This window comes from Mus caroli, unplaced genomic scaffold, assembly GCF_978045245.1.
Source record: "Mus caroli unplaced genomic scaffold, Mus_caroli_1 scaffold_25, whole genome shotgun sequence".
NCBI lineage: Eukaryota > Metazoa > Chordata > Mammalia > Rodentia > Muridae > Mus > Mus caroli.
The window spans coordinates 4959646-5031734 of NW_028227280.1; positions in this window are offsets into that span (position 1 = coordinate 4959646).

Genomic DNA, 72089 nt, shown 5'->3' on the forward strand with positions numbered 1-72089 from the left:
GTGCGTTTCTTAAATTCTAAGTTTTTCAGTGCAACTCACTCATATACTATGTACTACACTGTGCGTTTCTTATATTCTAAGTTTTTGAGTGCAACTCACTCATATACTATGTACTACACTGTGCGTTTCTTATATTCTAAGTTTTTCAGTGCAACTCACTCATATACTATGTACTACACTGTGCGTTTCTTATATTCTAAGTTTTTCAGTGTAACTCACTCATATACTATGTACTACACTGTGCGTTTCTTAAATTCTAAGTTTTTCATGCAACTCACTCATATACTATGTACTACACTGTGCATTTCGTCTAATGCGGGTTTTTCAGTAAATTCTAAGTTTTTCAGTGCAACTCACTCATATACAATGTACTACACTGTGCATTTCGTCTAATGCGGGTTTTTCAGTAAATTCTAAGTTTTTCAGTGCAACTCACTCATATACTATGTACTACACTGTGCGTTTCTTATATTCTAAGTTTTTCAGTGCAACTCACTCATATACTATGTACTACACTGTGCGTTTCTTATATTCTAAGTTTTTCAGTGCAACTCACTCATATACTATGTACTACACTGTGCGTTTCTTATATTCTAAGTTTTTCAGTGCAACTCACTCATATACTATGTACTACACTGTGCGTTTTTTATATTCTAAGTTATTCAGTGCAACTCACTCATATACTATGTACTACACTGTGCATTTCGTGTATTGCGGGTTTTTCAGTAAATTCTAAGTTTTTCAGTGCAACTCATTCATATACTATGTACTATATGTGCGTTTCTTATATTCTAAGTTTTTCAGTGCAACTCACTCATATACTATGTACTACACTGTGCGTTTCTTATATTCTAAGTTTTTCATTGCAACTCACTCATATACTATGTACTACACTGTGCGTTTCTTAAATTCTAAGTTTTTCAGTGCAACTCACTCATATACTATGTACTACACTGTGCGTTTCTTATATTCTAAGTTATTCAGTGCAACTCACTCATATACTATGTACTACACTGTGCATTTCATGTATTGCGGGTTTTTCAGTAAATTCTAAGTTTTTCAGTGCAACTCATTCATATACTATGTACTATATGTGCGTTTCTTATATTCTAAGTTTTTCAGTGCAACTCACTCATATACTATGTACTACACTGTGCGTTTCTTATATTCTAAGTTTTTCATTGCAACTCACTCATATACTATGTACTACACTGTTTTTTTCTTATATTCTAAGTTTTTCAGTGCAACTCGCTCATATACTATGTACTACACTGTGCGTTTCTTATATTCTAAGTTTTTCAGTGCAACTCACTCATATACTATGTACTACACTGTGCGTTTCTTAAATTCTAAGTTTTTCAGTGCAACTCACTCATATACTATGTACTACACTGTGCGTTTCTTATATTCTAAGTTTTTCAGTGCAACTCACACATATACTATGTACTACACTGTGCGTTTCTTATATTCTAAGTTTTTCAGTGCAACTCACTCATATACTATGTACTACACTGTGCGTTTCTTAAATTCTAAGTTTTTCAGTGCAACTCACTCATATACTATGTACTACACTGTGCGTTTCTTATATTCTAAGTTTTTCAGTGCAACTCACTCATATACTATGTACTACACTGTGCGTTTCTTATATTCTAAGTTTTTCAGTGCAACTCACTCATATACTATGTACTACACTGTGCGTTTCTTAAATTCTAAGTTTTTCATGCAACTCACTCATATACTATGTACTACACTGTGCATTTCATCTAATGCCGGTTTTTCAGTAAATTCTAAGTTTTTCAGTGCAACTCACTCATATACAATGTACTACACTGTGCATTTCGTCTAATGCGGGTTTTTCAGTAAATTCTAAGTTTTTCAGTGCAACTCACTCATATACAATGTACTACACTGTGCATTTCGTCTAATGCGGGTTTTTCAGTAAATTCTAAGTTTTTCAGTGCAACTCACTCATATACAATGTACTACACTGTGCATTTCGTCTAATGCGGGTTTTTCAGTAAATTCTAAGTTTTTCAGTGCAACTCACTCATATACTATGTACTACACTGTGCGTTTCTTATATTCTAAGTTTTTCAGTGCAACTCACTCATATACTATGTACTACACTGTGCGTTTCTTATATTCTAAGTTTTTCAGTGCAACTCACTCATATACTATGTACTACACTGTGCGTTTCTTATATTCTAAGTTTTTCAGTGCAACTAACTCATATACTATGTACTACACTGTGCGTTTCTTATATTCTAAGTTTTTCAGTGCAACTCACTCATATACTATGTACTACACTGTGCGTTTCTTATATTCTAAGTTTTTCAGTGCAACTCACTCATATACTATGTACTACACTGTGCGTTTCTTAAATTCTAAGTTTTTCAGTGCAACTCACTCATATACTATGTACTACACTGTGCGTTTCTTATATTCTAAGTTTTTCAGTGCAACTCACTCATATACTATGTACTACACTGTGCGTTTCTTATATTCTAAGTTTTTCAGTGCAACTCACTCATATACTATGTACTACACTGTGCGTTTCTTAAATTCTAAGTTTTTTATGCAACTCACTCATATACTATGTATTACACTGTGCATTTCGTCTAATGCGGGTTTTTCAGTAAATTCTAAGTTTTTCAGTGCAACTCACTCATATACAATGTACTACACTGTGCATTTCGTCTAATGCGGGTTTTTCAGTAAATTCTAAGTTTTTCAGTGCAACTCACTCATATACAATGTACTACACTGTGCATTTCGTCTAATGTGGGTTTTTCAGTAAATTCTAAGTTTTTCAGTGCAACTCACTCATATACAATGTACTACACTGTGCATTTCGTCTAATGCGGGTTTTTCAGTAAATTCTAAGTTTTTCAGTGCAACTCACTCATATACTATGTACTACACTGTGCGTTTCTTAAATTCTAAGTTTTTCAGTGCAACTCACTCATATACTATGTACTACAGTGTGCGTTTCTTATATTCTAAGTTTTTCAGTGCAACTCACTCATATACTATGTACTACACTGTGCGTTTCTTATATTCTAAGTTTTTCAGTGCAACTCACTCATATACTATGTACTACACTGTGCGTTTCTTATATTCTAAGTTTTTCAGTGCAACTCACTCATATACTATGTACTACACTGTGCGTTTCTTATATTCTAAGTTTTTCAGTGCAACTCACTCATATACTATGTAGTACACTGTGCATTTCGTGTAATGTGGGATTTTCAGTAAATTCTAAGTTTTTCAGTGCAACTCACTCATTTACTATGTACTACACTGTGCGTTTCTCATATTCTAAGTTTTTGAGTGCAACTCACTCATATACTATGTACTACACTGTGCGTTTCTTATATTCTAAGTTTTTCAGTGCAACTCACTCATATACTATGTACTACACTGTGCGTTTCTTATATTCTAAGTTTTTCAGTGCAACTCACTCATATACTATGTACTACACTGTGCGTTTCTTATATTCTAAGTTTTTCAGTGCAACTCACTCATATACTATGTACTACACTGTGCGTTTCTTATATTCTAAGTTTTTCAGGGCAACTCACTCATATACTATGTACTACACTGTGCGTTTCTTATATTCTAAGTTTTTCAGTGCAACTCACTCATATACTATGTACTACACTGTGCGTTTCGTATATTCTAAGTTTTTCAGTGCAACTCACTCATATACAATGTACTAAACTGTGCGTTTCTTATATTCTAAGTTTTTCAGTGCAACTCACTCATATACTATGTACTACACTGTGCGTTTCTTAAATTTTAAGTTTTTCAGTGCAACTCACTCATATACTATGTACTACACTGTGCATTTCTTATATTCTAAGTTTTTCAGTGCAACTCACTCATATACTATGTACTACACTGTGCGTTTCTTATATTCTAAGTTTTTCAGTGCAACTCACTCATATACTATGTACTACACTGTGCGTTTCTTATATTCTAAGTTTTTCAGTGCAACTCACTCATATACTATGTACTACACTGTGCGTTTCTTATATTCTAAGTTTTTCAGTGCAACTCACTCATATACTATGTACTACACTGTGCGTTTCTTATATTCTATGGTTTTCAGTGCAACTCACTCATATACTATGTACTACACTGTGCGTTTCTTATATTCTAAGTTATTCAGTGCAACTCACTCATATACTATGTACTACACTGTGCATTTCGTGTATTGCGGGTTTTTCAGTAAATTCTAAGTTTTTCAGTGCAACTCATTCATATACTATGTACTATATGTGCGTTTCTTATATTCTAAGTTTTTCAGTGCAACTCACTCATATACTATGTACTACACTGTGCGTTTCTTATATTCTAAGTTTTTCATTGCAACTCACTCATATACTATGTACTACACTGTGCGTTTCTTAAATTCTAAGTTTTTCAGTGCAACTCACTCATATACTATGTACTACACTGTGCGTTTCTTATATTCTAAGTTATTCAGTGCAACTCACTCATATACTATGTACTACACTGTGCATTTCGTGTATTGCGGGTTTTTCAGTAAATTCTAAGTTTTTCAGTGCAACTCATTCATATACTATGTACTATATGTGCGTTTCTTATATTCTAAGTTTTTCAGTGCAACTCACTCATATACTATGTACTACACTGTGCGTTTCTTATATTCTAAGTTTTTCATTGCAACTCACTCATATACTATGTACTACACTGTGCGTTTCTTATATTCTAAGTTTTTCAGTGCAACTCGCTCATATACTATGTACTACACTGTGCGTTTCTTATATTCTAAGTTTTTCAGTGCAACTCACTCATATACTATGTACTACACTGTGCGTTTCTTAAATTCTAAGTTTTTCAGTGCAACTCACTCATATACTATGTACTACACTGTGCGTTTCTTATATTCTAAGTTTTTCAGGGCAACTCACTCATATACTATGTACTACACTGTGCGTTTCTTATATTCTAAGTTTTTCAGGGCAACTCACTCATATACTATGTACTACACTGTGCGTTTCTTATATTCTAAGTTTTTCAGTGCAACTCACTCATATACTATGTACTACACTGTGCGTTTCGTATATTCTAAGTTTTTCAGTGCAACTCACTCATATACAATGTACTAAACTGTGCGTTTCTTATATTCTAAGTTTTTCAGTGCAACTCACTCATATACTATGTACTACACTGTGCGTTTCTTAAATTTTAAGTTTTTCAGTGCAACTCACTCATATACTATGTACTACACTGTGCATTTCTTATATTCTAAGTTTTTCAGTGCAACTCACTCATATACTATGTACTACACTGTGCGTTTCTTATATTCTAAGTTTTTCAGTGCAACTCACTCATATACTATGTACTACACTGTGCGTTTCTTATATTCTAAGTTTTTCAGTGCAACTCACTCATATACTATGTACTACACTGTGCGTTTCTTATATTCTAAGTTTTTCAGTGCAACTCACTCATATACTATGTACTACACTGTGCGTTTCTTATATTCTAAGTTTTTCAGTGCAACTCACTCATATACTATGTACTACACTGTGCGTTTCTTATATTCTAAGTTTTTCAGTGCAACTCACTCATATACTATGTACTACACTGTGCGTTTCTTAAATTCTAAGTTTTTCATTGCAACTCACTCATATACTATGTACTACACTGTGCGTTTCTTATATTCTAAGTTTTTCAGTGCAACTCACTCATATACTATGTACTACACTGTGCGTTTCTTATATTCTAAGTTTTTCAGTGCAACTCACTCATATACTATGTACTACACTGTGCGTTTCTTAAATTCTAACTTTTTCATGCAACTCACTCATATACTATGTACTACACTGTGCATTTCGTCTAATGCGGGTTTTTCAGTAAATTCTAAGTTTTTCAGTGCAACTCACTCATATACAATGTACTACACTGTGCATTTCGTCTAATGCGGGTTTTTCAGTAAATTCTAAGTTTTTCAGTGCAACTCACTCATATACAATGTACTACACTGTGCATTTCGTCTAATGCGGGTTTTTCAGTAAATTCTAAGTTTTTCAGTGCAACTCACTCATATACAATGTACTACACTGTGCATTTCGTCTAATGCGGGTTTTTCAGTAAATTCTAAGTTTTTCAGTGCAACTCACTCATATACTATGTACTACACTGTGCGTTTCTTAAATTCTAAGTTTTTCAGTGCAACTCACTCATATACTATGTACTACAGTGTGCGTTTCTTATATTCTAAGTTTTTCAGTGCAACTCACTCATATACTATGTACTACACTGTGCGTTTCTTATATTCTAAGTTTTTCAGTGCAACTCACTCATATACTATGTACTACACTGTGCGTTTCTTATATTCTAAGTTTTTCAGTGCAACTCACTCATATACTATGTACTACACTGTGCGTTTCTTATATTCTAAGTTTTTCAGTGCAACTCACTCATATACTATGTAGTACACTGTGCATTTCGTGTAATGTGGGATTTTCAGTAAATTCTAAGTTTTTCAGTGCAACTCACTCATTTACTATGTACTACACTGTGCGTTTCTCATATTCTAAGTTTTTGAGTGCAACTCACTCATATACTATGTACTACACTGTGCGTTTCTTATATTCTAAGTTTTTCAGTGCAACTCACTCATATACTATGTACTACACTGTGCGTTTCTTAAATTTTAAGTTTTTCAGTGCAACTCACTCATATACTATGTACTACACTGTGCATTTCTTATATTCTAAGTTTTTCAGTGCAACTCACTCATATACTATGTACTACACTGTGCGTTTCTTATATTCTAAGTTTTTCAGTGCAACTCACTCATATACTATGTACTACACTGTGCGTTTCTTATATTCTAAGTTTTTCAGTGCAACTCACTCATATACTATGTACTACACTGTGCGTTTCTTATATTCTAAGTTTTTCAGTGCAACTCACTCATATACTATGTACTACACTGTGCGTTTCTTATATTCTAAGTTTTTCAGTGCAACTCACTCATATACTATGTACTACACTGTGCGTTTCTTATATTCTAAGTTATTCAATGCAACTCACTCATATACTATGTACTACACTGTGCATTTCGTGTATTGCGGGTTTTTCAGTAAATTCTAAGTTTTTCAGTGCAACTCATTCATATACTATGTACTATATGTGCGTTTCTTATATTCTAAGTTTTTCAGTGCAACTCACTCATATACTATGTACTACACTGTGCGTTTCTTATATTCTAAGTTTTTCATTGCAACTCACTCATATACTATGTACTACACTGTGCGTTTCTTAAATTCTAAGTTTTTCAGTGCAACTCACTCATATACTATGTACTACACTGTGCGTTTCTTATATTCTAAGTTATTCAGTGCAACTCACTCATATACTATGTACTACACTGTGCATTTCGTGTATTGCGGGTTTTTCAGTAAATTCTAAGTTTTTCAGTGCAACTCATTCATATACTATGTACAATATGTGCGTTTCTTATATTCTAAGTTTTTCAGTGCAACTCACTCATATACTATGTACTACACTGTGCGTTTCTTATATTCTAAGTTTTTCATTGCAACTCACTCATATACTATGTACTACACTGTGCGTTTCTTATATTCTAAGTTTTTCAGTGCAACTCGCTCATATACTATGTACTACACTGTGCGTTTCTTATATTCTAAGTTTTTCAGTGCAACTCACTCATATACTATGTACTACACTGTGCGTTTCTTAAATTCTAAGTTTTTCAGTGCAACTCACTCATATACTATGTACTACACTGTGCGTTTCTTATATTCTAAGTTTTTCAGTGCAACTCATTCATATACTATGTACTATATGTGCGTTTCTTATATTCTAAGTTTTTCAGTGCAACTCACTCATATACTATGTACTACACTGTGCGTTTCTTATATTCTAAGTTTTTCAGTGCAACTCACTCATATACTATGTACTACACTGTGCGTTTCTTAAATTCTAAGTTTTTCATGCAACTCACTCATATACTATGTACTACACTGTGCATTTCATCTAATGCCGGTTTTTCAGTAAATTCTAAGTTTTTCAGTGCAACTCACTCATATACAATGTACTACACTGTGCATTTCGTCTAATGCGGGTTTTTCAGTAAATTCTAAGTTTTTCAGTGCAACTCACTCATATACAATGTACTACACTGTGCATTTCGTCTAATGCGGGTTTTTCAGTAAATTCTAAGTTTTTCAGTGCAACTCACTCATATACAATGTACTACACTGTGCATTTCGTCTAATGCGGGTTTTTCAGTAAATTCTAAGTTTTTCAGTGCAACTCACTCATATACTATGTACTACACTGTGCGTTTCTTATATTCTAAGTTTTTCAGTGCAACTCACTCATATACTATGTACTACACTGTGCGTTTCTTATATTCTAAGTTTTTCAGTGCAACTCACTCATATACTATGTACTACACTGTGCGTTTCTTATATTCTAAGTTTTTCAGTGCAACTCACTCATATACTATGTACTACACTGTGCGTTTCTTATATTCTAAGTTTTTCAGTGCAACTCACTCATATACTATGTACTACACTGTGCGTTTCTTATATTCTAAGTTTTTCAGTGCAACTCACTCATATACTATGTACTACACTGTGCGTTTCTTAAATTCTAAGTTTTTCAGTGCAACTCACTCATATACTATGTACTACACTGTGCGTTTCTTATATTCTAAGTTTTTCAGTGCAACTCACTCATATACTATGTACTACACTGTGCGTTTCTTATATTCTAAGTTTTTCAGTGCAACTCACTCATATACTATGTACTACACTGTGCGTTTCTTAAATTCTAAGTTTTTTATGCAACTCACTCATATACTATGTATTACACTGTGCATTTCGTCTAATGCGGGTTTTTCAGTAAATTCTAAGTTTTTCAGTGCAACTCACTCATATACAATGTACTACACTGTGCATTTCGTCTAATGCGGGTTTTTCAGTAAATTCTAAGTTTTTCAGTGCAACTCACTCATATACAATGTACTACACTGTGCATTTCGTCTAATGTGGGTTTTTCAGTAAATTCTAAGTTTTTCAGTGCAACTCACTCATATACAATGTACTACACTGTGCATTTCGTCTAATGCGGGTTTTTCAGTAAATTCTAAGTTTTTCAGTGCAACTCACTCATATACTATGTACTACACTGTGCGTTTCTTAAATTCTAAGTTTTTCAGTGCAACTCACTCATATACTATGTACTACAGTGTGCGTTTCTTATATTCTAAGTTTTTCAGTGCAACTCACTCATATACTATGTACTACACTGTGCGTTTCTTATATTCTAAGTTTTTCAGTGCAACTCACTCATATACTATGTACTACACTGTGCGTTTCTTATATTCTAAGTTTTTCAGTGCAACTCACTCATATACTATGTACTACACTGTGCGTTTCTTATATTCTAAGTTTTTCAGTGCAACTCACTCATATACTATGTAGTACACTGTGCATTTCGTGTAATGTGGGATTTTCAGTAAATTCTAAGTTTTTCAGTGCAACTCACTCATTTACTATGTACTACACTGTGCGTTTCTCATATTCTAAGTTTTTGAGTGCAACTCACTCATATACTATGTACTACACTGTGCGTTTCTTATATTCTAAGTTTTTCAGTGCAACTCACTCATATACTATGTACTACACTGTGCGTTTCTTATATTCTAAGTTTTTCAGTGCAACTCACTCATATACTATGTACTACACTGTGCGTTTCTTATATTCTAAGTTTTTCAGTGCAACTCACTCATATACTATGTACTACACTGTGCGTTTCTTATATTCTAAGTTTTTCAGGGCAACTCACTCATATACTATGTACTACACTGTGCGTTTCTTATATTCTAAGTTTTTCAGTGCAACTCACTCATATACTATGTACTACACTGTGCGTTTCGTATATTCTAAGTTTTTCAGTGCAACTCACTCATATACAATGTACTAAACTGTGCGTTTCTTATATTCTAAGTTTTTCAGTGCAACTCACTCATATACTATGTACTACACTGTGCGTTTCTTAAATTTTAAGTTTTTCAGTGCAACTCACTCATATACTATGTACTACACTGTGCATTTCTTATATTCTAAGTTTTTCAGTGCAACTCACTCATATACTATGTACTACACTGTGCGTTTCTTATATTCTAAGTTTTTCAGTGCAACTCACTCATATACTATGTACTACACTGTGCGTTTCTTATATTCTAAGTTTTTCAGTGCAACTCACTCATATACTATGTACTACACTGTGCGTTTCTTATATTCTAAGTTTTTCAGTGCAACTCACTCATATACTATGTACTACACTGTGCGTTTCTTATATTCTATGGTTTTCAGTGCAACTCACTCATATACTATGTACTACACTGTGCGTTTCTTATATTCTAAGTTATTCAGTGCAACTCACTCATATACTATGTACTACACTGTGCATTTCGTGTATTGCGGGTTTTTCAGTAAATTCTAAGTTTTTCAGTGCAACTCATTCATATACTATGTACTATATGTGCGTTTCTTATATTCTAAGTTTTTCAGTGCAACTCACTCATATACTATGTACTACACTGTGCGTTTCTTATATTCTAAGTTTTTCATTGCAACTCACTCATATACTATGTACTACACTGTGCGTTTCTTAAATTCTAAGTTTTTCAGTGCAACTCACTCATATACTATGTACTACACTGTGCGTTTCTTATATTCTAAGTTATTCAGTGCAACTCACTCATATACTATGTACTACACTGTGCATTTCGTGTATTGCGGGTTTTTCAGTAAATTCTAAGTTTTTCAGTGCAACTCATTCATATACTATGTACTATATGTGCGTTTCTTATATTCTAAGTTTTTCAGTGCAACTCACTCATATACTATGTACTACACTGTGCGTTTCTTATATTCTAAGTTTTTCATTGCAACTCACTCATATACTATGTACTACACTGTGCGTTTCTTATATTCTAAGTTTTTCAGTGCAACTCGCTCATATACTATGTACTACACTGTGCGTTTCTTATATTCTAAGTTTTTCAGTGCAACTCACTCATATACTATGTACTACACTGTGCGTTTCTTAAATTCTAAGTTTTTCAGTGCAACTCACTCATATACTATGTACTACACTGTGCGTTTCTTATATTCTAAGTTTTTCAGGGCAACTCACTCATATACTATGTACTACACTGTGCGTTTCTTATATTCTAAGTTTTTCAGGGCAACTCACTCATATACTATGTACTACACTGTGCGTTTCTTATATTCTAAGTTTTTCAGTGCAACTCACTCATATACTATGTACTACACTGTGCGTTTCGTATATTCTAAGTTTTTCAGTGCAACTCACTCATATACAATGTACTAAACTGTGCGTTTCTTATATTCTAAGTTTTTCAGTGCAACTCACTCATATACTATGTACTACACTGTGCGTTTCTTAAATTTTAAGTTTTTCAGTGCAACTCACTCATATACTATGTACTACACTGTGCATTTCTTATATTCTAAGTTTTTCAGTGCAACTCACTCATATACTATGTACTACACTGTGCGTTTCTTATATTCTAAGTTTTTCAGTGCAACTCACTCATATACTATGTACTACACTGTGCGTTTCTTATATTCTAAGTTTTTCAGTGCAACTCACTCATATACTATGTACTACACTGTGCGTTTCTTATATTCTAAGTTTTTCAGTGCAACTCACTCATATACTATGTACTACACTGTGCGTTTCTTATATTCTAAGTTTTTCAGTGCAACTCACTCATATACTATGTACTACACTGTGCGTTTCTTATATTCTAAGTTTTTCAGTGCAACTCACTCATATACTATGTACTACACTGTGCGTTTCTTAAATTCTAAGTTTTTCATTGCAACTCACTCATATACTATGTACTACACTGTGCGTTTCTTATATTCTAAGTTTTTCAGTGCAACTCACTCATATACTATGTACTACACTGTGCGTTTCTTATATTCTAAGTTTTTCAGTGCAACTCACTCATATACTATGTACTACACTGTGCGTTTCTTAAATTCTAAGTTTTTCATGCAACTCACTCATATACTATGTACTACACTGTGCATTTCGTCTAATGCGGGTTTTTCAGTAAATTCTAAGTTTTTCAGTGCAACTCACTCATATACAATGTACTACACTGTGCATTTCGTCTAATGCGGGTTTTTCAGTAAATTCTAAGTTTTTCAGTGCAACTCACTCATATACAATGTACTACACTGTGCATTTCGTCTAATGCGGGTTTTTCAGTAAATTCTAAGTTTTTCAGTGCAACTCACTCATATACAATGTACTACACTGTGCATTTCGTCTAATGCGGGTTTTTCAGTAAATTCTAAGTTTTTCAGTGCAACTCACTCATATACTATGTACTACACTGTGCGTTTCTTAAATTCTAAGTTTTTCAGTGCAACTCACTCATATACTATGTACTACAGTGTGCGTTTCTTATATTCTAAGTTTTTCAGTGCAACTCACTCATATACTATGTACTACACTGTGCGTTTCTTATATTCTAAGTTTTTCAGTGCAACTCACTCATATACTATGTACTACACTGTGCGTTTCTTATATTCTAAGTTTTTCAGTGCAACTCACTCATATACTATGTACTACACTGTGCGTTTCTTATATTCTAAGTTTTTCAGTGCAACTCACTCATATACTATGTAGTACACTGTGCATTTCGTGTAATGTGGGATTTTCAGTAAATTCTAAGTTTTTCAGTGCAACTCACTCATTTACTATGTACTACACTGTGCGTTTCTCATATTCTAAGTTTTTGAGTGCAACTCACTCATATACTATGTACTACACTGTGCGTTTCTTATATTCTAAGTTTTTCAGTGCAACTCACTCATATACTATGTACTACACAGTGCGTTTCTTATATTCTAAGTTTTTCAGTGCAACTCACTCATATACTATGTACTACACTGTGCATTTCTTATATTCTAAGTTTTTCAGTGCAACTCACTCATATACTATGTACTACACTGTGCGTTTCTTATATTCTAAGTTTTTCAGGGCAACTCACTCATATACTATGTACTACACTGTGCGTTTCTTATATTCTAAGTTTTTCAGTGCAACTCACTCATATACTATGTACTACACTGTGCGTTTCGTATATTCTAAGTTTTTCAGTGCAACTCACTCATATACAATGTACTAAACTGTGCGTTTCTTATATTCTAAGTTTTTCAGTGCAACTCACTCATATACTATGTACTACACTGTGCGTTTCTTAAATTTTAAGTTTTTCAGTGCAACTCACTCATATACTATGTACTACACTGTGCATTTCTTATATTCTAAGTTTTTCAGTGCAACTCACTCATATACTATGTACTACACTGTGCGTTTCTTATATTCTAAGTTTTTCAGTGCAACTCACTCATATACTATGTACTACACTGTGCGTTTCTTATATTCTAAGTTTTTCAGTGCAACTCACTCATATACTATGTACTACACTGTGCGTTTCTTATATTCTAAGTTTTTCAGTGCAACTCACTCATATACTATGTACTACACTGTGCGTTTCTTATATTCTAAGGTTTTCAGTGCAACTCACTCATATACTATGTACTACACTGTGCGTTTCTTATATTCTAAGTTATTCAATGCAACTCACTCATATACTATGTACTACACTGTGCATTTCGTGTATTGCGGGTTTTTCAGTAAATTCTAAGTTTTTCAGTGCAACTCATTCATATACTATGTACTATATGTGCGTTTCTTATATTCTAAGTTTTTCAGTGCAACTCACTCATATACTATGTACTACACTGTGCGTTTCTTATATTCTAAGTTTTTCATTGCAACTCACTCATATACTATGTACTACACTGTGCGTTTCTTAAATTCTAAGTTTTTCAGTGCAACTCACTCATATACTATGTACTACACTGTGCGTTTCTTATATTCTAAGTTATTCAGTGCAACTCACTCATATACTATGTACTACACTGTGCATTTCGTGTATTGCGGGTTTTTCAGTAAATTCTAAGTTTTTCAGTGCAACTCATTCATATACTATGTACAATATGTGCGTTTCTTATATTCTAAGTTTTTCAGTGCAACTCACTCATATACTATGTACTACACTGTGCGTTTCTTATATTCTAAGTTTTTCATTGCAACTCACTCATATACTATGTACTACACTGTGCGTTTCTTATATTCTAAGTTTTTCAGTGCAACTCGCTCATATACTATGTACTACACTGTGCGTTTCTTATATTCTAAGTTTTTCAGTGCAACTCACTCATATACTATGTACTACACTGTGCGTTTCTTAAATTCTAAGTTTTTCAGTGCAACTCACTCATATACTATGTACTACACTGTGCGTTTCTTATATTCTAAGTTTTTCAGTGCAACTCATTCATATACTATGTACTATATGTGCGTTTCTTATATTCTAAGTTTTTCAGTGCAACTCACTCATATACTATGTACTACACTGTGCGTTTCTTATATTCTAAGTTTTTCAGTGCAACTCACTCATATAATATGTACTACACTGTGCGATTCTTATGTTCTAAGTTTTTCAGTGCAACTCACTCATATACTATGTACTACACTGTGCGTTTCTTAAATTCTAAGTTTTTCAGTGCAACTCACTCATATACTATGTACTACACTGTGCGTTTCTTATATTCTAAGTTTTTCAGTGCAACTCATTCATATACTATGTACTATATGTGCGTTTCTTATATTCTAAGTTTTTCAGTGCAACTCACTCATATACTATGTACTACACTGTGCGTTTCTTATATTCTAAGTTTTTCAGTGCAACTCACTCATATACTATGTACTACACTGTGCGTTTCTTATGTTCTAAGTTTTTCAGTGCAACTCACTCATATACTATGTACTACACTGTGCGTTTCTTAAATTCTAAGTTTTTCAGTGCAACTCACTCATATACTATGTACTACACTGTGCGTTTCTTATATTCTAAGTTTTTGAGTGCAACTCACTCATATACTATGTACTACACTGTGCGTTTCTTATATTCTAAGTTTTTCAGTGCAACTCACTCATATACTATGTACTACACTGTGCGTTTTTTATATTCTAAGTTTTTCAGTGCAACTCACTCATATACTATGTACTACACTGTGCGTTTCTTAAATTCTAAGTTTTTCATGCAACTCACTCATATACTATGTACTACACTATGCATTTCGTCTAATGCGGGTTTTTCAGTAAATTCTAAGTTTTTCAGTGCAACTCACTCATATACAATGTACTATACTGTGCATTTCGTCTAATGCGGGTTTTTCAGTAAATTCTAGGTTTTTCAGTACAACTCACTCATATACAATGTACTACACTGTGCATTTCGTCTAATGCGGGTTTTTCAGTAAATTCTAAGTTTTTCAGTGCAACTCACTCATATACAATGTACTACACTGTGCATTTCGTCTAATGCGGGTTTTTCAGTAAATTCTAAGTTTTTCAGTGCAACTCACTCATATACTATGTACTACAATGTGCGTTTCTTATATTCTAAGTTTTTGAGTGCAACTCACTCATATACTATGTACTACACTGTGCGTTTCTTATATTCTAAGTTTTTCAGTGCAACTCACTCATATACTATGTAATACACTGTGCGTTTCTTATATTCTAAGTTTTTCAGTGCAACTCACTCATATACTATGTACTACACTGTGCTTTTCTTATATTCAAAGTTTTTCAGTGCAACTCACTCATATACTATGTACTACACTGTGCGTTTCTTATATTCTAAGTTTTTCAGTGCAACTCACTCATATACTATGTACTACACTGTGCGTTTCTTATATTCTAAGTTTTTCAGTGCAACTCACTCATATACTATGTACTACACTGTGCGTTTCTTATATTCTAAGTTTTTCAGTGCAACTCACTCATATACTATGTACTACACTGTGCGTTTCTTATATTCTAAGTTTTTCAGTGCAACTCACTCATATACTATGTACTACACTGTGCGTTTCTTATATTCTAAGTTTTTCAGTGCAACTCACTCATATACTATGTACTACACTGTGCGTTTCTTATATTCTAAGTTTTTCAGTGCAACTCACTCATATACTATGTACTACACTGTGCGTTTCTTATATTCTAAGTTTTTCAGTGCAACTCACTCATATACTATGTACTACACTGTGCGTTTCTTATATTCTAAGTTTTTCAGTGCAACTCACTCATATACTATGTACTACACTGTGCATTTCGTGTATTGCGGGTTTTTCAGTAAATTCTAAGTTTTTCAGTGCAACTCATTCATATACTTAGTACTATATGTGCGTTTCTTATATTCTAAGTTTTTCAGTGCAACTCACTCATATACTATGTACTACACTGTGCGTTTCTTATATTCTAAGTTTTTCATTGCAACTCACTCATATACTATGTACTACACTGTGTGTTTCTTATATTCTAAGTTTTTCAGTGCAACTCGCTCATATACTATGTACTACACTGTGCGTTTCTTATATTCTAAGTTTTTCAGTGCAACTCACTCATATACTATGTACTACACTGTGCGTTTCTTTAATTCTAAGTTTTTCAGTGCAACTCACTCATATACTATGTACTACACTGTGCGTTTCTTATATTCTAAGTTTTTCAGTGCAACTCACTCATATACTATGTACTACACTGTGCATTTCGTGTAATGCGGGTTTTTCAGTAAATTCTAAGTTTTTCAGTGCAACTCATTCATATACTATGTACTATATGTGCGTTTCTTATATTCTAAGTTTTTCAGTGCAACTCACTCATATACTATGTACTACACTGTGCGTTTCTTATATTCTAAGTTTTTCAGTGCAACTCACTCATATACTATGTACTACACTGTGCGTTTCTTATATTCTAAGTTTTTCAGTGCAACTCACTCATATACTATGTACTACACTGTGCGTTTCTTATATTCTAAGTTTTTCAGTGCAACTCACTCATATACTATGTACTACACTGTGCGTTTCTTATATTCTAAGTTTTTCAGTGCAACTCACTCATATACTATGTACTACACTGTGCGTTTCTTATATTCTAAGTTTTTCAGTGCAACTCACTCATATACTATGTACTACACTGTGCGTTTCTTATATTCTAAGTTTTTCAGTGCAACTCACTCATATACTATGTACTACACTGTGCGTTTCTTATATTCTAAGTTTTTCAGTGCAACTCACTCATATACTATGTACTACACTCTGCGTTTCTTATATTCTAAGTTTTTCAGTGCAACTCACTCATATACTATGTACTACACTGTGCATTTCGTGTATTGCGGGTTTTTCAGTAAATTCTAAGTTTTTCAGTGCAACTCATTCATATACTTAGTACTATATGTGCGTTTCTTATATTCTAAGTTTTTCAGTGCAACTCACTCATATACTATGTACTACACTGTGCGTTTCTTATATTCTAAGTTTTTCATTGCAACTCACTCATATACTATGTACTACACTGTGCGTTTCTTATATTCTAAGTTTTTCAGTGCAACTCGCTCATATACTATGTACTACACTGTGCGTTTCTTATATTCTAAGTTTTTCAGTGCAACTCACTCATATACTATGTACTACACTGTGCGTTTCTTAAATTCTAAGTTTTTCAGTGCAACTCACTCATATACTATGTACTACACTGTGCGTTTCTTATATTCTAAGTTTTTCAGTGCAACTCACTCATATACTATGTACTACACTGTGCATTTCGTGTAATGCGGGTTTTTCAGTAAATTCTAAGTTTTTCATTGCAACTCATTCATATACTATGTACTATATGTGCGTTTCTTATATTCTAAGTTTTTCAGTGCAACTCACTCATATACTATGTACTACACTGTGCGTTTCTTATATTCTAAGTTTTTCAGTGCAACTCACTCATATACTATGTACTACACTGTGCGTTTCTTAAATTCTAAGTTTTTCAGTGCAACTCACTCATATACTATGTACTACATTGTGCGTTTCTTATATTCTAAGTTTTTCAGTGCAACTCACTCATATACTATGTACTACACTGTGCGTTTCTTATATTCTAAGTTTTTCAGTGCAACTCACTCATATACTATGTACTACACTGTGCGTTTCTTAAATTCTAAGTTTTTCAGTGCAACTCACTCATATACTATGTACTACACTGTGCGTTTCTTATATTCTAAGTTTTTCAGTGCAACTCACTCATATACTATGTACTACACTGTGCGTTTCTTATATTCTAAGTTTTTCAGTGCAACTCACTCATATACTATGTACTACACTGTGCGTTTCTTATATTCTAAGTTTTTCAGTGCAACTCACTCATATACTATGTACTACACTGTGCGTTTCTTATATTCTAAGTTTTTCAGTGCAACTGACTCATATACTATGTACTACACTGTGCGTGTCTTATATTCTAAGTTTTTCAGTGCAACTCACTCATATACTATGTACTACACTGTGCGTTTCTTATATTCTAAGTTTTTCAGTGCAACTCACTCATATACTATGTACTACACTGTGCGTTTCTTATATTCTAAGTTTTTCAGTGCAACTCACTCATATACTATGTACTACACTGTGCGTTTCTTATATTCTAAGTTTTTCAGTGCAACTCATTCATATACTATGTACTATATGTGCGTTTCTTATATTCTAAGTTTTTCAGTGCAACTCACTCATATACTATGTACTACACTGTGCGTTTCTTATATTCTAAGTTTTTCAGTGCAACTCACTCATATACTATGTACTACACTGTGCGTTTCTTATATTCTAAGTTTTTCAGTGCAACTCACTCATATACTATGTACTACACTGTGCGTTTCTTATATTCTAAGTTTTTCAGTGCAACTCACTCATATACTATGTACTACACTGTGCGTTTCTTATATTCTAAGTTTTTCAGTGCAACTCACTCATATACTATGTACTACACTGTGCGTTTCTTATATTCTAAGGTTTTCAGTGCAACTCACTCATATACTATGTACTACACTGTGCGTTTCTTATATTCTAAGTTATTCAATGCAACTCACTCATATACTATGTACTACACTGTGCATTTCGTGTATTGCGGGTTTTTCAGTAAATTCTAAGTTTTTCAGTGCAACTCATTCATATACTATGTACTATATGTGCGTTTCTTATATTCTAAGTTTTTCAGTGCAACTCACTCATATACTATGTACTACACTGTGCGTTTCTTATATTCTAAGTTTTTCATTGCAACTCACTCATATACTATGTACTACACTGTGCGTTTCTTAAATTCTAAGTTTTTCAGTGCAACTCACTCATATACTATGTACTACACTGTGCGTTTCTTATATTCTAAGTTATTCAGTGCAACTCACTCATATACTATGTACTACACTGTGCATTTCGTGTATTGCGGGTTTTTCAGTAAATTCTAAGTTTTTCAGTGCAACTCATTCATATACTATGTACAATATGTGCGTTTCTTATATTCTAAGTTTTTCAGTGCAACTCACTCATATACTATGTACTACACTGTGCGTTTCTTATATTCTAAGTTTTTCATTGCAACTCACTCATATACTATGTACTACACTGTGCGTTTCTTATATTCTAAGTTTTTCAGTGCAACTCGCTCATATACTATGTACTACACTGTGCGTTTCTTATATTCTAAGTTTTTCAGTGCAACTCACTCATATACTATGTACTACACTGTGCGTTTCTTAAATTCTAAGTTTTTCAGTGCAACTCACTCATATACTATGTACTACACTGTGCGTTTCTTATATTCTAAGTTTTTCAGTGCAACTCATTCATATACTATGTACTATATGTGCGTTTCTTATATTCTAAGTTTTTCAGTGCAACTCACTCATATACTATGTACTACACTGTGCGTTTCTTATATTCTAAGTTTTTCAGTGCAACTCACTCATATAATATGTACTACACTGTGCGATTCTTATGTTCTAAGTTTTTCAGTGCAACTCACTCATATACTATGTACTACACTGTGCGTTTCTTAAATTCTAAGTTTTTCAGTGCAACTCACTCATATACTATGTACTACACTGTGCGTTTCTTATATTCTAAGTTTTTCAGTGCAACTCATTCATATACTATGTACTATATGTGCGTTTCTTATATTCTAAGTTTTTCAGTGCAACTCACTCATATACTATGTACTACACTGTGCGTTTCTTATATTCTAAGTTTTTCAGTGCAACTCACTCATATACTATGTACTACACTGTGCGTTTCTTATGTTCTAAGTTTTTCAGTGCAACTCACTCATATACTATGTACTACACTGTGCGTTTCTTAAATTCTAAGTTTTTCAGTGCAACTCACTCATATACTATGTACTACACTGTGCGTTTCTTATATTCTAAGTTTTTGAGTGCAACTCACTCATATACTATGTACTACACTGTGCGTTTCTTATATTCTAAGTTTTTCAGTGCAACTCACTCATATACTATGTACTACACTGTGCGTTTCTTATATTCTAAGTTTTTCAGTGCAACTCACTCATATACTATGTACTACACTGTGCGTTTCTTAAATTCTAAGTTTTTCATGCAACTCACTCATATACTATGTACTACACTATGCATTTCGTCTAATGCGGGTTTTTCAGTAAATTCTAAGTTTTTCAGTGCAACTCACTCATATACAATGTACTATACTGTGCATTTCGTCTAATGCGGGTTTTTCAGTAAATTCTAGGTTTTTCAGTACAACTCACTCATATACAATGTACTACACTGTGCATTTCGTCTAATGCGGGTTTTTCAGTAAATTCTAAGTTTTTCAGTGCAACTCACTCATATACAATGTACTACACTGTGCATTTCGTCTAATGCGGGTTTTTCAGTAAATTCTAAGTTTTTCAGTGCAACTCACTCATATACTATGTACTACAATGTGCGTTTCTTATATTCTAAGTTTTTGAGTGCAACTCACTCATATACTATGTACTACACTGTGCGTTTCTTATATTCTAAGTTTTTCAGTGCAACTCACTCATATACTATGTAATACACTGTGCGTTTCTTATATTCTAAGTTTTTCAGTGCAACTCACTCATATACTATGTACTACACTGTGCTTTTCTTATATTCAAAGTTTTTCAGTGCAACTCACTCATATACTATGTACTACACTGTGCGTTTCTTATATTCTAAGTTTTTCAGTGCAACTCACTCATATACTATGTACTACACTGTGCGTTTCTTATATTCTAAGTTTTTCAGTGCAACTCACTCATATACTATGTACTACACTGTGCGTTTCTTATATTCTAAGTTTTTCAGTGCAACTCACTCATATACTATGTACTACACTGTGCGTTTCTTATATTCTAAGTTTTTCAGTGCAACTCACTCATATACTATGTACTACACTGTGCGTTTCTTATATTCTAAGTTTTTCAGTGCAACTCACTCATATACTATGTACTACACTGTGCGTTTCTTATATTCTAAGTTTTTCAGTGCAACTCACTCATATACTATGTACTACACTGTGCGTTTCTTATATTCTAAGTTTTTCAGTGCAACTCACTCATATACTATGTACTACACTGTGCGTTTCTTATATTCTAAGTTTTTCAGTGCAACTCACTCATATACTATGTACTACACTGTGCATTTCGTGTATTGCGGGTTTTTCAGTAAATTCTAAGTTTTTCAGTGCAACTCATTCATATACTTAGTACTATATGTGCGTTTCTTATATTCTAAGTTTTTCAGTGCAACTCACTCATATACTATGTACTACACTGTGCGTTTCTTATATTCTAAGTTTTTCATTGCAACTCACTCATATACTATGTACTACACTGTGTGTTTCTTATATTCTAAGTTTTTCAGTGCAACTCGCTCATATACTATGTACTACACTGTGTGTTTCTTATATTCTAAGTTTTTCAGTGCAACTCACTCATATACTATGTACTACACTGTGCGTTTCTTATATTCTAAGTTTTTCAGTGCAACTCACTCATATACTATGTACTACACTGTGCGTTTCTTATATTCTAAGTTTTTCAGTGCAACTCACTCATATACTATGTACTACACTGTGCGTTTCTTATATTCTAAGTTTTTCAGTGCAACTCACTCATATACTATGTACTACACTGTGCGTTTCTTATATTCTAAGTTTTTCAGTGCAACTCACTCATATACTATGTACTACACTGTGCGTTTCTTATATTCTAAGTTTTTCAGTGCAACTCACTCATATACTATGTACTACACTCTGCGTTTCTTATATTCTAAGTTTTTCAGTGCAACTCACTCATATACTATGTACTACACTGTGCATTTCGTGTATTGCGGGTTTTTCAGTAAATTCTAAGTTTTTCAGTGCAACTCATTCATATACTTAGTACTATATGTGCGTTTCTTATATTCTAAGTTTTTCAGTGCAACTCACTCATATACTATGTACGACACTGTGCGTTTCTTATATTCTAAGTTTTTCATTGCAACTCACTCATATACTATGTACTACACTGTGCGTTTCTTATATTCTAAGTTTTTCAGTGCAACTCGCTCATATACTATGTACTACACTGTGCGTTTCTTATATTCTAAGTTTTTCAGTGCAACTCACTCATATACTATGTACTACACTGTGCGTTTCTTAAATTCTAAGTTTTTCAGTGCAACTCACTCATATACTATGTACTACACTGTGCGTTTCTTATATTCTAAGTTTTTCAGTGCAACTCACTCATATACTATGTACTACACTGTGCATTTCGTGTAATGCGGGTTTTTCAGTAAATTCTAAGTTTTTCATTGCAACTCATTCATATACTATGTACTATATGTGCGTTTCTTATATTCTAAGTTTTTCAGTGCAACTCACTCATATACTATGTACTACACTGTGCGTTTCTTATATTCTAAGTTTTTCAGTGCAACTCACTCATATACTATGTACTACACTGTGCGTTTCTTAAATTCTAAGTTTTTCAGTGCAACTCACTCATATACTATGTACTACACTGTGCGTTTCTTATATTCTAAGTTTTTCAGTGCAACTCACTCATATACTATGTACTACACTGTGCGTTTCTTATATTCTAAGTTTTTCAGTGCAACTCACTCATATACTATGTACTACACTGTGCGTTTCTTAAATTCTAAGTTTTTCAGTGCAACTCACTCATATACTATGTACTACACTGTGCGTTTCTTATATTCTAAGTTTTTCAGTGCAACTCACTCATATACTATGTACTACACTGTGCGTTTCTTATATTCTAAGTTTTTCAGTGCAACTCACTCATATACTATGTACTACACTGTGCGTTTCTTATATTCTAAGTTTTTCAGTGCAACTCACTCATATACTATGTACTACACTGTGCGTTTCTTATATTCTAAGTTTTTCAGTGCAACTGACTCATATACTATGTACTACACTGTGCGTGTCTTATATTCTAAGTTTTTCAGTGCAACTCACTCATATACTATGTACTACACTGTGCGTTTCTTATATTCTAAGTTTTTCAGTGCAACTCACTCATATACTATGTACTACACTGTGCGTTTCTTATATTCTAAGTTTTTCAGTGCAACTCACTCATATACTATGTACTACACTGTGCGTTTCTTATATTCTAAGTTTTTCAGTGCAACTCACTCATATACTATGTACTACACTGTGCGTTTCTTATATTCTAAGTTTTTCAGTGCAACTCACTCATATACTATGTACTACACTGTGCATTTCGTGTATTGCGGGTTTTTCAGTAAATTCTAAGTTTTTCAGTGCAACTCATTCATATACTATGTACTATATGTGCGTTTCTTATATTCTAAGTTTTTCAGTGCAACTCACTCATATACTATGTACTACACTGTGCGTTTCTTATATTCTAAGTTTTTCATTGCAACTCACTCATATACTATGTACTACACTGTGCGTTTCTTATATTCTAAGTTTTTCAGTGCAACTCGCTCATATACTATGTACTACACTGTGCGTTTCTTATATTCTAAGTTTTTCAGTGCAACTCACTCATATACTATGTACTACACTGTGCGTTTCTTAAATTCTAAGTTTTTCAGTGCAACTCACTCATATACTATGTACTACACTGTGCGTTTCTTATATTCTAAGTTTTTCAGTGCAACTCACTCATATACTATGTAATACACTGTGCATTTCGTGTAATGCGGGTTTTTCAGTAAATTCTAAGTTTTTCAGTGCAACTCATTCATATACTATGTACTATATGTGCGTTTCTTATATTCTAAGTTTTTCAGTGCAACTCACTCATATACTATGTACTACACTGTGCGTTTCTTATATTCTAAGTTTTTCAGTGCAACTCACTCATATACTATGTACTACACTGTGCGTTTCTTATATTCTAAGTTTTTCAGTGCAACTCACTCATATACTATGTACTACACTGTGCGTTTCTTAAATTCTAAGTTTTTCAGTGCAACTCACTCATATACTATGTACTACACTGTGCGTTTCTTATATTCTAAGTTTTTGAGTGCAACTCACTCATATACTATGTACTACACTGTGCGTTTCTTATATTCTAAGTTTTTCAGTGCAACTCACTCATATACTATGTACTACACTGTGCGTTTCTTATATTCTAAGTTTTTCAGTGCAACTCACTCATATACTATGTACTACACTGTGCGTTTCTTAAATTCTAAGTTTTTCATGCAACTCACTCATATACTATGTACTACACTGTGCATTTCGTCTAATGCGGGTTTTTCAGTAAATTCTAAGTTTTTCAGTGCAACTCACTCATATACAATGTACTACACTGTGCATTTCGTCTAATGCGGGTTTTTCAGTAAATTCTAAGTTTTTCAGTGCAACTCACTCATATACAATGTACTACACTGTGCATTTCGTCTAATGCGGGTTTTTCAGTAAATTCTAAGTTTTTCAGTGCAACTCACTCATATATAATGTACTACACTGTGCATTTCGTCTAATGCGGGTTTTTCAGTAAATTCTAAGTTTTTCAGTGCAATTCACTCATATACTATGTACTACACTGTGCGTTTCTTATATTCTAAGTTTTTCAGTGCAACTCACTCATATACTATGTACTACACTGTGCGTTTCTTAAATTCTAAGTTTTTCAGTGCAACTCACTCATATACTATGTACTACAGTGTGCGTTTCTTATATTCTAAGTTTTTCAGTGCAACTCACTCATATACTATGTACTACACTATGCGTTTCTTATATTCTAAGTTTTTCAGTGCAACTCACTCATAACTATGTACTACACTGTGCGTTTCTTATATTCTAAGTTTTTCAGTGCAACTCACTCATATACTATGTACTACACTGTGCGTTTCTTATATTCTAAGTTTTTCAGTGCAACTCACTCATATACTATGTACTACACTGTGCATTTCGTGTAATGTGGGGTTTTCAGTAAATTCTAAGTTTTTCAGTGCAACTCACTCATATACTATGTACTACACTGTGCGTTTCTCATATTCTAAGTTTTTGAGTGCAACTCACTCATATACTATGTACTACACTGTGCGTTTCTTATATTCTAAGTTTTTCAGTGCAACCTACTCATATACTATGTACTACACTGTGCGTTTCTTATATTCTAAGTTTTTCAGTGCAACTCACTCATATACTATGTACTACACTGTGCGTTTCTTATATTCTAAGTTTTTCAGTGCAACTCACTCATATACTATGTACTACACTGTGCATTTCGTGTAATGCGGGTTTTTCAGTAAATTCTAAGTTTTTCAGTGCAACTCACTCATATACTATGTACTACACTGTGCGTTTCTTATATTCTAAGTTTTTCAGGGCAACTCACTCATATACTATGTACTACACTGTGCGTTTCTTATATTCTAAGTTTTTCAGTGCAACTCACACATATACTATGTACTACACTGTGCGTTTCGTATATTCTAAGTTTTTCAGTGCAACTCACTCATATACAATGTACTAAACTGTGCGTTTCTTATATTCTAAGTTTTTCAGTGCAACTCACTCATATACTATGTACTACACTGTGCGTTTCTTAAATTCTAAGTTTTTCAGTGCAACTCACTCATATACTATGTACTACACTGTGCATTTCTTATATTCTAAGTTTTTCAGTGCAACTCACTCATATACTATGTACTACACTGTGCGTTTCTTATATTCTAAGTTTTTCAGTGCAACTCACTCATATACTATGTACTACACTGTGCGTTTCTTATATTCTAAGTTTTTCAGTGCAACTCACTCATATACTATGTACTACACTGTGCGTTTCTTATATTCTAAGTTTTTCAGTGCAACTCACTCATATACTATGTACTACACTGTGCGTTTCTTATATTCTAAGTTTTTCAGTGCAACTCACTCATATACTATGTACTACACTGTGCATTTCGTGTAATGCGGGTTTTTCAGTAAATTCTAAGTTTTTCAGTGCAACTCACTCATATACTATGTACTACACTGTGCATTTCTTATATTCTAAGTTTTTCAGTGCAACTCACTCATATACTATGTACTACACTGTGCGTTTCTTATATTCTAAGTTTTTCAGTGCAACTCACTCATATACTATGTACTACACTGTGCGTTTCTTATATTCTAAGTTTTTCAGTGCAACTCACTCATATACTATGTACTACACTGTGCGTTTCTTATATTCTAAGTTTTTCAGTGCAACTCACTCATATACTATGTACTACACTGTGCGTTTCTTATATTCTAAGTTTTTCAGTGCAACTCACTCATATACTATGTACTACACTGTGCGTTTCTTATATTCTAAGTTTTTCAGTGCAACTCACTCATATACTATGTACTACACTGTGCGTTTCTTATATTCTAAGTTATTCAGTGCAACTCACTCATATACTATGTACTACACTGTGCATTTGTGTATTGCGGGTTTTTCAGTAAATTCTAAGTTTTTCAGTGCAACTCATTCATATACTATGTACTATATGTGCGTTTCTTATATTCTAAGTTTTTCAGTGCAACTCACTCATATACTATGTACTACACTGTGCGTTTCTTATATTGTAAGTTTTTCATTGCAACTCACTCATATACTATGTACTACACTGTGCGTTTCTTAAATTCTAAGTTTTTCAGTGCAACTCACTCATATACTATGTTACACTGTGCGTTTCTTATATTCTAAGTTTTTCAGTGCAACTCACTCATATACTATGTACTACACTGTGCATTTCGTGTATTGCGGGTTTTTCAGTAAATTCTAAGTTTTTCAGTGCAACTCACTCATATAATATGTACTACACTGTGCGTTTCTTATGTTCTAAGTTTTTCAGTGCAACTCACTCATATACTATGTACTACACTGTGCGTTTCTTAAATTCTAAGTTTTTCAGTGCAACTCACTCATATACTATGTACTACACTGTGCGTTTCTCATATTCTAAGTTTTTCAGTGCAACTCATTCATATACTTTGTACTATATGTGCGTTTCTTATATTCTAAGTTTTTCAGTGCAACTCACTCATATACTATGTACTACACTGTGCGTTTCTTATATTCTAAGTTTTTCAGTGCAACTCACTCATATAATATGTACTACACTGTGCGTTTCTTATGTTCTAAGTTTTTCAGTGCAACTCACTCATATACTATGTACTACACTGTGCGTTTCTTATATTCTAAGTTTTTCAGTGCAACTCACTCATATACTATGTACTACACTGTGCGTTTCTTATATTCTAAGTTTTTCAGTGCAACTCACTCATATACTATGTACTACACTGTGCGTTTCTTATATTCTAAGTTTTTCAGTGCAACTCACTCATATACTATGTACTACACTGTGCGTTTCTTAAATTCTAAGTTTTTCATGCAACTCACTCATATACTATGTACTACACTGTGCATTTAGTCTAATGCGGGTTTTTCAGTAAATTCTAAGTTTTTCAGTGCAACTCACTAATATACAATGTACTATACTGTGCATTTCGTCTAATGCGGGTTTTTCAGTAAATTCTAGGTTTTTCAGTGCAACTCACTCATATACAATGTACTACACTGTGCATTTCGTCTAATGCGGGTTTTTCAGTAAATTCTAAGTTTATCAGTGCAACTCACTCATATACAATGTACTACACTGTGCATTTCGTCTAATGCGGGTTTTTCAGTAAATTCTAAGTTTTTCAGTGCAACTCACTCATATACTATGTACTACACTGTGCGTTTCTTATATTCTAAGTTTTTGAGTGCAACTCACTCATATACTATGTACTACACTGTGCGTTTCTTATATTCTAAGTTTTTCAGTGCAACTCACTCATATACTATGTACTACACTGTGCGTTTCTTATATTCTAAGTTTTTCAGTGCAACTCACTCATATACTATGTACTACACTGTGCTTTTCTTATATTCTAAGTTTTTCAGTGCAACTCACTCATATACTATGTACTACACTGTGCGTTTCTTATATTCTAAGTTTTTCAGTGCAACTCACTCATATACTATGTACTACACTGTGCGTTTCTTATATTCTAAGTTTTTCAGTGCAACTCACTCATATACTATGTACTACACTGTGCGTTTCTTATATTCTAAGTTTTTCAGTGCAACTCACTCATATACTATGTACTACACTGTGCGTTTCTTATATTCTAAGTTTTTCAGTGCAACTCACTCATATACTATGTACTACACTGTGCGTTTCTTATATTCTAAGTTTTTCAGTGCAACTCACTCATATACTATGTACTACACTGTGCGTTTCTTATATTCTAAGTTTTTCAGTGCAACTCACTCATATACTATGTACTACACTGTGCCTTTCTTATATTCTAAGTTTTTCAGTGCAACTCACTCATATACTATGTACTACACTGTGCGTTTCTTATATTCTAAGTTTTTCAGTGCAACTCACTCATATACTATGTACTACACTGTGCGTTTCTTATATTCTAAGTTTTTCAGTGCAACTCACTCATATACTATGTACTACACTGTGCATTTCGTGTATTGCGGGTTTTTCAGTAAATTCTAAGTTTTTCAGTGCAACTCATTCATATACTTAGTACTATATGTGCGTTTCTTATATTCTAAGTTTTTCAGTGCAACTCACTCATATACTATGTACTACACTGTGCGTTTCTTATATTCTAAGTTTTTCATTGCAACTCACTCATATACTATGAACTACACTCTGCGTTTCTTATATTCTAAGTTTTTCAGTGCAACTCGCTCATATACTATGTACTACACTGTGCGTTTCTTATATTCTAAGTTTTTCAGTGCCACTCACTCATATACTATGTACTACACTGTGCGTTTCTTTAATTCTAAGTTTTTCAGTGCAACTCACTCATATACTATGTACTACACTGTGCGTTTCTTATATTCTAAGTTTTTCAGTGCAACTCACTCATATACTATGTACTACACTGTGCATTTCGTGTAATGCGGGTTTTTCAGTAAATTCTAAGTTTTTCAGTGCAACTCATTCATATACTATGTACTATATGTGCGTTTCTTATATTCTAAGTTTTTCAGTGCAACTCACTCATATACTATGTACTACACTGTGCGTTTCTTATATTCTAAGTTTTTCAGTGCAACTCACTCATATACTATGTACTACACTGTGCATTTCGTGTATTGCGGGTTTTTCAGTAAATTCTAAGTTTTTCAGTGCAACTCACTCATATAATATGTACTACACTGTGCGTTTCTTATGTTCTAAGTTTTTCAGTGCAACTCACTCATATACTATGTACTACACTGTGCGTTTCTTAAATTCTAAGTTTTTCAGTGCAACTCACTCATATACTATGTACTACACTGTGCGTTTCTCATATTCTAAGTTTTTCAGTGCAACTCATTCATATACTTTGTACTATATGTGCGTTTCTTATATTCTAAGTTTTTCAGTGCAACTCACTCATATACTATGTACTACACTGTGCGTTTCTTATATTCTAAGTTTTTCAGTGCAACTCACTCATATAATATGTACTACACTGTGCGTTTCTTATGTTCTAAGTTTTTCAGTGCAACTCACTCATATACTATGTACTACACTGTGCGTTTCTTATATTCTAAGTTTTTCAGTGCAACTCACTCATATACTATGTACTACACTGTGCGTTTCTTATATTCTAAGTTTTTCAGTGCAACTCACTCATATACTATGTACTACACTGTGCGTTTCTTATATTCTAAGTTTTTCAGTGCAACTCACTCATATACTATGTACTACACTGTGCGTTTCTTAAATTCTAAGTTTTTCATGCAACTCACTCATATACTATGTACTACACTGTGCATTTAGTCTAATGCGGGTTTTTCAGTAAATTCTAAGTTTTTCAGTGCAACTCACTAATATACAATGTACTATACTGTGCATTTCGTCTAATGCGGGTTTTTCAGTAAATTCTAGGTTTTTCAGTGCAACTCACTCATATACAATGTACTACACTGTGCATTTCGTCTAATGCGGGTTTTTCAGTAAATTCTAAGTTTATCAGTGCAACTCACTCATATACAATGTACTACACTGTGCATTTCGTCTAATGCGGGTTTTTCAGTAAATTCTAAGTTTTTCAGTGCAACTCACTCATATACTATGTACTACACTGTGCGTTTCTTATATTCTAAGTTTTTGAGTGCAACTCACTCATATACTATGTACTACACTGTGCGTTTCTTATATTCTAAGTTTTTCAGTGCAACTCACTCATATACTATGTACTACACTGTGCGTTTCTTATATTCTAAGTTTTTCAGTGCAACTCACTCATATACTATGTACTACACTGTGCTTTTCTTATATTCTAAGTTTTTCAGTGCAACTCACTCATATACTATGTACTACACTGTGCGTTTCTTATATTCTAAGTTTTTCAGTGCAACTCACTCATATACTATGTACTACACTGTGCGTTTCTTATATTCTAAGTTTTTCAGTGCAACTCACTCATATACTATGTACTACACTGTGCGTTTCTTATATTCTAAGTTTTTCAGTGCAACTCACTCATATACTATGTACTACACTGTGCGTTTCTTATATTCTAAGTTTTTCAGTGCAACTCACTCATATACTATGTACTACACTGTGCATTTCGTGTAATGCGGGTTTTTCAGTAAATTCTAAGTTTTTGAGTGCAACTCACTCATATACTATGTACTACACTGTGCATTTCTTATATTCTAAGTTTTTCAGGGCAACTCACTCATATACTATGTACTACACTGTGCGTTTCTTATATTCTAAGTTTTTCAGTGCAACTCACTCATATACTATGTACTACACTGTGCGTTTCTTATATTCTAAGTTTTTCATTGCAACTCACTCATATACTATGTACTACACTGTGCGTTTCTTATATTCTAAGTTTTTCAGTGCAACTCGCTCATATACTATGTACTACACTGTGCGTTTCTTATATTCTAAGTTTTTCAGTGCAACTCACTCATATACTATATACTACACTGTGCGTTTCTTAAATTCTAAGTTTTTCAGTGCAACTCACTCATATACTATGTACTACACTGTGCGTTTCTTATATTCTAAGTTTTTCAGTGCAACTCACTCATATACTATGTACTACACTGTGCATTTCATGTAATGCGGGTTTTTCAGTAAATTCTAAGTTTTTCAGTGCAACTCATTCATATACTATGTACTATATGTGCGTTTCTTATATTCTAAGTTTTTCAGTGCAACTCACTCATATACTATGTACTACACTGTGCGTTTCTTATATTCTAAGTTTTTCAGTGCAACTCACTCATATACTATGTACTACACTGTGCGTTTCTTATATTCTAAGTTTTTCAGTGCAACTCACTCATATACTATGTACTACACTGTGCGTTTCTTAAATTCTAAGTTTTTCAGTGCAACTCACTCATATACTATGTACTACACTGAGCGTTTCTTATATTCTAAGTTTTTGAGTGCAACTCACTCATATACTATGTACTACACTGTGCGTTTCTTATATTCTAAGTTTTTCAGTGCAACTCACTCATATACTATGTACTACACTGTGCGTTTCTTATATTCTAAGTTTTTCAGTGCAACTCACTCATATACTATGTACTACACTGTGCGTTTCTTAAATTCTAAGTTTTTCATGCAACTCACTCATATACTATGTACTACACTGTGCATTTCGTCTAATGCGGGTTTTTCAGTAAATTCTAAGTTTTTCAGTGCAACTCACTCATATACAATGTACTACACTGTGCATTTCGTGTAATGCGGGTTTTTCAGTAAATTCTAAGTTTTTCAGTGCAACTCATTCATATACTATGTACTATATGTGCGTTTCTTATATTCTAAGTTTTTCAGTGCAACTCACTCATATACTATGTACTACACTGTGCGTTTCTTATATTCTAAGTTTTTCAGTGCAACTCACTCATATACTATGTACTACACTGTGCGTTTCTTATATTCTAAGTTTTTCAGTGCAACTCACTCATATACTATGTACTACACTGTGCGTTTCTTAAATTCTAAGTTTTTCAGTGCAACTCACTCATATACTATGTACTACACTGTGCGTTTCTTATATTCTAAGTTTTTCAGTGCAACTCACTCATATACTATGTACTACACTGTGCGTTTCTTATATTCTAAGTTTTTCAGTGCAACTCACTCATATACTATGTACTACACTGTGCGTTTCTTATATTCTAAGTTTTTCAGTGCAACTCACTCATATACTATGTACTACACTGTGCGTTTCTTATATTCTAAGTTTTTCAGTGCAACTCACTCATATACTATGTACTACACTGTGCGTTTCTTAAATTCTAAGTTTTTCAGTGCAACTCACTCATATACTATGTACTACACTGTGCGTTTCTTATATTCTAAGTTTTTCAGTGCAACTCACTCATATACTATGTACTACACTGTGCATTTCGTCTAATGCAGGTTTTTCAGTAAATTCTAAGTTTTTCAGTGCAACTCACTCATATACAATGTACTACACTGTGCATTTCGTCTAATGCGGGTTTTTCAGTAAATTCTAAGTTTTTCAGTGCAACTCACTCATATACAATGTACTACACTGTGCATTTCGTCTAATGCGGGTTTTTCAGTAAATTCTAAGTTTTTCAGTGCAACTCACTCATATACAATGTACTACACTGTGCATTTCGTCTAATGCGGGTTTTTCAGTAAATTCTAAGTTTTTCAGTGCAACTCACTCATATACTATGTACTACACTGTGCGTTTCTTATATTCTAAGTTTTTCAGTGCAACTCACTCATATACAATGTACTACACTCTGCGTTTCTTAAATTCTAAGTTTTTCAGTGCAACTCACTCATATACTATGTACTACAGTGTGCGTTTCTTATATTCTAAGTTTTTCAGTGCAACTCACTCATATACTATGTACTACACTGTGCGTTTCTTATATTCTAAGTTTTTCAGTGCAACTCACTCATATACTATGTACTACACTGTGCGTTTCTTATATTCTAAGTTTTTCAGTGCAACTCACTCATATACTATGTACTACACTGTGCGTTTCTTATATTCTAAGTTTTTCAGTGCAACTCACTCATATACTATGTACTACACTGTGCATTTCGTGTAATGCGGGTTTTTCAGTAAATTCTAAGTTTTTGAGTGCAACTCACTCATATACTATGTACTACACTGTGCATTTCTTATATTCTAAGTTTTTCAGGGCAACTCACTCATATACTATGTACTACACTGTGCGTTTCTTATATTCTAAGTTTTTCAGTGCAACTCACTCATATACTATGTACTACACTGTGCGTTTCTTATATTCTAAGTTTTTCATTGCAACTCACTCATATACTATGTACTACACTGTGCGTTTCTTATATTCTAAGTTTTTCAGTGCAACTCACTCATATACTATGTACTACACTGTGCGTTTCTTAAATTCTAAGTTTTTCAGTGCAACTCACTCATATACTATGTACTACACTGTGCGTTTCTTATATTCTAAGTTTTTCAGTGCAACTCACTCATATACTATGTACTACACTGTGCATTTCATGTAATGCGGGTTTTTCAGTAAATTCTAAGTTTTTCAGTGCAACTCATTCATATACTATGTACTATATGTGCGTTTCTTATATTCTAAGTTTTTCAGTGCAACTCACTCATATACTATGTACTACACTGTGCGTTTCTTATATTCTAAGTTTTTCAGTGCAACTCACTCATATACTATGTACTACACTGTGCGTTTCTTATATTCTAAGTTTTTCAGTGCAACTCACTCATATACTATGTACTACACTGTGCGTTTCTTAAATTCTAAGTTTTTCAGTGCAACTCACTCATATACTATGTACTACACTGAGCGTTTCTTATATTCTAAGTTTTTGAGTGCAACTCACTCATATACTATGTACTACACTGTGCGTTTCTTATATTCTAAGTTTTTCAGTGCAACTCACTCATATACTATGTACTACACAGTGCGTTTCTTATATTCTAAGTTTTTCAGTGCAACTCACTCATATACTATGTACTACACTGTGCGTTTCTTAAATTCTAAGTTTTTCATGCAACTCACTCATATACTATGTACTACACTGTGCATTTCGTCTAATGCGGGTTTTTCAGTAAATTCTAAGTTTTTCAGTGCAACTCACTCATATACAATGTACTACACTGTGCATTTCGTCTAATGCGGGTTTTTCAGTAAATTCTAAGTTTTTCAGTGCAACTCACTCATATACAATGTACTACACTGTGCATTTCGTCTAATGCGGGTTTTTCAGTAAATTCTAAGTTTTTCAGTGCAACTCACTCATATACAATGTACTACACTGTGCATTTCGTCTAATGCGGGTTTTTCAGTAAATTCTAAATTTTTCAGTGCAATTCACTCATATACTATGTACTACACTGTGCGTTTCTTATATTCTAAGTTTTTCAGTGCAACTCACTCATATACTATGTACTACACTGTGCGTTTCTTAAATTCTAAGTTTTTCAGTGCAACTCACTCATATACTATGTACTACAGTGTGCGTTTCTTATATTCTAAGTTTTTCAGTGCAACTCACTCATATACTATGTACTACACTGTGCGTTTCTTATATTCTAAGTTTTTCAGTGCAACTCACTCATATACTATGTACTACACTGTGCGTTTCTTATATTCTAAGTTTTTCAGTGCAACTCACTCATATACTATGTACTACACTGTGCGTTTCTTATATTCTAAGTTTTTCAGTGCAACTCACTCATATACTATGTACTACACTGTGCATTTCGTGTAATGTGGGTTTTTCAGTAAATTCTAAGTTTTTCAGTGCAACTCACTCATATACTATGTACTACACTGTGCGTTTCTCATATTCTAAGTTTTTGAGTGCAACTCACTCATATACTATGTACTACACTGTGCGTTTCTTATATTCTAAGTTTTTCAGTGCAACTCACTCATATACTATGTACTACACTGTGCGTTTCTTATATTCTAAGTTTTTCAGTGCAACTCACTCATATACTATGTACTACACTGTGCGTTTCTTATATTCTAAGTTTTTCAGTGCAACTCACTCATATACTATGTACTACACTGTGCATTTCGTGTAATGCGGGTTTTTCAGTAAATTCTAAGTTTTTCAGTGCAACTCACTCATATACTATGTACTACACTGTGCGTTTCTTATATTCTAAGTTTTTCAGTGCAACTCACTCATATACTATGTACTACACTGTGCGTTTCTTATATTCTAAGTTTTTCAGTGCAACTCACTCATATACTATGTACTACACTGTGCGTTCCTTAAATTCTAAGTTTTTCAGTGCAACTCACTCATATACTATGTACTACACTGTGCGTTTCTTATATTCTAAGTTTTTGAGTGCAACTCACTCATATACTATGTACTACACTGTGCGTTTCTTATATTCTAAATTTTTCAGTGCAACTCACTCATATACTATGTACTACACTGTGCGTTTCTTATATTCTAAGTTTTTCAGTGCAACTCACTCATATACTATGTACTACACTGTGCGTTTCTTAAATTCTAAGTTTTTCAATGCAACTCACTCATATACTATGTACTACACTGTGCATTTCGTCTAATGCGGGTTTTTCAGTAAATTCTAAGTTTTTCAGTGCAACTCACTCATATACAATGTACCACACTGTGCATTTCGTCTAATGCGGGTTTTTCAGTAAATTCTAAGTTTTTCAGTGCAACTCACTCATATACAATGTACTACACTGTGCATTTCGTCTAATGCGGGTTTTTCAGTAAATTCTAAGTTTTTGAGTGCAACTCACTCATATACAATGTACTACACTGTGCATTTCGTCTAATGCGGGTTTTTCAGTAAATTCTAAGTTTTTCAGTGCAATTCACTCATATACTATGTACTACACTGTGCGTTTCTTATATTCTAAGTTTTTCAGTGCAACTCACTCATATACTATGTACTACACCTAGCGTTTCTTATATTCTAAGTTTTTGAGTGCAACTCACTCATATACTATGTACTACACTGTGCGTTTCTTATATTCTAAGTTTTTCAGTGCAACTCACTCATATACTATGTACTACACTGTGCGTTTCTTATATTCTAAGTTTTTCAGTGCAACTCACTCATATACTATGTACTACACTGTGCGTTTCTTAAATTCTAAGTTTTTCATGCAACTCACTCATATACTATGTACTACACTGTGCATTTCGTCTAATGCGGGTTTTTCAGTAAATTCTAAGTTTTTCAGTGCAACTCACTCATATACAATGTACTACACTGTGCATTTCGTCTAATGCGGGTTTTTCAGTAAATTCTAAGTTTTTCAGTGCAACTCACTCATATACAATGTACTACACTGTGCATTTCGTCTAATGCGGGTTTTTCAGTAAATTCTAAGTTTTTCAGTGCAACTCACTCATATACAATGTACTACACTGTGCATTTCGTCTAATGCGGGTTTTTCAGTAAATTCTAAATTTTTCAGTGCAATTCACTCATATACTATGTACTACACTGTGCGTTTCTTATATTCTAAGTTTTTCAGTGCAACTCACTCATATACTATGTACTACACTGTGCGTTTCTTAAATTCTAAGTTTTTCAGTGCAACTCACTCATATACTATGTACTACAGTGTGCGTTTCTTATATTCTAAGTTTTTCAGTGCAACTCACTCATATACTATGTACTACACTGTGCGTTTCTTATATTCTAAGTTTTTCAGTGCAACTCACTCATATACTATGTACTACACAGTGCGTTTCTTATATTCTAAGTTTTTCAGTGCAACTCACTCATATACTATGTACTACACTGTGCGTTTCTTATATTCTAAGTTTTTCAGTGCAACTCACTCATATACTATGTACTACACTGTGCATTTCGTGTAATGTGGGTTTTTCAGTAAATTCTAAGTTTTTCAGTGCAACTCACTCATATACTATGTACTACAATGTGCGTTTCTCATATTCTAAGTTTTTGAGTGCAACTCACTCATATACTATGTACTACACTGTGCGTTTCTTATATTCTAAGTTTTTCAGTGCAACTCACTCATATACTATGTACTACACTGTGCGTTTCTTATATTCTAAGTTTTTCAGTGCAACTCACTCATATACTATGTACTACACTGTGCGTTTCTTATATTCTAAGTTTTTCAGTGCAACTCACTCATATACTATGTACTACAATGTGCGTTTCTTATATTCTAAGTTTTTCAGTGCAACTCACTCATATACTATGTACTACACTGTGCATTTCGTGTAATGCGGGTTTTTCAGTAAATTCTAAGTTTTTCAGTGCAACTCACTCATATACTATGTACTACACTGTGCGTTTCTTATATTCTAAGTTTTTCAGTGCAACTCACTCATATACTATGTACTACACTGTGCGTTTCTTATATTCTAAGTTTTTCAGTGCAACTCACTCATATACTATGTACTACACTGTGCGTTCCTTAAATTCTAAGTTTTTCAGTGCAACTCACTCATATACTATGTACTACACTGTGCGTTTCTTAAATTCTAAGTTTTTCAGTGCAACTCACTCATATACTATGTACTACACTGTGCGTTTCTTATATTCTAAGTTTTTCAGTGCAACTCACTCATATACTATGTACTACACTGTGCGTTTCTTATATTCTAAGTTTTTCAGTGCAACTCACTCATATACTATGTACTACACTGTGCGTTTCTTAAATTCTAAGTTTTTCAATGCAACTCACTCATATACTATGTACTACACTGTGCATTTCGTCTAATGCGGGTTTTTCAGTAAATTCTAAGTTTTTCAGTGCAACTCACTCATATACAATGTACCACACTGTGCATTTCGTCTAATGCGGGTTTTTCAGTAAATTCTAAATTTTTCAGTGCAACTCACTCATATACAATGTACTACACTGTGCATTTCGTCTAATGCGGGTTTTTCAGTAAATTCTAAGTTTTTGAGTGCAACTCACTCATATACAATGTACTACACTGTGCATTTCGTCTAATGCGGGTTTTTCAGTAAATTCTAAGTTTTTCAGTGCAATTCACTCATATACTAAGTACTACACTGTGCGTTTCTTATATTCTAAGTTTTTCAGTGCAACTCACTCATATACTATGTACTACACTGTGCGTTTCTTAAATTCTAAGTTTTTCAGTGCAACTCACTCATATACTATGTACTACAGTGTGCGTTTCTTATATTCTAAGTTTTTCAGTGCAACTCACTCATATACTATGTACTACAGTGTGCGTTTCTTATATTCTAAGTTTTTCAGTGCAACTCACTCATATACTATGTACTACACTGTGTGTTTCTTATATTCTAAGTTTTTCAGTGCAACTCACTCATATACTATGTACTACACTGTGCGTTTCTTATATTCTAAGTTTTTCAGTGCAACTCACTCATATACTATGTACTACACTGTGCATTTCGTGTAATGTGGGTTTTTCAGTAAATTCAAAGTTTTTCAGTGCAACTCACTCATATACTATGTACTACACTGTGCGTTTCTCATATTCTAAGTTTTTGAGTGCAACTCACTCATATACTATGTACTACACTGTGCGTTTCTTATATTCTAAGTTTTTCAGTGCAACTCACTCATATACTATGTACTACACTGTGCGTTTCTTATATTCTAAGTTTTTCAGTGCAACTCACTCATATACTATGTACTACACTGTGCGTTTCTTATATTCTAAGTTTTTCAGTGCAACTCACTCATATACTATGTACTACACTGTGCGTTTCTTATATTCTAAGTTTTTCAGTGCAACTCACTCATATACTATGTACTACACTGTGCGTTTCTTAAATTCTAAGTTTTTCAGTGCAACTCACTCATATACTATGTACTACACTGTGCGTTTCTTATATTCTAAGTTTTTCAGTGCAACTCACTCATATACTATGTACTACACTGTGCGTTTCTTAAATTCTAAGTTTTTCAATGCAACTCACTCATATACTATGTACTACACTGTGCATTTCGTCTAATGCGGGTTTTTCAGTAAATTCTAAGTTTTTCAGTGCAACTCACTCATATACAATGTACCACACTGTGCATTTCGTCTAATGCGGGTTTTTCAGTAAATTCTAAGTTTTTCAGTGCAACTCACTCATATACAATGTACTACACTGTGCATTTCGTCTAATGCGGGTTTTTCAGTAAATTCTAAGTTTTTGAGTGCAACTCACTCATATACAATGTACTACACTGTGCATTTCGTCTTATGCGGGTTTTTCAGTAAATTCTAAGTTTTTCAGTGCAATTCACTCATATACTATGTACTACACTGTGCGTTTCTTATATTCTAAGTTTTTCAGTGCAACTCACTCATATACTATGTACTACACTGAGCGTTTCTTATATTCTAAGTTTTTGAGTGCAACTCACTCATATACTATGTACTACACTGTGCGTTTCTTATATTCTAAGTTTTTCAGTGCAACTCACTCATATACTATGTACTACACTGTGCGTTTCTTATATTCTAAGTTTTTCAGTGCAACTCACTCATATACTATGTACTACACTGTGCGTTTCTTAAATTCTAAGTTTTTCATGCAACTCACTCATATACTATGTACTACACTGTGCATTTCGTCTAATGCGGGTTTTTCAGTAAATTCTAAGTTTTTCAGTGCAACTCACTCATATACAATGTACTACACTGTGCATTTCGTCTAATGCGGGTTTTTCAGTAAATTCTAAGTTTTTCAGTGCAACTCACTCATATACAATGTACTACACTGTGCATTTCGTCTAATGCGGGTTTTTCAGTAAATTCTAAGTTTTTCAGTGCAACTCACTCATATACAATGTACTACACTGTGCATTTCGTCTAATGCGGGTTTTTCAGTAAATTCTAAATTTTTCAGTGCAATTCACTCATATACTATGTACTACACTGTGCGTTTCTTATATTCTAAGTTTTTCAGTGCAACTCACTCATATACTATGTACTACACTGTGCGTTTCTTAAATTCTAAGTTTTTCAGTGCAACTCACTCATATACTATGTACTACAGTGTGCGTTTCTTATATTCTAAGTTTTTCAGTGCAACTCACTCATATACTATGTACTACACTGTGCGTTTCTTATATTCTAAGTTTTTCAGTGCAACTCACTCATATACTATGTACTACACTGTGCGTTTCTTATATTCTAAGATTTTCAGTGCAACTCACTCATATACTATGTACTACACTGTGCGTTTCTTATATTCTAAGTTTTTCAGTGCAACTCACTCATATACTATGTACTACACTGTGCATTTCGTGTAATGTGGGTTTTTCAGTAAATTCTAAGTTTTTCAGTGCAACTCACTCATATACTATGTACTACACTGTGCGTTTCTCATATTCTAAGTTTTTGAGTGCAACTCACTCATATACTATGTACTACACTGTGCGTTTCTTATATTCTAAGTTTTTCAGTGCAACTCACTCATATACTATGTACTACACTGTGCGTTTCTTATATTCTAAGTTTTTCAGTGCAACTCACTCATATACTATGTACTACACTGTGCGTTTCTTATATTCTAAGTTTTTCAGTGCAACTCACTCATATACTATGTACTACACTGTGCGTTTCTTATATTCTAAGTTTTTCAGTGCAACTCACTCATATACTATGTACTACACTGTGCATTTCGTGTAATGCGGGTTTTTCAGTAAATTCTAAGTTTTTCAGTGCAACTCACTCATATACTATGTACTACACTGTGCGTTTCTTATATTCTAAGTTTTTCAGTGCAACTCACTCATATACTATGTACTACACTGTGCGTTTCTTATATTCTAAGTTTTTCAGTGCAACTCACTCATATACTATGTACTACACTGTGCGTTCCTTAAATTCTAAGTTTTTCAGTGCAACTCACTCATATACTATGTACTACACTGTGCGTTTCTTATATTCTAAGTTTTTGAGTGCAACTCACTCATATACTATGTACTACACTGTGCGTTTCTTATATTCTAAGTTTTTCAGTGCAACTCACTCATATACTATGTACTACACTGTGCGTTTCTTATATTCTAAGTTTTTCAGTGCAACTCACTCATATACTATGTACTACACTGTGCGTTTCTTAAATTCTAAGTTTTTCAATGCAACTCACTCATATACTATGTACTACACTGTGCATTTCGTCTAATGCGGGTTTTTCAGTAAATTCTAAGTTTTTCAGTGCAACTCACTCATATACAATGTACCACACTGTGCATTTCGTCTAATGCGGGTTTTTCAGTAAATTCTAAGTTTTTCAGTGCAACTCACTCATATACAATGTACTACACTGTGCATTTCGTCTAATGCGGGTTTTTCAGTAAATTCTAAGTTTTTGAGTGCAACTCACTCATATACAATGTACTACACTGTGCGTTTCTTATATTCTAAGTTTTTCAGTGCAACTCACTCATATACTATGTACTACAATGTGCGTTTCTTAAATTCTAAGTTTTTCAGTGCAACTCACTCATATACTATGTACTACAGTGTGCGTTTCTTATATTCTAAGTTTTTCAGTGCAACTCACTCATATACTATGTACTACAGTGTGCGTTTCTTATATTCTAAGTTTTTCAGTGCAACTCACTCATATACTATGTACTACACTGTGCGTTTCTTATATTCTAAGTTTTTCAGTGCAACTCACTCATATACTATGTACTACACTGTGCGTTTCTTATATTCTAAGTTTTTCAGTGCAACTCACTCATATACTATGTACTACACTGTGCATTTCGTGTAATGTGGGTTTTTCAGTAAATTCTAAGTTTTTCAGTGCAACTCACTCATATACTATGTACTACACTGTGCGTTTCTCATATTCTAAGTTTTTGAGTGCAACTCACTCATATACTATGTACTACACTGTGCGTTTCTTATATTCTAAGTTTTTCAGTGCAACTCACTCATATACTATGTACTACACTGTGCGTTTCTTATATTCTAAGTTTTTCAGTGCAACTCACTCATATACTATGTACTACACTGTGCGTTTCTTATATTCTAAGTTTTTCAGTGCAACTCACTCATATACTATGTACTACACTGTGCGTTTCTTATATTCTAAGTTTTTCAGTGCAACTCACTCATATACTATGTACTACACTGTGCATTTCGTGTAATGCGGGTTTTTCAGTAAATTCTAAGTTTTTCAGTGCAACTCACTCATATACTATGTACTACACTGTGCGTTTCTTATATTCTAAGTTTTTCAGGGCAACTCACTCATATACTATGTACTACACTGTGCGTTTCTTATATTCTAAGTTTTTCAGTGCAACTCACTCATATACTATGTACTACACTGTGCGTTTCGTATATTCTAAGTTTTTCAGTGCAACTCACTCATATACAATGTACTAAACTGTGCGTTTCTTATATTCTAAGTTTTTCAGTGCAACTCACTCATATACTATGTACTACACTGTGCGTTTCTTAAATTCTAAGTTTTTCAGTGCAACTCACTCATATACTATGTACTACACTGTGCATTTCTTATATTCTAAGTTTTTCAGTGCAACTCACTCATATACTATGTACTACACTGTGCGTTTCTTATATTCTAAGTTTTTCAGTGCAACTCACTCATATACTATGTACTACACTGTGCGTTTCTTATATTCTAAGTTTTTCAGTGCAACTCACTCATATACTATGTACTACACTGTGTGTTTCTTATATTCTAAGTTTTTCAGTGCAACTCACTCATATACTATGTACTACACTGTGCGTTTCTTATATTCTAAGTTTTTCAGTGCAACTCACTCATATACTATGTACTACACTGTGCATTTCGTGTAATGCGGGTTTTTCAGTAAATTCTAAGTTTTTCAGTGCAACTCACTCATATACTATGTACTACACTGTGCATTTCTTATATTCTAAGTTTTTCAGTGCAACTCACTCATATACTATGTACTACACTGTGCGTTTCTTATATTCTAAGTTTTTCAGTGCAACTCACTCATATACTATGTACTACACTGTGCGTTTCTTATATTCTAAGTTTTTCAGTGCAACTCACTCATATACAATGTACTACACTCTGCGTTTCTTAAATTCTAAGTTTTTCAGTGCAACTCACTCATATACTATGTACTACAGTGTGCGTTTCTTATATTCTAAGTTTTTCAGTGCAACTCACTCATATACTATGTACTACACTGTGCGTTTCTTATATTCTAAGTTTTTCAGTGCAACTCACTCATATACTATGTACTACACTGTGCGTTTCTTATATTCTAAGTTTTTCAGTGCAACTCACTCATATACTATGTACTACACTGTGCGTTTCTTATATTCTAAGTTTTTCAGTGCAACTCACTCATATACTATGTACTACACTGTGCATTTCGTGTAATGCGGGTTTTTCAGTAAATTCTAAGTTTTTGAGTGCAACTCACTCATATACTATGTACTACACTGTGCATTTCTTATATTCTAAGTTTTTCAGGGCAACTCACTCATATACTATGTACTACACTGTGCGTTTCTTATATTCTAAGTTTTTCAGTGCAACTCACTCATATACTATGTACTACACTGTGCGTTTCTTATATTCTAAGTTTTTCATTGCAACTCACTCATATACTATGTACTACACTGTGCGTTTCTTATATTCTAAGTTTTTCAGTGCAACTCACTCATATACTATGTACTACACTGTGCGTTTCTTAAATTCTAAGTTTTTCAGTGCAACTCACTCATATACTATGTACTACACTGTGCGTTTCTTATATTCTAAGTTTTTCAGTGCAACTCACTCATATACTATGTACTACACTGTGCATTTCATGTAATGCGGGTTTTTCAGTAAATTCTAAGTTTTTCAGTGCAACTCATTCATATACTATGTACTATATGTGCGTTTCTTATATTCTAAGTTTTTCAGTGCAACTCACTCATATACTATGTACTACACTGTGCGTTTCTTATATTCTAAGTTTTTCAGTGCAACTCACTCATATACTATGTACTACACTGTGCGTTTCTTATATTCTAAGTTTTTCAGTGCAACTCACTCATATACTATGTACTACACTGTGCGTTTCTTAAATTCTAAGTTTTTCAGTGCAACTCACTCATATACTATGTACTACACTGAGCGTTTCTTATATTCTAAGTTTTTGAGTGCAACTCACTCATATACTATGTACTACACTGTGCGTTTCTTATATTCTAAGTTTTTCAGTGCAACTCACTCATATACTATGTACTACACAGTGCGTTTCTTATATTCTAAGTTTTTCAGTGCAACTCACTCATATACTATGTACTACACTGTGCGTTTCTTAAATTCTAAGTTTTTCATGCAACTCACTCATATACTATGTACTACACTGTGCATTTCGTCTAATGCGGGTTTTTCAGTAAATTCTAAGTTTTTCAGTGCAACTCACTCATATACAATGTACTACACTGTGCATTTCGTCTAATGCGGGTTTTTCAGTAAATTCTAAGTTTTTCAGTGCAACTCACTCATATACAATGTACTACACTGTGCATTTCGTCTAATGCGGGTTTTTCAGTAAATTCTAAGTTTTTCAGTGCAACTCACTCATATACAATGTACTACACTGTGCATTTCGTCTAATGCGGGTTTTTCAGTAAATTCTAAATTTTTCAGTGCAATTCACTCATATACTATGTACTACACTGTGCGTTTCTTATATTCTAAGTTTTTCAGTGCAACTCACTCATATACTATGTACTACACTGTGCGTTTCTTAAATTCTAAGTTTTTCAGTGCAACTCACTCATATACTATGTACTACAGTGTGCGTTTCTTATATTCTAAGTTTTTCAGTGCAACTCACTCATATACTATGTACTACACTGTGCGTTTCTTATATTCTAAGTTTTTCAGTGCAACTCACTCATATACTATGTACTACACTGTGCGTTTCTTATATTCTAAGTTTTTCAGTGCAACTCACTCATATACTATGTACTACACTGTGCGTTTCTTATATTCTAAGTTTTTCAGTGCAACTCACTCATATACTATGTACTACACTGTGCATTTCGTGTAATGTGGGTTTTTCAGTAAATTCTAAGTTTTTCAGTGCAACTCACTCATATACTATGTACTACACTGTGCGTTTCTCATATTCTAAGTTTTTGAGTGCAACTCACTCATATACTATGTACTACACTGTGCGTTTCTTATATTCTAAGTTTTTCAGTGCAACTCACTCATATACTATGTACTACACTGTGCGTTTCTTATATTCTAAGTTTTTCAGTGCAACTCACTCATATACTATGTACTACACTGTGCGTTTCTTATATTCTAAGTTTTTCAGTGCAACTCACTCATATACTATGTACTACACTGTGCATTTCGTGTAATGCGGGTTTTTCAGTAAATTCTAAGTTTTTCAGTGCAACTCACTCATATACTATGTACTACACTGTGCGTTTCTTATATTCTAAGTTTTTCAGTGCAACTCACTCATATACTATGTACTACACTGTGCGTTTCTTATATTCTAAGTTTTTCAGTGCAACTCACTCATATACTATGTACTACACTGTGCGTTCCTTAAATTCTAAGTTTTTCAGTGCAACTCACTCATATACTATGTACTACACTGTGCGTTTCTTATATTCTAAGTTTTTGAGTGCAACTCACTCATATACTATGTACTACACTGTGCGTTTCTTATATTCTAAATTTTTCAGTGCAACTCACTCATATACTATGTACTACACTGTGCGTTTCTTATATTCTAAGTTTTTCAGTGCAACTCACTCATATACTATGTACTACACTGTGCGTTTCTTAAATTCTAAGTTTTTCAATGCAACTCACTCATATACTATGTACTACACTGTGCATTTCGTCTAATGCGGGTTTTTCAGTAAATTCTAAGTTTTTCAGTGCAACTCACTCATATACAATGTACCACACTGTGCATTTCGTCTAATGCGGGTTTTTCAGTAAATTCTAAGTTTTTCAGTGCAACTCACTCATATACAATGTACTACACTGTGCATTTCGTCTAATGCGGGTTTTTCAGTAAATTCTAAGTTTTTGAGTGCAACTCACTCATATACAATGTACTACACTGTGCATTTCGTCTAATGCGGGTTTTTCAGTAAATTCTAAGTTTTTCAGTGCAATTCACTCATATACTATGTACTACACTGTGCGTTTCTTATATTCTAAGTTTTTCAGTGCAACTCACTCATATACTATGTACTACACCTAGCGTTTCTTATATTCTAAGTTTTTGAGTGCAACTCACTCATATACTATGTACTACACTGTGCGTTTCTTATATTCTAAGTTTTTCAGTGCAACTCACTCATATACTATGTACTACACTGTGCGTTTCTTATATTCTAAGTTTTTCAGTGCAACTCACTCATATACTATGTACTACACTGTGCGTTTCTTAAATTCTAAGTTTTTCATGCAACTCACTCATATACTATGTACTACACTGTGCATTTCGTCTAATGCGGGTTTTTCAGTAAATTCTAAGTTTTTCAGTGCAACTCACTCATATACAATGTACTACACTGTGCATTTCGTCTAATGCGGGTTTTTCAGTAAATTCTAAGTTTTTCAGTGCAACTCACTCATATACAATGTACTACACTGTGCATTTCGTCTAATGCGGGTTTTTCAGTAAATTCTAAGTTTTTCAGTGCAACTCACTCATATACAATGTACTACACTGTGCATTTCGTCTAATGCGGGTTTTTCAGTAAATTCTAAATTTTTCAGTGCAATTCACTCATATACTATGTACTACACTGTGCGTTTCTTATATTCTAAGTTTTTCAGTGCAACTCACTCATATACTATGTACTACACTGTGCGTTTCTTAAATTCTAAGTTTTTCAGTGCAACTCACTCATATACTATGTACTACAGTGTGCGTTTCTTATATTCTAAGTTTTTCAGTGCAACTCACTCATATACTATGTACTACACTGTGCGTTTCTTATATTCTAAGTTTTTCAGTGCAACTCACTCATATACTATGTACTACACAGTGCGTTTCTTATATTCTAAGTTTTTCAGTGCAACTCACTCATATACTATGTACTACACTGTGCGTTTCTTATATTCTAAGTTTTTCAGTGCAACTCACTCATATACTATGTACTACACTGTGCATTTCGTGTAATGTGGGTTTTTCAGTAAATTCTAAGTTTTTCAGTGCAACTCACTCATATACTATGTACTACAATGTGCGTTTCTCATATTCTAAGTTTTTGAGTGCAACTCACTCATATACTATGTACTACACTGTGCGTTTCTTATATTCTAAGTTTTTCAGTGCAACTCACTCATATACTATGTACTACACTGTGCGTTTCTTATATTCTAAGTTTTTCAGTGCAACTCACTCATATACTATGTACTACACTGTGCGTTTCTTATATTCTAAGTTTTTCAGTGCAACTCACTCATATACTATGTACTACAATGTGCGTTTCTTATATTCTAAGTTTTTCAGTGCAACTCACTCATATACTATGTACTACACTGTGCATTTCGTGTAATGCGGGTTTTTCAGTAAATTCTAAGTTTTTCAGTGCAACTCACTCATATACTATGTACTACACTGTGCGTTTCTTATATTCTAAGTTTTTCAGTGCAACTCACTCATATACTATGTACTACACTGTGCGTTTCTTATATTCTAAGTTTTTCAGTGCAACTCACTCATATACTATGTACTACACTGTGCGTTCCTTAAATTCTAAGTTTTTCAGTGCAACTCACTCATATACTATGTACTACACTGTGCGTTTCTTAAATTCTAAGTTTTTCAGTGCAACTCACTCATATACTATGTACTACACTGTGCGTTTCTTATATTCTAAGTTTTTCAGTGCAACTCACTCATATACTATGTACTACACTGTGCGTTTCTTATATTCTAAGTTTTTCAGTGCAACTCACTCATATACTATGTACTACACTGTGCGTTTCTTAAATTCTAAGTTTTTCAATGCAACTCACTCATATACTATGTACTACACTGTGCATTTCGTCTAATGCGGGTTTTTCAGTAAATTCTAAGTTTTTCAGTGCAACTCACTCATATACAATGTACCACACTGTGCATTTCGTCTAATGCGGGTTTTTCAGTAAATTCTAAATTTTTCAGTGCAACTCACTCATATACAATGTACTACACTGTGCATTTCGTCTAATGCGGGTTTTTCAGTAAATTCTAAGTTTTTGAGTGCAACTCACTCATATACAATGTACTACACTGTGCATTTCGTCTAATGCGGGTTTTTCAGTAAATTCTAAGTTTTTCAGTGCAATTCACTCATATACTAAGTACTACACTGTGCGTTTCTTATATTCTAAGTTTTTCAGTGCAACTCACTCATATACTATGTACTACACTGTGCGTTTCTTAAATTCTAAGTTTTTCAGTGCAACTCACTCATATACTATGTACTACAGTGTGCGTTTCTTATATTCTAAGTTTTTCAGTGCAACTCACTCATATACTATGTACTACAGTGTGCGTTTCTTATATTCTAAGTTTTTCAGTGCAACTCACTCATATACTATGTACTACACTGTGTGTTTCTTATATTCTAAGTTTTTCAGTGCAACTCACTCATATACTATGTACTACACTGTGCGTTTCTTATATTCTAAGTTTTTCAGTGCAACTCACTCATATACTATGTACTACACTGTGCATTTCGTGTAATGTGGGTTTTTCAGTAAATTCAAAGTTTTTCAGTGCAACTCACTCATATACTATGTACTACACTGTGCGTTTCTCATATTCTAAGTTTTTGAGTGCAACTCACTCATATACTATGTACTACACTGTGCGTTTCTTATATTCTAAGTTTTTCAGTGCAACTCACTCATATACTATGTACTACACTGTGCGTTTCTTATATTCTAAGTTTTTCAGTGCAACTCACTCATATACTATGTACTACACTGTGCGTTTCTTATATTCTAAGTTTTTCAGTGCAACTCACTCATATACTATGTACTACACTGTGCGTTTCTTATATTCTAAGTTTTTCAGTGCAACTCACTCATATACTATGTACTACACTGTGCGTTTCTTAAATTCTAAGTTTTTCAGTGCAACTCACTCATATACTATGTACTACACTGTGCGTTTCTTATATTCTAAGTTTTTCAGTGCAACTCACTCATATACTATGTACTACACTGTGCGTTTCTTAAATTCTAAGTTTTTCAATGCAACTCACTCATATACTATGTACTACACTGTGCATTTCGTCTAATGCGGGTTTTTCAGTAAATTCTAAGTTTTTCAGTGCAACTCACTCATATACAATGTACCACACTGTGCATTTCGTCTAATGCGGGTTTTTCAGTAAATTCTAAGTTTTTCAGTGCAACTCACTCATATACAATGTACTACACTGTGCATTTCGTCTAATGCGGGTTTTTCAGTAAATTCTAAGTTTTTGAGTGCAACTCACTCATATACAATGTACTACACTGTGCATTTCGTCTTATGCGGGTTTTTCAGTAAATTCTAAGTTTTTCAGTGCAATTCACTCATATACTATGTACTACACTGTGCGTTTCTTATATTCTAAGTTTTTCAGTGCAACTCACTCATATACTATGTACTACACTGAGCGTTTCTTATATTCTAAGTTTTTGAGTGCAACTCACTCATATACTATGTACTACACTGTGCGTTTCTTATATTCTAAGTTTTTCAGTGCAACTCACTCATATACTATGTACTACACTGTGCGTTTCTTATATTCTAAGTTTTTCAGTGCAACTCACTCATATACTATGTACTACACTGTGCGTTTCTTAAATTCTAAGTTTTTCATGCAACTCACTCATATACTATGTACTACACTGTGCATTTCGTCTAATGCGGGTTTTTCAGTAAATTCTAAGTTTTTCAGTGCAACTCACTCATATACAATGTACTACACTGTGCATTTCGTCTAATGCGGGTTTTTCAGTAAATTCTAAGTTTTTCAGTGCAACTCACTCATATACAATGTACTACACTGTGCATTTCGTCTAATGCGGGTTTTTCAGTAAATTCTAAGTTTTTCAGTGCAACTCACTCATATACAATGTACTACACTGTGCATTTCGTCTAATGCGGGTTTTTCAGTAAATTCTAAATTTTTCAGTGCAATTCACTCATATACTATGTACTACACTGTGCGTTTCTTATATTCTAAGTTTTTCAGTGCAACTCACTCATATACTATGTACTACACTGTGCGTTTCTTAAATTCTAAGTTTTTCAGTGCAACTCACTCATATACTATGTACTACAGTGTGCGTTTCTTATATTCTAAGTTTTTCAGTGCAACTCACTCATATACTATGTACTACACTGTGCGTTTCTTATATTCTAAGTTTTTCAGTGCAACTCACTCATATACTATGTACTACACTGTGCGTTTCTTATATTCTAAGATTTTCAGTGCAACTCACTCATATACTATGTACTACACTGTGCGTTTCTTATATTCTAAGTTTTTCAGTGCAACTCACTCATATACTATGTACTACACTGTGCATTTCGTGTAATGTGGGTTTTTCAGTAAATTCTAAGTTTTTCAGTGCAACTCACTCATATACTATGTACTACACTGTGCGTTTCTCATATTCTAAGTTTTTGAGTGCAACTCACTCATATACTATGTACTACACTGTGCGTTTCTTATATTCTAAGTTTTTCAGTGCAACTCACTCATATACTATGTACTACACTGTGCGTTTCTTATATTCTAAGTTTTTCAGTGCAACTCACTCATATACTATGTACTACACTGTGCGTTTCTTATATTCTAAGTTTTTCAGTGCAACTCACTCATATACTATGTACTACACTGTGCGTTTCTTATATTCTAAGTTTTTCAGTGCAACTCACTCATATACTATGTACTACACTGTGCATTTCGTGTAATGCGGGTTTTTCAGTAAATTCTAAGTTTTTCAGTGCAACTCACTCATATACTATGTACTACACTGTGCGTTTCTTATATTCTAAGTTTTTCAGTGCAACTCACTCATATACTATGTACTACACTGTGCGTTTCTTATATTCTAAGTTTTTCAGTGCAACTCACTCATATACTATGTACTACACTGTGCGTTCCTTAAATTCTAAGTTTTTCAGTGCAACTCACTCATATACTATGTACTACACTGTGCGTTTCTTATATTCTAAGTTTTTGAGTGCAACTCACTCATATACTATGTACTACACTGTGCGTTTCTTATATTCTAAGTTTTTCAGTGCAACTCACTCATATACTATGTACTACACTGTGCGTTTCTTATATTCTAAGTTTTTCAGTGCAACTCACTCATATACTATGTACTACACTGTGCGTTTCTTAAATTCTAAGTTTTTCAATGCAACTCACTCATATACTATGTACTACACTGTGCATTTCGTCTAATGCGGGTTTTTCAGTAAATTCTAAGTTTTTCAGTGCAACTCACTCATATACAATGTACCACACTGTGCATTTCGTCTAATGCGGGTTTTTCAGTAAATTCTAAGTTTTTCAGTGCAACTCACTCATATACAATGTACTACACTGTGCATTTCGTCTAATGCGGGTTTTTCAGTAAATTCTAAGTTTTTGAGTGCAACTCACTCATATACAATGTACTACACTGTGCGTTTCTTATATTCTAAGTTTTTCAGTGCAACTCACTCATATACTATGTACTACAATGTGCGTTTCTTAAATTCTAAGTTTTTCAGTGCAACTCACTCATATACTATGTACTACAGTGTGCGTTTCTTATATTCTAAGTTTTTCAGTGCAACTCACTCATATACTATGTACTACAGTGTGCGTTTCTTATATTCTAAGTTTTTCAGTGCAACTCACTCATATACTATGTACTACACTGTGCGTTTCTTATATTCTAAGTTTTTCAGTGCAACTCACTCATATACTATGTACTACACTGTGCGTTTCTTATATTCTAAGTTTTTCAGTGCAACTCACTCATATACTATGTACTACACTGTGCATTTCGTGTAATGTGGGTTTTTCAGTAAATTCTAAGTTTTTCAGTGCAACTCACTCATATACTATGTACTACACTGTGCGTTTCTCATATTCTAAGTTTTTGAGTGCAACTCACTCATATACTATGTACTACACTGTGCGTTTCTTATATTCTAAGTTTTTCAGTGCAACTCACTCATATACTATGTACTACACTGTGCGTTTCTTATATTCTAAGTTTTTCAGTGCAACTCACTCATATACTATGTACTACACTGTGCGTTTCTTATATTCTAAGTTTTTCAGTGCAACTCACTCATATACTATGTACTACACTGTGCGTTTCTTATATTCTAAGTTTTTCAGTGCAACTCACTCATATACTATGTACTACACTGTGCATTTCGTGTAATGCGGGTTTTTCAGTAAATTCTAAGTTTTTCAGTGCAACTCACTCATATACTATGTACTACACTGTGCGTTTCTTATATTCTAAGTTTTTCAGGGCAACTCACTCATATACTATGTACTACACTGTGCGTTTCTTATATTCTAAGTTTTTCAGTGCAACTCACTCATATACTATGTACTACACTGTGCGTTTCGTATATTCTAAGTTTTTCAGTGCAACTCACTCATATACAATGTACTAAACTGTGCGTTTCTTATATTCTAAGTTTTTCAGTGCAACTCACTCATATACTATGTACTACACTGTGCGTTTCTTAAATTCTAAGTTTTTCAGTGCAACTCACTCATATACTATGTACTACACTGTGCATTTCTTATATTCTAAGTTTTTCAGTGCAACTCACTCATATACTATGTACTACACTGTGCGTTTCTTATATTCTAAGTTTTTCAGTGCAACTCACTCATATACTATGTACTACACTGTGCGTTTCTTATATTCTAAGTTTTTCAGTGCAACTCACTCATATACTATGTACTACACTGTGTGTTTCTTATATTCTAAGTTTTTCAGTGCAACTCACTCATATACTATGTACTACACTGTGCGTTTCTTATATTCTAAGTTTTTCAGTGCAACTCACTCATATACTATGTACTACACTGTGCATTTCGTGTAATGCGGGTTTTTCAGTAAATTCTAAGTTTTTCAGTGCAACTCACTCATATACTATGTACTACACTGTGCATTTCTTATATTCTAAGTTTTTCAGTGCAACTCACTCATATACTATGTACTACACTGTGCGTTTCTTATATTCTAAGTTTTTCAGTGCAACTCACTCATATACTATGTACTACACTGTGCGTTTCTTATATTCTAAGTTTTTCAGTGCAACTCACTCATATACTATGTACTACACTGTGCGTTTCTTATATTCTAAGTTTTTCAGTGCAACTCACTCATATACTATGTACTACACTGTGCGTTTCTTATATTCTAAGTTTTTCAGTGCAACTCACTCATATACTATGTACTACACTGTGCGTTTCTTATATTCTAAGTTTTTCAGTGCAACTCACTCATATACTATGTACTACACTGTGCGTTTCTTATATTCTAAGTTATTCAGTGCAACTCACTCATATACTATGTACTACACTGTGCATTTCGTGTATTGCGGGTTTTTCAGTAAATTCTAAGTTTTTCAGTGCAACTCATTCATATACTATGTACTATATGTGCGTTTCTTATATTCTAAGTTTTTCAGTGCAACTCACTCATATACTATGTACTACACTGTGCGTTTCTTATATTCTAAGTTTTTCATTGCAACTCACTCATATACTATGTACTACACTGTGCGTTTCTTAAATTCTAAGTTTTTCAGTGCAACTCACTCATATACTATGTACTACACTGTGCGTTTCTTATATTCTAAGTTATTCAGTGCAACTCACTCATATACTATGTACTACACTGTGCATTTCGTGTATTGCGGGTTTTTCAGTAAATTCTAAGTTTTTCAGTGCAACTCATTCATATACTATGTACTATATGTGCGTTTCTTATATTCTAAGTTTTTCAGTGCAACTCACTCATATACTATGTACTACACTGTGCGTTTCTTATATTCTAAGTTTTTCATTGCAACTCACTCATATACTATGTACTACACTGTGCGTTTCTTAAATTCTAAGTTTTTCAGTGCAACTCACTCATATACTATGTACTACACTGTGCGTTTCTTATATTCTAATTTTTTCAGTGCAACTCACTCATATACTATGTTCTACACTGTGCATTTCGTGTAATGCGGGTTTTTCAGTAAATTCTAAGTTTTTCAGTGCAACTCATTCATATACTATGTACTATATGTGCGTTTCTTATATTCTAAGTTTTTCAGTGCAACTCACTCATATACTATGTACTACACTGTGCGTTTCTTATATTCTAAGTTTTTCAGTGCAACTCACTCATATAATATGTACTACACTGTGCGTTTCTTATGTTCTAAGTTTTTCAGTGCAACTCACTCATATACTATGTACTACACTGTGCGTTTCTTAAATTCTAAGTTTTTCAGTGCAACTCACTCATATACTATGTACTACACTGTGCGTTTCTTATATTCTAAGTTTTTGAGTGCAACTCACTCATATACTATGTACTACACTGTTCGTTTCTTATATTCTAAGTTTTTCAGTGCAACTCACTCATATACTATGTACTACACTGTGCGTTTCTTATATTCTAAGTTTTTCAGTGCAACTCACTCATATACTATGTACTACACTGTGCGTTTATTAAATTCTAAGTTTTTCATGCAACTCACTCATATACTATGTACTACACTGTGCATTTCGTCTAATGCGGGTTTTTCAGTAAATTCTAAGTTTTTCAGTGCAACTCACTCATATACAATGTACTACACTGTACATTTCGTCTAATGCGGGTTTTTCAGTAAATTCTAAGTTTTTCAGTGCAACTCACTCATATACAATGTACTACACTGTGCATTTCGTCTAATGCGGGTTTTTCAGTAAATTCTAAGTTTTTCAGTGGAACTCACTCATATACAATGTACTACACTGTGCATTTCGTCTAATGCGGGTTTTTCAGTAAATTCTAAGTTTTTCAGTGCAATTCACTCATATACTATGTACTACACTGTGCGTTTCTTATATTCTAAGTTTTTCAGTGCAACTCACTCATATACTATGTACTATACTGTGCGTTTCTTAAATTCTAAGTTTTTCAGTGCAACTCACTCATATACTATGTACTACAGTGTGCGTTTCTTATATTCTAAGTTTTTCAGTGCAACTCACTCATATACTATGTACTACACTGTGCGTTTCTTATATTCCAAGTTTTTGAGTGCAACTCACTCATATACTATGTACTACACTGTGCGTTTCTTATATTCTAAGTTTTTCAGTGCAACTCACTCATATACTATGTACTACACTGTGCGTTTCTTATATTCTAAGTTTTTCAGTGCAACTCACTCATATACTATGTACTACACTGTGCGTTTCTTATATTCTAAGTTTTTCAGTGCAACTCACTCATATACTATGTACTACACTGTGCATTTCGTGTAATGCGGGTTTTTCAGTAAATTCTAAGTTTTTCAGTGCAACTCACTCATATACTATGTACTACACTGTGCGTTTCTTATATTCTAAGTTTTTCAGGGCAACTCACTCATATACTATGTACTACACTGTGCGTTTCTTATATTCTAAGTTTTTCAGTGCAACTCACTCATATACTATGTACTACACTGTGCGTTTCGTATATTCTAAGTTTTTCAGTGCAACTCACTCATATACTATGTACTACACTGTGCATTTCGTGTAATGCGGGTTTTTCAGTAAATTCTAAGTTTTTCAGTGCAACTCACTCATATACTATGTACTACACTGTGCGTTTCTCATATTCTAAGTTTTTGAGTGCAACTCACTCATATACTATGTACTACACTGTGCGTTTCTTATATTCTAAGTTTTTCAGTGCAACTCACTCATATACTATGTACTACACTGTGCGTTTCTTATATTCTAAGTTTTTCAGTGCAACTCACTCATATACTATGTACTACACTGTGCGTTTCTTATATTCTAAGTTTTTCAGTGCAACTCACTCATATACTATGTACTACACTGTGCGTTTCTTATATTCTAAGTTTTTCAGTGCAACTCACTCATATACTATGTACTACACTGTGCATTTCGTGTAATGGGGGTTTTTCAGTAAATTCTAAGTTTTTCAGTGCAACTCACTCATATACTATGTACTACACTGTGCGTTTCTTATATTCTAAGTTTTTCAGGGCAACTCACTCATATACTATGTACTACACTGTGCGTTTCTTATATTCTAAGTTTTTCAGTGCAACTCACTCATATACTATGTACTACACTGTGCGTTTCGTATATTCTAAGTTTTTCAGTGCAACTCACTCATATACTATGTACTACACTGTGCGTTTCTTATATTCTAAGTTTTTCAATGCAACTCACTCATATACTATGTACTACACTGTGCGTTTCTTAAATTCTAAGTATTTCAGTGCAACTCACTCATATACTATGTACTACACTGTGCGTTTCTTATATTCTAAGTTTTTCAGTGCAACTCACTCATATACTATGTACTACACTGTGCATTTCGTGTAATGCGGGTTTTTCAGTAAATTCTAAGTTTTTCAGTGCAACTCACTCAAATACTATGTACTACACTGTGCGTTTCTTATATTCTAAGTTTTTCAGTGCAACTCACTCATATACTATGTACTACACTGTGCGTTTCTTATATTCTAAGTTTTTCAGTGCAACTCACTCATATACTATGTACTACACTGTGCGTTTCTTATATTCTAAGTTTTTCAGTGCAACTCACTCATATACTATGTACTACACTGTGCGTTTCTTATATTCTAAGTTTTTCAGTGCAACTCACTCATATACTATGTACTACACTGTGCATTTCGTGTAATGCGGGTTTTTCAGTAAATTCTAAGTTTTTCAGTGCAACTCACTCATATACTATGTACTACACTGTGCGTTTCTCATATTCTAAGTTTTTGAGTGCAACTCACTCATATACTATGTACTACACTGTGCGTTTCTTATATTCTAAGTTTTTCAGTGCAACTCACTCATATACTATGTACTACACTGTGCGTTTCTTATATTCTAAGTTTTTCAGTGCAACTCACTCATATACTATGTACTACACTGTGCGTTTCTTATATTCTAAGTTTTTCAGTGCAACTCACTCATATACTATGTACTACACTGTGCGTTTCTTATATTCTAAGTTTTTCAGTGCAACTCACTCATATACTATGTACTACACTGTGCATTTCGTGTAATGCGGGTTTTTCAGTAAATTCTAAGTTTTTCAGTGCAACTCACTCATATACTATGTACTACACTGTGCGTTTCTTATATTCTAAATTTTTCAGGGCAACTCACTCATATACTATGTACTACACTGTGCGTTTCTTATATTCTAAGTTTTTCAGTGCAACTCACTCATATACTATGTACTACACTGTGCGTTTCGTATATTCTAAGTTTTTCAGTGCAACTCACTCATATACTATGTACTACACTGTGCGTTTCTTATATTCTAAGTTTTTCAGTGCAACTCACTCATATACTATGTACTACACTGTGCGTTTCTTAAATTCTAAGTATTTCAGTGCAACTCACTCATATACTATGTACTACACTGTGCGTTTCTTATATTCTAAGTTTTTCAGTGCAACTCACTCATGTACTATGTACTACACTGTGCGTTTCTTATATTCTAAGTTTTTCAGTGCAACTCACTCATATACTATGTACTACACTGTGCGTTTCTTATATTCTAAGTTTTTCAGTGCAACTCACTCATATACTATGTACTACACTGTGCGTTTCTTATATTCTAAGTTTTTCAGTGCAACTCACTCATATACTATGTACTACACTGTGCGTTTCTTATATTCTAAGTTTTTCAGTGCAACTCACTCATATACTATGTACTACACTGTGCATTTCGTGTAATGGGGGTTTTTCAGTAAATTCTAAGTTTTTCAGTGCAACTCACTCATATACTATGTACTACACTGTGCGTTTCTTATATTCTAAGTTTTTCAGGGCAACTCACTCATATACTATGTACTACACTGTGCGTTTCTTATATTCTAAGTTTTTCAGTGCAACTCACTCATATACTATGTACTACACTGTGCGTTTCGTATATTCTAAGTTTTTCAGTGCAACTCACTCATATACTATGTACTACACTGTGCATTTCTTATATTCTAAGTTTTTCAGTGCAACTCACTCATATACTATGTACTACACTGTGCGTTTCTTAAATTCTAAGTATTTCAGTGCAACTCACTCATATACTATGTACTACACTGTGCGTTTCTTATATTCTAAGTTTTTCAGTGCAACTCACTCATATACTATGTACTACACTGTGCATTTCGTGTAATGCGGGTTTTTCAGTAAATTCTAAGTTTTTCAGTGCAACTCACTCATATACTATGTACTACACTGTGCGTTTCTTATATTCTAAGTTTTTCAGTGCAACTCACTCATATACTATGTACTACACTGTGCGTTTCTTATATTCTAAGTTTTTCAGTGCAACTCACTCATATACTATGTACTACTATGTGCGTTTCTTATATTCTAAGTTTTTCAGTGCAACTCACTCATATACTATGTACTACACTGTGCGTTTCTTATATTCTAAGTTTTTCAGTGCAACTCACTCATATACTATGTACTACACTGTGCATTTCGTGTAATGCGGGTCTTTCAGTAAATTCTAAGTTTTTCAGTGCAACTCACTCATATACTATGTACTACACTGTCCGTTTCTTATATTCTAAGTTTTTCAGTGCAACTCACTCATATACTATGTACTACACTGTGCGTTTCTTATATTCTAAGTTTTTCAGTGCAACTCACTCATATACTATGTACTACACTGTGCGTTTCTTGTATTCTAAATTTTTCAGTGCAACTCACTCATATACTATGTACTATACTGTGCGTTTCTTATATTCTAAGTTTTTCAGTGCAACTCACTCATATACTATGTACTACACTGTGCGTTTATTAAATTCTAATTTTTTCATGCAACTCACTCATATACTATGTACTACACTGTGCATTTCGTCTAATGCGGGTTTTTCAGTAAATTCTAAGTTTTTCAGTGCAACTCACTCATATACAATGTACTACACTGTGCATTTCGTCTAATGCGGGTTTTTCAGTAAATTCTAAGTTTTTCAGTGCAACTCACTCATATACAATGTACTACACTGTGCATTTCGTCTAATGCGGGTTTTTCAGTAAATTCTAAGTTTTTCAGTGCAACTCACTCATATACAATGTACTACACTGTGCATTTCGTCTAATGCGGGTTTTTCAGTAAATTCTAAGTTTTTCAGTGCAATTCACTCATATACTATGTACTACACTGTGCGTTTCTTATATTCTAAGTTTTTCAGTGCAACTCACTCATATACTATGTACTACACTGTGCATTTCGTGTAATGCGGGTTTTTCAGTAAATTCTAAGTTTTTCAGTGCAACTCACTCATATACTATGTACTACACTGTCCGTTTCTTATATTCTAAGTTTTTCAGTGCAACTCACTCATATACTATGTACTACACTGTGCGTTTCTTATATTCTAAGTTTTTCAGTGCAACTCACTCATATACTATGTACTACACTGTGCGTTTCTTGTATTCTAAATTTTTCAGTGCAACTCACTCATATACTATGTACTATACTGTGCGTTTCTTATATTCTAAATTTTTCATGCAACTCACTCATATACTATGTACTACACTGTGCATTTCGTCTAATGCGGGTTTTTCAGTAAATTCTAAGTTTTTCAGTGCAACTCACTCATATACAATGTACTACACTGTGCATTTCGTCTAATGCGGGTTTTTCAGTAAATTCTAAGTTTTTCAGTGCAACTCACTCATATACAATGTACTACACTGTGCATTTCGTCTAATGCGGGTTTTTCAGTAAATTCTAAGTTTTTCAGTGCAACTCACTCATATACAATGTACTACACTGTGCATTTCGTCTAATGCGGGTTTTTCAGTAAATTCTAAGTTTTTCAGTGCAATTCACTCATATACTATGTACTACACTGTGCGTTTCTTATATTCTAAGTTTTTCAGTGCAACTCACTCATATACTATGTACTATACTGTGCGTTTCTTAAATTCTAAGTTTTTCAGTGCAACTCACTCATATACTATGTACTACAGTGTGCGTTTCTTATATTCTAAGTTTTTCAGTGCAACTCACTCATATACTATGTACTACACTGTGCGTTTCTTATATTCCAAGTTTTTGAGTGCAACTCACTCATATACTATGTACTACACTGTGCGTTTCTTATATTCTAAGTTTTTCAGTGCAACTCACTCATATACTATGTACTACACTGTGCGTTTCTTATATTCTAAGTTTTTCAGTGCAACTCACTCATATACTATGTACTACAGTGTGCGTTTCTTATATTCTAAGTTTTTCAGTGCAACTCACTCATATACTATGTACTACACTGTGCGTTTCTTATATTCCAAGTTTTTGAGTGCAACTCACTCATATACTATGTACTACACTGTGCGTTTCTTATATTCTAAGTTTTTCAGTGAAACTCACTCATATACTATGTACTACACTGTGCGTTTCTTATATTCTAAGTTTTTCAGTGCAACTCACTCATATACTATGTACTACACTGTGCGTTTCTTATATTCTAAGTTTTTCAGTGCAACTCACTCATATACTATGTACTACACTGTGCATTTCGTGTAATGGGGGTTTTTCAGTAAATTCTAAGTTTTTCAGTGCAACTCACTCATATACTATGTACTACACTGTGCGTTTCTTATATTCTAAGTTTTTCAGGGCAACTCACTCATATACTATGTACTACACTGTGCGTTTCTTATATTCTAAGTTTTTCAGTGCAACTCACTCATATACTATGTACTACACTGTGCGTTTCTTATATTCCAAGTTTTTGAGTGCAACTCACTCATATACTATGTACTACACTGTGCATTTCTTATATTCTAAGTTTTTCAGTGCAACTCACTCATATACTATGTACTACACTGTGCGTTTCTTATATTCTAAGTTTTTCAGTGCAACTCACTCATATACTATGTACTACACTGTGCGTTTCTTATATTCTAAGTTTTTCAGTGCAACTCACTCATATACTATGTACTACACTGTGCATTTCGTGTAATGGGGGTTTTTCAGTAAATTCTAAGTTTTTCAGTGCAACTCACTCATATACTATGTACTACACTGTGCGTTTCTTATATTCTAAGTTTTTCAGGGCAACTCACTCATATACTATGTACTACACTGTGCGTTTCTTATATTCTAAGTTTTTCAGTGCAACTCACTCATATACTATGTACTACACTGTGCGTTTCGTATATTCTAAGTTTTTCAGTGCAACTCACTCATATACTATGTACTACACTGTGCATTTCTTATATTCTAAGTTTTTCAGTGCAACTCACTCATATACTATGTACTACACTGTGCGTTTCTTAAATTCTAAGTATTTCAGTGCAACTCACTCATATACTATGTACTACACTGTGCGTTTCTTATATTCTAAGTTTTTCAGTGCAACTCACTCATATACTATGTACTACACTGTGCATTTCGTGTAATGCGGGTTTTTCAGTAAATTCTAAGTTTTTGAGTGCAACTCACTCATATACTATGTACTACACTGTGCGTTTCTTATATTCTAAGTTTTTCAGTGCAACTCACTCATATACTATGTACTACACTGTGCGTTTCTTATATTCTAAGTTTTTCAGTGCAACTCACTCATATACTATGTACTACACTGTGCGTTTCTTATATTCTAAGTTTTTCAGTGCAACTCACTCATATACTATGTACTACACTGTGCGTTTCTTATATTCTAAGTTTTTCAGTGCAACTCACTCATATACTATGTACTACACTGTGCGTTTCTTATATTCTAAGTTTTTCAGTGCAACTCACTCATATACTATGTACTACTATGTGCGTTTCTTATATTCTAAGTTTTTCAGTGCAACTCACTCATATACTATGTACTACACTGTGCGTTTCTTATATTCTAAGTTTTTCAGTGCAACTCACTCATATACTATGTACTACACTGTGCATTTCGTGTAATGCGGGTTTTTCAGTAAATTCTAAGTTTTTCAGTGCAACTCACTCATATACTATGTACTACACTGTCCGTTTCTTATATTCTAAGTTTTTCAGTGCAACTCACTCATATACTATGTACTACACTGTGCGTTTCTTATATTCTAAGTTTTTCAGTGCAACTCACTCATATACTATGTACTACACTGTGCGTTTCTTGTATTCTAAATTTTTCAGTGCAACTCACTCATATACTATGTACTATACTGTGCGTTTCTTATATTCTAAGTTTTTCAGTGCAACTCACTCATATACTATGTACTACACTGTGCGTTTATTAAATTCTAAGTTTTTCATGCAACTCACTCATATACTATGTACTACACTGTGCATTTCGTCTAATGCGGGTTTTTCAGTAAATTCTAAGTTTTTCAGTGCAACTCACTCATATACAATGTACTAAACTGTGCATTTCGTCTAATGCGGGTTTTTCAGTAAATTCTAAGTTTTTCAGTGCAACTCACTCATATACAATGTACTACACTGTGCATTTCGTCTAATGCGGGTTTTTCAGTAAATTCTAAGTTTTTCAGTGCAACTCACTCATATACTATGTACTACACTGTGCGTTTCTTATATTCTAAGTTTTTCAGTGCAACTCACTCATATACTATGTACTACACTGTGCGTTTCTTATATTCTAAGTTTTTCAGTGCAACTCACTCATATACTATGTACTACACTGTGCATTTCGTGTAATGCGGGTTTTTCAGTAAATTCTAAGTTTTTCAGTGCAATTCACTCATATACTATGTACTACACTGTGCGTTTCTTATATTCTAAGTTTTTCAGTGCAACTCACTCATATACTATGTACTATACTGTGCGTTTCTTAAATTCTAAGTTTTTCAGTGCAACTCACTCATATACTATGTACTACAGTGTGCGTTTCTTATATTCTAAGTTTTTCAGTGCAACTCACTCATATACTATGTACTACACTGTGCGTTTCTTATATTCCAAGTTTTTGAGTGCAACTCACTCATATACTATGTACTACACTGTGCGTTTCTTATATTCTAAGTTTTTCAGTGCAACTCACTCATATACTATGTACTACACTGTGCGTTTCTTATATTCTAAGTTTTTCAGTGCAACTCACTCATATACTATGTACTACAGTGTGCGTTTCTTATATTCTAAGTTTTTCAGTGCAACTCACTCATATACTATGTACTACACTGTGCGTTTCTTATATTCCAAGTTTTTGAGTGCAACTCACTCATATACTATGTACTACACTGTGCGTTTCTTATATTCTAAGTTTTTCAGTGAAACTCACTCATATACTATGTACTACACTGTGCGTTTCTTATATTCTAAGTTTTTCAGTGCAACTCACTCATATACTATGTACTACACTTTGCGTTTCTTATATTCTAAGTTTTTCAGTGCAACTCACTCATATACTATGTACTACACTGTGCATTTCGTGTAATGGGGGTTTTTCAGTAAATTCTAAGTTTTTCAGTGCAACTCACTCATATACTATGTACTACACTGTGCGTTTCTTATATTCTAAGTTTTTCAGGGCAACTCACTCATATACTATGTACTACACTGTGCGTTTCTTATATTCTAAGTTTTTCAGTGCAACTCACTCATATACTATGTACTACACTGTGCGTTTCTTATATTCCAAGTTTTTGAGTGCAACTCACTCATATACTATGTACTACACTGTGCATTTCTTATATTCTAAGTTTTTCAGTGCAACTCACTCATATACTATGTACTACACTGTGCGTTTCTTATATTCTAAGTTTTTCAGTGCAACTCACTCATATACTATGTACTACACTGTGCGTTTCTTATATTCTAAGTTTTTCAGTGCAACTCACTCATATACTATGTACTACACTGTGCATTTCGTGTAATGGGGGTTTTTCAGTAAATTCTAAGTTTTTCAGTGCAACTCACTCATATACTATGTACTACACTGTGCGTTTCTTATATTCTAAGTTTTTCAGGGCAACTCACTCATATACTATGTACTACACTGTGCGTTTCTTATATTCTAAGTTTTTCAGTGCAACTCACTCATATACTATGTACTACACTGTGCGTTTCGTATATTCTAAGTTTTTCAGTGCAACTCACTCATATACTATGTACTACACTGTGCATTTCTTATATTCTAAGTTTTTCAGTGCAACTCACTCATATACTATGTACTACACTGTGCGTTTCTTAAATTCTAAGTATTTCAGTGCAACTCACTCATATACTATGTACTACACTGTGCGTTTCTTATATTCTAAGTTTTTCAGTGCAACTCACTCATATACTATGTACTACACTGTGCATTTCGTGTAATGCGGGTTTTTCAGTAAATTCTAAGTTTTTGAGTGCAACTCACTCATATACTATGTACTACACTGTGCGTTTCTTATATTCTAAGTTTTTCAGTGCAACTCACTCATATACTATGTACTACACTGTGCGTTTCTTATATTCTAAGTTTTTCAGTGCAACTCACTCATATACTATGTACTACACTGTGCGTTTCTTATATTCTAAGTTTTTCAGTGCAACTCACTCATATACTATGTACTACACTGTGCGTTTCTTATATTCTAAGTTTTTCAGTGCAACTCACTCATATACTATGTACTACACTGTGCGTTTCTTATATTCTAAGTTTTTCAGTGCAACTCACTCATATACTATGTACTACTATGTGCGTTTCTTATATTCTAAGTTTTTCAGTGCAACTCACTCATATACTATGTACTACACTGTGCGTTTCTTATATTCTAAGTTTTTCAGTGCAACTCACTCATATACTATGTACTACACTGTGCATTTCGTGTAATGCGGGTTTTTCAGTAAATTCTAAGTTTTTCAGTGCAACTCACTCATATACTATGTACTACACTGTCCGTTTCTTATATTCTAAGTTTTTCAGTGCAACTCACTCATATACTATGTACTACACTGTGCGTTTCTTATATTCTAAGTTTTTCAGTGCAACTCACTCATATACTATGTACTACACTGTGCGTTTCTTGTATTCTAAATTTTTCAGTGCAACTCACTCATATACTATGTACTATACTGTGCGTTTCTTATATTCTAAGTTTTTCAGTGCAACTCACTCATATACTATGTACTACACTGTGCGTTTATTAAATTCTAAGTTTTTCATGCAACTCACTCATATACTATGTACTACACTGTGCATTTCGTCTAATGCGGGTTTTTCAGTAAATTCTAAGTTTTTCAGTGCAACTCACTCATATACAATGTACTACACTGTGCATTTCGTCTAATGCGGGTTTTTCAGTAAATTCTAAGTTTTTCAGTGCAACTCACTCATATACAATGTACTACACTGTGCATTTCGTCTAATGCGGGTTTTTCAGTAAATTCTAAGTTTTTCAGTGCAACTCACTCATATACTATGTACTACACTGTGCGTTTCTTATATTCTAAGTTTTTCAGTGCAACTCACTCATATACTATGTACTACACTGTGCGTTTCTTATATTCTAAGTTTTTCAGTGCAACTCACTCATATACTATGTACTACACTGTGCATTTCGTGTAATGCGGGTTTTTCAGTAAATTCTAAGTTTTTCAGTGCAACTCACTCATATACTATGTACTACACTGTGCATTTCGTCTAATGCGGGTTTTTCAGTAAATTCTAAGTTTTTCAGTGCAACTCACTCATATACAATGTACTACACTGTGCATTTCGTCTAATGCGGGTTTTTCAGTAAATTCTAAGTTTTTCAGTGCAATTCACTCATATACTATGTACTACACTGTGCGTTTCTTATATTCTAAGTTTTTCAGTGCAACTCACTCATATACTATGTACTATACTGTGCGTTTCTTAAATTCTAAGTTTTTCAGTGCAACTCACTCATATACTATGTACTACAGTGTGCGTTTCTTATATTCTAAGTTTTTCAGTGCAACTCACTCATATACTATGTACTACACTGTGCGTTTCTTATATTCCAAGTTTTTGAGTGCAACTCACTCATATACTATGTACTACACTGTGCGTTTCTTATATTCTAAGTTTTTCAGTGCAACTCACTCATATACTATGTACTACACTGTGCGTTTCTTATATTCTAAGTTTTTCAGTGCAACTCACTCATATACTATGTACTACAGTGTGCGTTTCTTATATTCTAAGTTTTTCAGTGCAACTCACTCATATACTATGTACTACACTGTGCGTTTCTTATATTCCAAGTTTTTGAGTGCAACTCACTCATATACTATGTACTACACTGTGCGTTTCTTATATTCTCAGTTTTTCAGTGCAACTCACTCATATACTATGTACTACACTGTGCGTTTCTTATATTCTAAGTTTTTCAGTGCAACTCACTCATATACTATGTACTACACTGTGCGTTTCTTATATTCTAAGTTTTTCAGTGCAACTCACTCATATACTATGTACTACACTGTGCGTTTCTTATATTCTAAGTTTTTCAGTGCAACTCACTCATATACTATGTACTACACTGTGCATTTCGTGTAATGCGGGTTTTTCAGTAAATTCTAAGTTTTTCAGTGCAACTCACTCATATACTATGTACTACACTGTGCGTTTCTTATATTCTAAGTTTTTCAGTGCAACTCACTCATATACTATGTACTACACTGTGCGTTTCTTATATTCTAAGTTTTCCGGTGCAACTCACTCATATACTATGTACTACACTGTGCGTTTCGTATATTCTAAGTTTTTCAGTGCAACTCACTCATATACTATGTACTACACTGTGCATTTCGTGTAATGCGGGTTTTTCAGTAAATTCTAAGTTTTTCAGTGCAACTCACTCATATACTATGTACTACACTGTGCGTTTCTTATATTCTAAGTTTTTGAGTGCAACTCACTCATATACTATGTACTACACTGTGCGTTTCTTATATTCTAAGTTTTTCAGTGCAACTCACTCATATACTATGTACTACACTGTGCGTTTCTTATATTCTAAGTTTTTGAGTGCAACTCACTCATATACTATGTACTACACTGTGCGTTTCTTATATTCTAAGTTTTTCAGTGCAACTCACTCATATACTATGTACTACACTGTGCATTTCGTGTAATGCGGGTTTTTCAGTAAATTCTAAGTTTTTCAGTGCAACTCACTCATATACTATGTACTACACTGTGCATTTCTTATATTCTAAGTTTTTCAGTGCAACTCACTCATATACTATGTACTACACTGTGCGTTTCTTATATTCTAAGTTTTTCAGTGCAACTCACTCATATACTATGTACTACACTGTGCGTTTCTTATATTCTAAGTTTTTCAGTGCAACTCACTCATATACTATGTACTACACTGTGCGTTTCTTATATTCTAAGTTTTTCAGTGCAACTCACTCATATACTATGTACTACACTGTGCGTTTCTTATATTCTAAGTTTTTCAGTGCAACTCACTCATATACTATGTACTACACTGTGCGTTTCTTATATTCTAAGTTATTCAGTGCAACTCACTCATATACTATGTACTACACTGTGCATTTCGTGTATTGCGGGTTTTTCAGTAAATTCTAAGTTTTTCAGTGCAACTCATTCATATACTATGTACTATATGTGCGTTTCTTATATTCTAAGTTTTTCAGTGCAACTCACTCATATACTATGTACTACACTGTGCGTTTCTTATATTCTAAGTTTTTCATTGCAACTCACTCATATACTATGTACTACACTGTGCGTTTCTTAAATTCTAAGTTTTTCAGTGCAACTCACTCATATACTATGTACTACACTGTGCGTTTCTTATATTCTAAGTTATTCAGTGCAACTCACTCATATACTATGTACTACACTGTGCATTTCGTGTATTGCGGGTTTTTCAGTAAATTCTAAGTTTTTCAGTGCAACTCATTCATATACTATGTACTATATGTGCGTTTCTTATATTCTAAGTTTTTCAGTGCAACTCACTCATATACTATGTACTACACTGTGCGTTTCTTATATTCTAAGTTTTTCATTGCAACTCACTCATATACTATGTACTACACTGTGCGTTTCTTAAATTCTAAGTTTTTCAGTGCAACTCACTCATATACTATGTACTACACTGTGCGTTTCTTATATTCTAATTTTTTCAGTGCAACTCACTCATATACTATGTACTACACTGTGCATTTCGTGTAATGCGGGTTTTTCAGTAAATTCTAAGTTTTTCAGTGCAACTCATTCATATACTATGTACTATATGTGCGTTTCTTATATTCTAAGTTTTTCAGTGCAACTCACTCATATACTATGTACTACACTGTGCGTTTATTAAATTCTAAGTTTTTCATGCAACTCACTCATATACTATGTACTACACTGTGCATTTCGTCTAATGCGGGTTTTTCAGTAAATTCTAAGTTTTTCAGTGCAACTCACTCATATACAATGTACTACACTGTGCATTTCGTCTAATGCGGGTTTTTCAGTAAATTCTAAGTTTTTCAGTGCAACTCACTCATATACAATGTACTACACTGTGCATTTCGTCTAATGCGGGTTTTTCAGTAAATTCTAAGTTTTTCAGTGGAACTCACTCATATACAATGTACTACACTGTGCATTTCGTCTAATGCGGGTTTTTCAGTAAATCCTAAGTTTTTCAGTGCAATTCACTCATATACTATGTACTACACTGTGCGTTTCTTATATTCTAAGTTTTTCAGTGCAACTCACTCATATACTATGTACTATACTGTGCGTTTCTTAAATTCTAAGTTTTTCAGTGCAACTCACTCATATACTTTGTACTACAGTGTGCGTTTCTTATATTCTAAGTTTTTCAGTGCAACTCACTCATATACTATGTACTACACTGTGCGTTTCTTATATTCCAAGTTTTTGAGTGCAACTCACTCATATACTATGTACTACACTGTGCGTTTCTTATATTCTAAGTTTTTCAGTGCAACTCACTCATATACTATGTACTACACTGTGCGTTTCTTATATTCTAAGTTTTTCAGTGCAACTCACTCATATACTATGTACTACACTGTGCGTTTCTTATATTCTAAGTTTTTCAGTGCAACTCACTCATATACTATGTACTACACTGTGCATTTCGTGTAATGCGGGTTTTTCAGTAAATTCTAAGTTTTTCAGTGCAACTCACTCATATACTATGTACTACACTGTGCGTTTCTTATATTCTAAGTTTTTCAGGGCAACTCACTCATATACTATGTACTACACTGTGCGTTTCTTATATTCTAAGTTTTTCAGTGCAACTCACTCATATACTATGTACTACACTGTGCGTTTCGTATATTCTAAGTTTTTCAGTGCAACTCACTCATATACTATGTACTACACTGTGCATTTCGTGTAATGCGGGTTTTTCAGTAAATTCTAAGTTTTTCAGTGCAACTCACTCATATACTATGTACTACACTGTGCGTTTCTCATATTCTAAGTTTTTGAGTGCAACTCACTCATATACTATGTACTACACTGTGCGTTTCTTATATTCTAAGTTTTTCAGTGCAACTCACTCATATACTATGTACTACACTGTGCGTTTCTTATATTCTAAGTTTTTCAGTGCAACTCACTCATATACTATGTACTACACTGTGCGTTTCTTATATTCTAAGTTTTTCAGTGCAACTCACTCATATACTATGAACTACACTGTGCGTTTCTTATATTCTAAGTTTTTCAGTGCAACTCACTCATATACTATGTACTACACTGTGCATTTCGTGTAATGCGGGTTTTTCAGTAAATTCTAAGTTTTTCAGTGCAACTCACTCATATACTATGTACTACAGTGTGCGTTTCTTATATTCTAAGTTTTTCAGGGCAACTCACTCATATACTATGTACTACACTGTGCGTTTCTTATATTCTAAGTTTTTCAGTGCAACTCACTCATATACTATGTACTACACTGTGTGTTTCGTATATTCTAAGTTTTTCAGTGCAACTCACTCATATACTATGTACTACACTGTGCGTTTCTTATATTCTAAGTTTTTCAGTGCAACTCACTCATATACTATGTACTACACTGTGCGTTTCTTAAATTCTAAGTATTTCAGTGCAACTCACTCATATACTATGTACTACACTGTGCGTTTCTTATATTCTAAGTTTTTCAGTGCAACTCACTCATATACTATGTACTACACTGTGCGTTTCTTATATTCTAAGTTTTTCAGTGCAACTCACTCATATACTATGTACTACACTGTGCGTTTCTTATATTCTAAGTTTTTCAGTGCAACTCACTCATATACTATGTACTACACTGTGCGTTTCTTATATTCTAAGTTTTTCAGTGCAACTCACTCATATACTATGTACTACACTGTGCGTTTCTTATATTCTAAGTTTTTCAGTGCAACTCACTCATATACTATGTACTACACTGTGCATTTCGTGTAATGGGGGTTTTTCAGTAAATTCTAAGTTTTTCAGTGCAACTCACTCATATACTATGTACTACACTGTGCGTTTCTTATATTCTAAGTTTTTCAGGGCAACTCACTCATATACTATGTACTACACTGTGCGTTTCTTATATTCTAAGTTTTTCAGTGCAACTCACTCATATACTATGTACTACACTGTGCGTTTCGTATATTCTAAGTTTTTCAGTGCAACTCACTCATATACTATGTACTACACTGTGCGTTTCTTATATTCTAAGTTTTTCAGTGCAACTCACTCATATACTATGTACTACACTGTGCGTTTCTTAAATTCTAAGTATTTCAGTGCAACTCACTCATATACTATGTACTACACTGTGCGTTTCTTATATTCTAAGTTTTTCAGTGCAACTCACTCATATACTATGTACTACACTGTGCATTTCGTGTAATGCGGGTTTTTCAGTAAATTCTAAGTTTTTCAGTGCAACTCACTCATATACTATGTACTACACTGTGCGTTTCTTATATTCTAAGTTTTTCAGTGCAACTCACTCATATACTATGTACTACACTGTGCGTTTCTTATATTCTAAGTTTTTCAGTGCAACTCACTCATATACTATGTACTACACTGTGCGTTTCTTATATTCTAAGTTTTTCAGTGCAAATCACTCATATACTATGTACTACACTGTGCGTTTCTTATATTCTAAGTTTTTCAGTGCAACTCACTCATATACTATGTACTACACTGTGCATTTCGTGTAATGCGGGTTTTTCAGTAAATTCTAAGTTTTTCAGTGCAACTCACTCATATACTATGTACTACACTGTGCGTTTCTTATATTCTAAGTTTTTCAGGGCAACTCACTCATATACTATGTACTACACTGTGCGTTTCTTATATTCTAAGTTTTTCAGTGCAACTCACTCATA